Here is a 72,089-nt window from a genome sequence, read left to right on the forward strand (position 1 = left end):
CCCCCGAGCTCCTCGCCCCTCCCCCCGAGCTCCTCGCCCCTCCCCCCGAGCTCCTCGCCCCTCCCCCCGAGCTCCTCGCCCCGAGCTCCTCGCCCCTCCCCCGAGCTCCTCGCCCCTCCCCCGAGCTCCTCGCCCCTCCCCCTGAGCTCCTCGCCCCTCCCCCCGAGCTCACAGAATCACAGAGAATCACAGAGACGCCACAGTGCAGATAGAGGCCATTTCGGCCCATCGAGCCTGCACCGACACATGTCCCACCCGATCCCCGTAACCCCTACACCAACACATATCCCACCCTATCCCCGTAACCCCACGTATTTAATCCCCCTAACACTAAGGGTCAATTTATGATAGCCAATCAACCTAACCCGCACATCTTTGGACTGTGGGAGGAAACCGGAGCACCCGGAGGAAACCCACGCAGACACAGGGAGAATGTGCAAACTCCACACAGACAGTCGCCCGAGGTCGGATTCGAACCCGGGTCCCTGGCGCTGTGAGGCAACAGTGCTAACCACTATACCACCGTGCTGCCCCTCGCCCCTCCCCCCGAGCTCCTCGCCCCCTCCCCCCGAGCTCCTCGCCCCTCCCCCCAAGCTCCTCGCCTCCCTTCCCCCCCCGAGCTCCTCGCCCCTCCCCCGAGCTCCTCGCCCCTCCCCCTGAGCTCCTCGCCCCTCCCCCCGAGCTCCTCGCCCCTCCCCCCGAGCTCCTCGCCCCCTCCCCCCGAGCTCCTCGCCCCTCCCCCCAAGCTCCTCGCCTCCCTTCCCCCCCCCGAGCTCCTCGCCCCTCCCCCCGAGCTCCTCGCCCCCTCCCCCCCGAGCTCCTCGCCTCCCTTCCCCCCCCGAGCTCCTCGCCCCCTCCCCCCCCGAGCTCCTCCCCCCCCCCCGAGCTCCTCGCCCCGTCCCCTCCCGAGCTCCTTGCCCCCACCCCCCGAGCTCCTCCCCCCCCTAGCTCCTCGCCCCCTCCCCCCCGAGCTCCTCGCCCCCTCCCCCCCGAGCTCCTCGCCCCCTCCCCCCCGAGCTCCTCGCCCCCTCCCCCCCGAGCTCCTCGCCCCCGAGCTCCTCGCCCATTCCCCCCCGAGCTCCTCGCCCCCTCCCCCCCGAGCTCCTCGCCCCCTCCCCCCCCAGCTCCTCGCCCCCTCCCCCCCCCCGAGCTCCTCGCCCCTCCCCCCGAGCTCCTCGCCTCCCTCCCCCCCGAGCTCCTCGCCCCCTCCCCCCCCGAGCTCCTCGCCCCTCCCCCCGAGCTCCTCCCCCCCCCCGAGCTCCTCGCCCCCCTCCCCCCCGGTCTCCTCGCCCCTCCCCCCGAGCTCCTCGCCTCCCTTCCCCCCCCCCGAGCTCCTCGCCTCCCTTCCCCCCCCCCGAGCTCCTCGCCCCCTCCCCCCGAGCTCCTCGCCCCTCCCCCCGAGCTCCTCGCCTCCCTTCCCCCCCCCGAGCTCCTCGCCCCCTCCCCCCGAGCTCCTCGCCTCCCTTCCCCCCCCCGAGCTCCTCGCCCCTCCCCCCGAGCTCCTCGCCCCCTCCCCCCCGAGCTCCTCCCCCCCGAGCTCCTCGCCCCCTCCCCCCCCGAGCTCCACGCCCCCTCCCCCCCCGAGCTCCTCGCCCCCTCCCCCCCCCGAGCTCATCGCCCCCTCCCCCCCCGAGCTCATCGCCCCCTCCCCCCCGAACTCCTCGCCCCCTCCCCCCCCGAGCTCCTCGCCCCCTCCCCCCCCGAGCTCCTCGCCCCCCTCCCCCCCGAGCTCCTCGCCTCCCTTCCCCCCCCGAGCTCCTCGCCCCCTCCCCCCCGAGCTCCTCGCCCCCTCCCCCCCCGAGCTCCTCGCCCCCTCCCCCCGAGCTCCTCGCCCCCTCCCCCCCCGAGCTCCTCGCCCCCTCCCCCCCCCGAGCTCCTCGCCCCCTCCCCCCCCCCGAGCTCCTCGCCTCCCTCCCCCCCCGAGCTCCTCGCCTCCCTTCCCCCCCCGAGCTCCTCGCTTCCCCCCACGAGCTCCTCGCCTCCCCCCCCGAGCTCCTCGCCCCCTCCCCCCCGAGCTCCTCGCCCCCTCCCCCCCCGAGCTGCTCGCCTCCCTTCCCCCCCCCGAGCTCCTCGCCCCCTCCCCCCCGAGCTCCTCGCCTCCCTCCCCCCTGAGCTCCTCGCCTCCCTCCCCCCCGAGCTCCTCGCCCCCTCCCCCCCCGAGCTCCTCGCCCCCTCCCCCCGAGCTCCTCGCCCCCTGATGCGCTATCAACAATACCAAAGACTACGAGATGGACTTAAATGAAGTAGGCTTTTATTGAATAAGAACTAGAGCATGCCTCTGCTAGTGAATCCATCCTAAGAGCTCCCGGGGAAGGGTGGTGAGTCACCTTTATACCCGGGCTTAGGGGTGGAGCCAGGGGCTGAGACATGCCTGGACTTGTACAGGGTTAACAGTGGTTTACCACACAGGCATGTACAGGTTAACAGTGGTTTACCACATTCACCCCTCGTTTAAAAAGAGTCCGGCGGGGTGAAGTGTTTCAAAAGTTCGTATACGAAAGTCTCTCCGGGGGTCTTGTCTGCCGTAATGATCTTCGTGGTGCCGGTTGCGGCGGTTCTTTGCCCGCGGCCGCTTCTCGCGTGGGACGGAGCACTGGCGTGTCGTCCTCTCGGGGTAGGGATGGCACCGGCATGTCGTCAGTTCGTGGTAGACACCCCGGTGGTGCGTTGTGGGTAGTGGTGGTGGGTGGAGGTAGTGGATGGTGATCGATGGTGTTTCGGGTGGTACCTGAGGGTGCGAGGCCTCGAATTGAGACTGTGTCCTCCCGCCCGTCAGGATACGCCACGTAGGCGTACTGTGGGTTGGCGTGGAGGAGGTGAACCTTTTCGACCAGGGGGTCCGTCTTATGGCTCCTCACGTGTTTCCTGAGCAGGACGGGTCCCGGAGACGTCAGCCATGGCGGTAGTGATGTCCCCGAGGTGGATTTCCTGGGGAAGACGAACATCTTTTCGTGAGGGGTGGCATTTGTGGCAGTACAGAGCAGTGATCGTATGGAGTGGAGCACATTGGGGAGGACATCTTGCCAGCGGGAGATTGGGAGGCCCTTGGATTTTAGGGCGAGCATGGCGGTCTTCCACACCGTTGCGTTCTCCCTCTCTACCTGTCCGTTATCCCGGGGGTTGCAGCTGGTAGTCCTGCTCGTGGCTATGCCCTTCTCGAGCGGGTACTGGCGCAGCTCGTCGCTCATGAACGACGAGCCCCTGTCGCTGTGGATGTAATTGGGGAAGCCAAATATGGCGAACAGGTCGTGGAGGCACCTGATGACTGTGGCGCTGGTCATGTCCGGGCAGGGGATGGCGAAGGGGAAACGGGAGTACTCGTCAATAATATTGAGGAAGTACGTGTTGCGGTCAGAGGAGGGAAGGGGCCCCTTGAAATCAACGCTGAGACGTTCGAAGGGGCGGGTGGCTTTAATCAGGTGTGCCCTGTCTGGCCTATAAAAATGCGGTTTGCATTCGGCGCAGACCTGGCAGTTCCTGGTCATGGTCCTGACCTCTTCGATGGAGTAAGGCAGGTTGCGAGCTTTAATAAAGTGGAAGAACCTGGTGACCCCCGGGTGGCAGAGATCATTGTGGAGGGCCCGTAGCCTATCGACTTGTGCGTTGGCACATGTCCCACGGGATAGGGCGTCTGGGGGCTCATTAAGTTTCCCGGGTCGGTATAAGATATCGTAGTTGTAGGCGGATAACTCGATCCTCCACCGCAATATCTTATCATTTTTGATTTTCCCCCTTTGTCTGTTGTTAAACATCAATGCTACTGACCGTTGGTCAGTGAGCAGGGTGAAACGTTTACCGGCCAGGTAATGTCTCCAGTGCCGTACAGCCTCCACTATCGTCTGGGCCTCCTTCTCAACTGAGGAGTGTCGAATTTCGGGGCCCTGGAGGGTCCGTGAAAAGAAGGCCACGGGTCTCCCCGCCTGGTTAAGGGTTGCGGCTAGGGCGAAGTCGGATGCATCGCTCTCCACTTGGAAAGGGATGGACTCATCCACTGCGTGCATTGTGGCCTTCGCAATGTCCTCTTTTATGAGGGTGAAGGCCGCACGGGCCTCTGCCGTCAGGGGGAAGGAGGTTGACTTGATGAGGGGCCGGGCTTTGTCCGCATAGTTGGGCACCCACTGGGAGTAGTAAGAGAAGAACCCTAGGCATCTCTTCAGGGCTTTTAGGCAGTGGGGGTGGTTAGTTCCAGGAGGGGGCGCATTCGGTCGGGGTCGGGGCCGATGACTCCGTTTTCCACCACGCAGCCAAGAATAGCGAGGCGCGCGGTGCGGAACATACATTTTTCTCTGTTGTATGTCAGATTCAGCCGTTGGGCCGTACGGAGGAATTTTTCTAGGTTGGCGTCGTGGTCCTGCCAGTCATGGCCGCAGATGGTGACGTTGTCTAGATAGGGGAAGGTGGCCTGCAGCGTGTCCTGGTCAACCATCCGGTCCATCTCCCTTTGGAAGACCGAGACCCCGTTGGTGACACCGAAGGGGACTCGGAGGAAGTGGTAGAGGCGACCGTCAGCCTCGAAGGCCGTGTACTGGTGGTCCTCAGGCCTGATGGGGAGCTGGTGGTATGCCGACTTCAGATCAATCGTCGAGAATACCCGGTATTGTGCTATCTGGTTGACCATGTCAGATATGCGGGGAAGTGGGTATGCGTCTAATTGCGTGTATCGATTGATCGTCTGGCTGTAATCAATAACCAGGCGCTGTTTTTCGCCGGTCTTTACTACCACCACTTGGGCTCGCCATGGACTGGTGCTGCCCTCGATAATCCCTTCCCTCAGGAGTCTTTGTACTTCTGATTTAATAAAGCTCCTATCCCCGGCACTGTACCGCCTGCTTTTAGTAGCAATTGGCTTGCAGTCTTTGGCGAGGTTAGCGAACAACGGGGGGGGTTTGACCTTCAGGGTGGACAGGCTGCATACTTTGCGCGGCGCCGTGTTTAAATTCTGCTGGCTGCAGACTGTAAGTGGGGCAGGGGCCCGCCATATGCCATCGTGACACTCTCCAGATGGCACTGGAAGTCTAATCCTAGCAGTACGGGAGCGCAGAGCTGTGGCAGGACGAGGAATTTAAACTCTCTGTACCCCACGCCGTTCACTGTCAGAGTCGCTACACAGTAGCTGCCGACGTCCGTCGTATGGGACTTTGAGGCCATAAAGACCTGGTGGCGTGTGCGCATAACCGATAGGGAGTAGCGTCGCACCGTGTCGGGGTGGATGAAGCTCTCCGTGCTTCCGCAGTCGAAAAGGCAATTTGTGGCATGGCCATTTACCTTTACGTTCATCATGGACCTGGCTAGTTGATGGGGCCTAGATTGGTCCAGGGTGATGGAGGCCATCGTTGAGGTCGGTGGGTCGCTGTAGTATTCGCCCGCGCCGAGGGCCTGGTCCCGAGATGGTGTCCAAGATGGTGGCTCCCCCTCGGCTGGTGGTGTCCAAAATGGTGGCCCGCACGGCTCACACGTGGTTGGTGGGGTCCAAAATGGCGGCCTGTACGGTTCACACGCGGCGCTGCTGGAATTGGGGGTCGATTTCGCCTTGCACACTCTCGCGTAGTGGCCTTTCTTGCCGCATTTGGAGCAGGTCGCGTCCTTTGCTGGGCATTGCTGTCTGGGGTGCTTGGCCTGGCCGCAGAAGTAACATTTCTGGCCTCTGGTCATTGCAGCTGTAGTTGGGCTGCTGGCGGCTTGTGGCCTACCGGGTCCCAAGATGGATGCTCCCGTGGCATCCACGTGGCCATCCGGTCAGGGGGGTAGGCGTCCATGTTCTGGAGGGCCACGTCTAACGAGTTAGCGAGGGCCACCGTCTTCTGCAGGTCGAGCCCCCTCTGTTCCAGCAGCCTCTGCCGAGTATAGTTGGACCTGATGCCGGCTCCGTAGGCGTCTCGGATCAGGTCTTCCGTGCATTCCTTGGCCGTCACCGCTTTGCAATTACAGTCCCGGCCGAGGACTCTCGGTGTCAGTAAATATTCAGCGCCCGATTCCCCGGGACGCTGTTTTCGGGTAGCCAGGAAGTGTCTGGCGTAGACCTCGTTAACAGGCCTCACGTATTGTTCCTTTAGCGTCGCGATGGCGGCCGCGTAAGTAGTGGCGTCTCGGATGATCGAGTAGACTCGGTGGCTCACCCGTGAGTTCAAGACAAGTCGTTTCGCGTCATCTGTAGTGACAGTAGTGCTGGAGGCCTCCAGGAAGGCTTCGAAACAGCTCAGCCAGTGTTCAAAGTTATTGGCTGCATCTGCTGCTTGAGGATCCAGGTCTAAACGTTCCGGCTTCAAGATTTGCTCCATGTTGAAAATTAGTCAATAAAATTGATGCGCTATCAACAATACCAAAGACTACGAGATGGACTTAAATGAAGTAGGCTTTTATTGACTAAGAACTAGAGCATGCCTCTGCTAGTGAATCCATCCTAAGAGCTCTCGGGGAAGGGTGGTGAGTCACCTTTATACCCGGGCTTAGGGGTGGAGCCAGGGGCTGAGACATGCCTGGACTTGTACAGGGTTAACAGTGGTTTACCACACAGGCATGTACAGGTTAACAGTGGTTTACCACCCCCCCCCCCCGAGCTCCACGCCCCCTCCCCCCCCGAGCTCCACGCCCCCTCCCCCCCCGAGCTCCACGCCCCCTCCCCCCCCGAGCTCCACGCCCCCTCCCCCCCCGAGCTCCACGCCCCCCTCCCCCCCCGAGCTCCACGCCCCCTCCCCCCCCCCGAGCTCCACGCCCCCCCTCCCCCCCCCCGAGCTCCACGCCTCCCTCCCCCCCCCCCCCCCCCCCGAGCTCCTCGCCCCCTCCCCCCCGAGCTCCTGGCCCCCCTCCCCCCCGAGCTCCTCGCCCCCCCCCCCGAGCTCCTGGCCCCTCTCCCCCCCTGCTCCTCTCCACCTCCCCACCCGAGCTTCTCTCCCCGGTGCGCCCCCCCCCCCAACTCGAGCTCCTGTCTTCTCCTCCTCCTAAACCCTCCTCCATACCTTACATTGCCTCACGTCTCTTTACTTTCCTTCCCAGGACCTGTGCTCCTCGAGCTCCTCTCTTTTTCTCTGCCTCGCGCTTCTCTCTACCATTGGACTTCTGCCTTCCGTTGCTTACCGTCAAAAAAACTTTGCTATGTGTCGCGCCAACCGTGTGACCACATCAGCCGCCGCTCATTCGAGCTGCCCCGACCATGTGATGTTCGCCCACAACACAGCTCCAACGCACGCATACCGCCACATGCCGTTCACCACATCCCCTGCTTGCAGAACAAACTGCACAAGCAGACGGCTGCACTCTGAGATTAGCAGTTCTTTCGTCCATCACAAAACTGATAGCGTCCATCACATTGGATTTTCCTCTTTCTCACGCTTTGCATGTTTGTGCTCCACTGCCACATTTCTCTCTTTGTTGTAGTTGAACCCAGCTTCTCCGTCTGCATTCATCATTACTTCCTCCTTGTCATATTCATTAGACAGTTCCCCAGAGTTACTAACTTGTTGAGTTCTCTGTACTAACCTGTGCTGTGTAAATATCCTCTCTCAGCCCCGTGCTGTGTAAATATCCTCTCTCGGCCCCGTGCTGTGTAGATATTCACTCTCAGCCCCGTGCTGTGTAGATATCCACTCTCAGCCCCGTGCTGTGTAGATATCCACTCTCGGCCCCGTGCTGTGTAGATATCCACTCTCGGCCCCGTGCTGTGTAGATATCCACTCTCGGCCCCGTGCTGTGTAGATATCCACTCTCGGCCCCGTGCTGTGTAGATATCCACTCTCGGCCCCGTGCTGTGTAGATATCCACTCTCAGCCCCGTGCTGTGTAGATATCCACTCTCGGCCCCGTGCTGTGTAGATATCCACTCTCGGCCCCGTGCTGTGTAGATATTCACTCTCGGCCCCGTGCTGTGTAGATATCCACTCTCGGCCCCGTGCTGTGTAGATATCCTCTCTCGGCCCCGTGCTGTGTAGATATCCTCTCTCAGCCCCGTGCTGTGTAAATATCCACACTCAGCCCCGTGCTGTGTAGATATCCACTCTCAGCCCCGTGCTGTGTAGATATCCACTCTCAGCCCCGTGCTGTGTAGATACCCTCTCTCAGCCCCGTGCTGTGTAGATATCCTCTCTCAGCCCCGTGCTGTGCAGATATCCTCTCTCAGCCCCGTGCTGTGTAGATATCCTCTCTCAGCCCCGTGCTGTGTAGATATCCTCTCTCAGCCCCGTGCTGTGTAGATATCCTCTCTCAGCCCCGTGCTGTGTAGATATCCACTCTCAGCCCCGTGCTGTACAGATAGCCTCACTCGGCCCTATGCTGTGTAGATATCCACTGTCTGAAATGATCACATTTGACCTTGATTGCTTTCCCCCAGTTTGCATTTGGGCTACATACTTTTTGGCCACATCCAGGTCGGTGCAGGAGAAGCTGTACCAAGAAGTAAACCAGGTTCTGGGAAGGAGCCCAGTCACTTTTGACAAGTTGCAGGAACTCAGGTGAGTGACGATTTTTGCCAAAGGTCTTTATTCAGGTGATTTACCAGCAGTGCAGGCAATCTACCCGTGTCCCCAGGGCACTCACGCTGTCTCGTCAGGTTTCTGAATCTGGAGTTCAGTTGGTAAAGGCACTACCCAGCTTAACAATAATCCAAACAGACCGAGAAGCTCCCAGGCCCAACCGCTGGTCCGTGCTGAGATAACTGAGCTCAGCTGTGGTGCAGTATTGGTGCTGAAGACCTCTCCATGCATTAGCTTCAACAGTGAATGTCAGGAGGTTGTTTGACGACCGGCGGCATCACAACTCCCCTCATCCGACATCCACACAGATGTAATTTCCACCAGGAATTACAGACAGTGATCAGGAGCCGGGACCCTGGCTGATTTTCCTCTCTCTAACCCAGAGGTCACTGAACAGTGATCAGGAGCAGGAATTCTGGCTGATTTCCCTTATCTCTAACCTGAAGGAGCACAGGACAGTGATGAGGAGCAGAAATCTTGACTGATTTCCTCTCTATCTAACCCAGGAGTATTGGACAGTGATCAGGAACTCAGTCTGATTCCCCCTCTCCCTAGCCCAGGGGCCACTGGTCAGTGATCAGGAGCAAGAACCCTGGGTTATTTTTCCCACCTCTTTCCTAGAGATCAGCTGTCTCAGAACATACCAGAGATCAAACTGGGACCTTCCTGCTCTGTGCTAGTTTACAAAGCACTGGGCAGTCTCCTTACTATCGGGTCCTTCACTTATTTTTTATGCTGTTTATTGTATAATGACCATAATATAATATGTTTTAAGATAATAATTGAGAAGGACATAACCATGACAAACACCAGGGTAATAGATTGGAGAAAAGTGATTTTGAGAGGCTGCAAATAGAACTTGGTAAACAAAATGGACAACAATATTGGCAAACAATGATGTAGAACAGCAATGAGAAACATTTAAAACGTGTTTAACAGAGTCCAGGAAAAAAATATTCCGCTGAAAAAAACAGGAAAAAACTAAACACTAATTAAACACCGTGGATGAATAAAGACATAAGGGAAAAATTGAGGGTAAGGAAAGGGAAATAAGGGCTGTGGATGCTGAGTCGTTGAGTATATTCAAGGCTGAGATAGATAGACTTTTGTACTCTAGGGGAATCAAGGGATATGGGGATCGAGCAGGGTTGAGGTCAAAGATCCGCCATGACCTTATTGAATGGCAGAGCAGGCTTGAAGGGCTGTATGGCCAACTCCTGCTCCTATTTCTTATGTTCTTGTGTTCTTAGGATGGGAATAGGGCCACTAAGGGATGAACAGGATAATACCACAGGCAGCGATAGCGAAATGGCAGAAATATTAAATAATTACTTTGCTTCAGTATTTACCAGGGAGATATATCAGGTGGACATGACCTCAGAAAATAAGATTAGAAATATAACCGCATTTAAAATAAAAAGAGGAGAAATATTCAATAAACTAATCAAGTTCAAAGAGAGTAAAACCCCTGGTGCGAACGGATTGCATCCGCACATTTTAAAAGAATCAGGAGAAGAGATAGCAGAGGCATTATTACACATATCTGTGTAATTATTACACAATTTGTTCCAAAAAGGTGCAGTGCCAAGAGGACTGGCGGATTGCTAACGTTATACCTATATTTAAGAAGGGAGATAGAACATGTCCAGGGAACAAGAGACCAGTCAGCTTAACATGGGTGGTAAGAAAAATAATGGAATCCCTATTAAAGGAGAAAATAGGAAACTATCTAGAAACCAAAAATATAATAATCAATAGTCAGCATGGATTTCAAAAGGGAAAGTCTTGTTTGACCAACCTCATTGAATTTTTTTACAAGGGTAACAGAGATAATGCAGTAGATGTAATTTATATCGATTTCTAAAGGCCTTCGATAAAGTGCCACATAATAGACTAATGAATAAGGTCAGAGCATGCGGAGTCGGGACAAGTAGCAGAATGGATACCTAGACAGAAAGCAGAGAGTGGAGTAAAGGGGAGCTATTCAGAGTGGCAGAAGGTGGAAAGTGGGGTTCCACAAGGATCAGTGCTGGGATTACTGTTGTTCACAATTTATTTTAAGGATTTAGACTTTGGAATCAAAAACACAATTTCTAAATTTGCGGATAACACCAAATTGCGGGGCGTTGATGGGTGGGGGGGCGGGCAATAGTCAATATGAGGAGGACTGCAACAAATTACAAGAAGACATTAGTAAACTTGCAGAATGGGCATATAATTGGCAAATGAATTTCAACACAGGTAAGTGTGAGGTATTACATTTTGGTAAGAAAAATGAGGTCGCATATTACTTGGAAAATAAGAATCTAAATGGGGTAGAGGAGCAAAGGGGTCTGGGAGTACAAATACACAATCACTAAAAGTAACGGTGCAGGTTAATAAGGCCATAAAAAATGCAAACCAAGGACTAGGGTTTATTTCTAGAGGGATAGAATTGAAAAGTACAGAAGTTATGCTAAACTTGTATTGAACCTTGGTTTGACCACACTTGGAGTACTGCGTACAGTTCTGGTCACCATATTATAAAAGGATACAGAGGCACTGGAAACATAGAAAAATAGGAGCAGGAGTTGGACATTCGGCCCTTCGAGCCTGCTCCCCCATTCAGTATGATCATGGCTGATCCTCTATCTCAATACCATATTCCCGCTCTCTCCCCATACCCCTTGACGCCTTTTGCGTCTAGAAATCTATCCATCTCCTTCTTAAATATATTCAGTGACTTGGCCTCCACAGCCTTCTGTGGTAGAGAATTCCACAGGTTCACCACCCTCTAAGTGAAGAAATTTCTCCTCATCTCAGTCCTAAATGTCCTACCCCGTATCCTGAGACTGTGACCCCTCGTTCTAGATCCCCCCCCCCCCCCCCCAAAGCCAGGGGAAACATCCTCCCTGCATCCAGTCTGTCTAGCCCTGTCAGAATTTTATACGCTTCAATGAGATCCCCTCTCATTCTTCTAAACTCTAGTGAATACAGGCCTAGTCGACCCAATCTCTCCTCGTACGACAGTCCTGCCATCCCAGGAATCAGTCTGGTGAACCTTCGCTGCACTCCCTCTATGGCAAGTATATCCTTTCTTAGGTAAGGAGATCAGAACTGCACACAGTACTCCAGGTGTGACCTCACCAAGACCCTGTATAGCTGTAGTAAGACATCCTTGCTCCTGTACTCAAATCCTCTTGCAATGAAGGCCAACATACCATTTGCCTTCTGAACTGCTTGCTGCACCTGCATGTTTGCATTCAGTGACTGGTGTACAAGGACACCCAAGTCCCTTTGTACATCAACATTTCCCAATCTATCACTATTTAAAAGTACTCTGCCTTTCTGTTTTTCCTACCGAAGTGGATAACTTCACATTTATCCATGTTATACTGCATCTGCCATGTATTTGCCCACTCACTCAACTTGTCTAAGTCGCCTTGAAGCCTCTTTGCTTCCTCCTCACAACTCACAATCCCACCTAGTTTTGTGTCGTCAGCAAACTTGGAAATATTACATTTGGTTCCCTCATCCAAATCATTGATATCATCCAAATCATTAATGCAGCAGATAAGCATAAGCAGGCATCTGGCTGCTGCCCTTACACAGCACATGAACAACACATGAATCACCGTGGCCTCTGCACTCAGGTCCACGAGGTCCCTGCACCCAAGGCCCCTACACCCGGGTCCACGTGGGTCTCCAAGGCCCCATCATAAAATATACTGCAGTTGGAGGGTTAATAGTGTTTTGTAAATCCGGGAAGTGTGATAGCTGCAGCTGTAACCAATCCTGTCCTCCTTTGGCACAGATATTGCCAGCAGATTCTGAATGAGACTGTCCGGACAGCGAAGCTAACCCCGGTCGCAGCGCAGCTTCAGGAGCTGGAAGGGAGCATCAGCCAGCACATCATCCCAAAAGAGGTAAGACGGGAGCTGGAACTGCAGCAGCTCCGCTTGGCCTCTCACTTTTTAGTTGCTGATTACCTCTCCTTGTTTGCCCTTGCATGGGGTGCAGTTCCACAGACAATGATCACCCTCCTGTACCTCACCTTACGGGTCATTTTATTGTGTGAGCTCAGGTCGCCAACTCTGGTCGTACGTATTCCAGGAGGATTTATCACATGATCTCCTGCCTCCAGTGGCTCCGTCCAATTCCTCCCACCACTGGTTGCCCAAGTTTAATAGCAAGCTGCTTAATGAGGCTGGCACCAGTGCAATCAGTGAGTGGTGTTCCTGTGCCAGTTGCTAGGCAGCACTGTGAATACTTCACCCCAAGTGAGATTGATCAGGAACTGTGCGACCCACCGTCTGTGTCATTCACATACCCGTGTCCTTCTCTTCCTCAGACTCTGGTCATTTACGCCCTGGGTGTAGTGCTTCAGGATGACACATCGTGGCAATTACCTTACAGGTATCTTCAAGCTCTCATTTGTTCCTGTTTACTTTTTGTTTTGTGATTCTTTGACCTCAACAAAGTGACAGGGAATTGAACATCTGCCATGTCGGCAACAATCAGTCCCAGGGCAGGTACAGCCTGGGTTAGATACAGTGTAAAGCTCCCTCATCACTGACCCATCAAATACTCCCAGGGCAGGTACAGCACGGGTTAGCTACAGAGTAAAGTTCCCTCTACATTGTCCCATCAAACACTCCCAGGGCAGGTATAGCTTGGGGTTAGATATAGAGTAAGCTTCCATCATCACTGATCCATCAAACACTCCCAGGGCAAGTACAGGACGGGTTAGATACAGAATAAAACTCCCTCTACACTGTCTCATCAAACAATCCCACGTCAGGTACAGCAAGCATTAGATACAGAGTAAAGCTCCCTCTGTAGTGTCCCATCAATCAGTCCCAGGTCACATGCAGAGCTAAGCGATCCCACAACCAAAGAATCAGATCAAAGCTCTGCAGTCCTGCCACATCCAGTCGTGAACGGTGGTGGACAATGAAACAACTAACAGGAGGAGGAGGCTTCATGAATATCCCCATCCTCAATGATGGCAGAGCCCAGTATGCGAGTGCAAAAGACAAGGTTGAAGCGTTTGCAACCATTTTCAGCCAGAAGTGCCGAGTGGATGATCCATCTCAGCATCCTCCTGAGCTCCCCACCATCACAGAAGCCAGTCTTCAGCCAATTTGATTCACTCCAAGTGATATCAAGGAACGGCTGAGCGCACTGGATACAGCAAAGGCGATGGGCCCCGACAACATCCCGACTGTCGTGTTGAAGACTTGTGCTTCAGAACTAGCCACGCCTCTAGCCAAGTTGTTCCAATACAACTACAACACTGGCATCTACCCGACAATGTGGAAAACTGCCCAGGTATGTTCTATCCACAAAAAGCAGGACAAATCCAATCCGGCCAATTACCACCCCATCAGTCTACTCTCAATCATCAGCAAAGTAATGGAGGGTGTCATCGACGGTGGAATCAAGTGGCACTTACCCACCAATAAGCTGCTAACCGATGCTCAGTTTACGTTCCACCAGGACCACTCGGATCCAGACCTCATTACAGCCTTGGTCCAAATATAGCCAAAAGAGCTGAATGCCATAGGTGAGGTGAGAGTGACTGCCCTTGACATCAAGGCAGCATTTGACAGAGTGTGGCTCCAAGGAGCCCTAGTAATATTAAAGCCAAGGGAATCAGGGGAAAAACTCTCCACTGGCTGGAGTCATAACTAGCACAAAGGAAGATGGTTGTGATTGTTGGCGGTCAATCATCTTAGCCCCAGGACATCGCTGCAGAAGTTGCTCCGGGCAGTGTTCTAGGCCCAACCATCTTCAGCTACTTCATCAATGACCTTCCCTCCATCATAAGGTCAGAAGTGGGGATGTTCGCTGATGATTGCACAGTGTTCAGTTCCATTCACAACTCCTCAGATAATGAACCAGTCTGTGCCCACATGCAGCAAGACCTAGATGACATTCAGGCTTGGGCTGATAAGTGGCAGGTAACATTCGCGCCATACAAGTGCCAGGCAATGACTATCTCCAACAAAAGAGAGTCTAACCACCGCCCTTGACATTCAACGGCATTACCATCGCCAAATCCCCCACCATCAATATGGCGGGGTGACCATTGCCCAGAAATTTAACTGGACCAGCCACGTAAATACTGTGGCTACAAGAGCAGGTCAGAGGCTGGGTATTCTGCAGTGAGTCTTTCACCTCCTGACTCCCCCAAAGCCTTTCCACCATCTACAAGGCAGAAGTCAGGAGAGTGATGGAATACTCTCCATTTGCATGGATGAGTGCAGCTCCAACAACGCTCAAGAAGCTCAACACCATCGAGGACAAAGCAGCCCACTTGATTGGCACCACTCCACCACCTTAAACATTCACTCCCTCCACCACCGGCGCACCGTGGCTGCAGTGTGTACCATCTACAAGATGCAATGCAGCAACTTGCCAAGGCATCTTCGACAGCACCTCCCAAAATGCGACCTCCACCACCAAGAAAGACAAGGGCAGCAGGCGCATGGGAATACTATCACCTCCACGATCCCCTCCAAGTTGCAGAACATCCGGACTTGGAAATATATTTAATGAGTTGGTCACACCGCAGGTAAAGGCTGCACAGGCAGGAAGGGAATGGGTTACCGCCAGGCAGAGTAGTGGGTGCAGGCAGGTAGTGCAGGGGTCCCCTGTGGCCATCCTCCTTTCAAACAGATATACCACTTTGGAGATTGTTGAGGGGGGTGGCTTATCGGGGGAAGACAGCAGCAGCCAACTTCCTGGCACCGTGGGTGGTTCTGCTGCACAGGACAGGAGGAAAAAAAGTGGGAGAGCTATAGTAATAGGGGATTCTATTGTAAGGGGAATAGATAGGCGTTTCTGCGGCCGCAAACGAGACTCCAGGATGGTATGTTGCCTCCCTGGTGCAAGGGCCAAGGATGTTTCGGAGCGGCTGCAGAGCATTTTGGAAGGGGAGGGTGAACAGCCAGTTGTCGTGGTGCATATAGGTACCAACGATATCGGTAAAAACCGGGATGAGGTCCTAAAAGCTGAATATAGGGAGTTAGGAGGTAAATTTAAAAATAGGACCTCAAAGATAGTAATCTCAGGATTGCTACCAGTGCCACGTGCTAGTCAGAGTAGGAATAGAAGGATATTTCAGATGAATACGTGGCTAGAGGAATGGTGCAAGGGGGAGGGATTCAAATTCCTGGGACATTGGAACTGGTTCTGGGGGAGGAGGGACCAGTACAAACTGGACGGTTTGCACCTGGGCAGGACCGGAACCGATGTCCTAGGGGGAGTGTTGCTAGTGCTGTTGGGGAGGGTTTAAACTAAAATGGCAGGAGGTTGGAAACCTGTGCAGGGAGACAGAGGAAAGGGAAACAAGGATAGAAGCAAAAGACAGGAAGGAGAAAAGCAAAAGTGGCAGTCAGAGAAATCAAGGGTTTAAATCAAACATGGCCACAGTAAATAATAATTCTAAAAGGTCTAAGAGTGTTAAAAAAACAAGCCTGAAGGCTTTGTGTCTTAATGTGAGGAGCATTCGTAATAAGGTGGATGAATTAGCTGCGCAAATAGATGTAAACGGATATGATATGATTGGGATTACGGAAACATGGCTCCAGGGTGACCAAGGCTGGGAACTCAACATTCAGGGATATTCAATATTCAGGAAAGACAGGCAAAAAGGAAAAGGAGGTGGGGTAGCATTCCTGGTTAAAGAGGAGATTAACACAATAGTAAGGAAGGATATTAGCTCTGATGGTGTGGAATCTGTATGGGTAGAGCTGAGAAATACCATGGGGCAGAAAACGTTAGTGGGAGTTGTATACAGACCTCCAAACAGTAATGCGGAGATTGGGGATGGCATTAAATGGGAAATTAGAGACGCGCGCAATAAGGGCACAACAGTTATCATGGGTGACTTTAATCTATATATTGATTAGGCTAACCAAATTAGTAGCAATACTGTGAAGGAGGAATTCCTGGAGTGTATACGGGATGGTTTCCTGGACCAATATGTCGAGGAACCAACTAGAGATCAGGCCATCTTAGACTGGGTATTATGTCATGAGAAAGGAATAATTAGCAATCTTGTTGTGCGGGGCCCCTTGGGGCGGAGCGATCATAATATGATAGAATTCTTCATTAAGATGGAGAGTGAAGTAGTTGACTCAGAGACTAGGGTCCTGAATTTAAATAAAGGAAACTACGATGGTATGAGGCGCGAATTGGGTACGATTGATTGGGGAATGTTACTCAAAGGGTTGACGGTGGATAGGCAATGGCAAACATTTAAAGATCGCATGGATAAACTACTGAATTTGTTCATCCCTGTTTGGCATAAAAATAAAACAAAAAAGGTGACTCAACCGTGGCTAACAAGGGAAATTAGGGATAGCATAAGATCCAAGGAGAGGACATATAAATTGGCCAGAAAAAGCAGTAAACCTGAGGATTGGGAGCAGTTTAGGATTCAGCAAAGGAGGACAAAGGGATTAATTAAGAGGGGGAAAATAGAGTATGAGAGTAAGCTTGCAGGAAACATAAAAACTGACTAAAAGCTTCTATAGATATGTGAAGAGAAAAAGATTGGTGAAATCAAGCACAGGTCGTTTGCAGTCAGAATCGGGAATTTATAATGGGGAACAAAGAAATGGCAGACCAATTAAATACATACTTTGGTTCTGTCTTCACAAAGGAGGACACAAATAACCTCCCAGAGATGTCGGGGAACATAGGGTCTAATGAGAGGGAGGAACTGAATGAGATCAGTATTTGTAGGGAAATGGTGTTAGGGAAATTGACGGGATTGAAGGCCGATAAATCCCCAGGGCCTGATAATCTACATCCTAGGGTACTTAAGGAAGTGGCCCTAGAAATGGTAGATGCATTACTGGTCATCTTCCAAAATTCCATAGATTCTGGAACAGTTCCTATGGATTGGAGGGTAGCTAATGTTACCCCACTATTCAAGAAAGGTGGTAGAGAGAAAACGGGGAATTATAGACCGGTAAGCCTGACATCGGTAGTGGGGAAAATGCTAGAGTCCATTATAAAAGATGTAATAGCAGAGCACTTGGAAAACAGTGACAGGATCGGACAAAGTCAACATGGATTTACAAAAGGTAAATCGTGCTTGACTAATCTACTGGAATTTTTTGAGGAAGTAACTGGTAGAATAGATAAGGGAGAACCAGTGGATGTGGTGTATTTGGACTTTCAGAAGGCTTTCGATAAGGTCCTGCATAAGAGATTAGCGTGTAAAGTTAAGGCACATGAGATTGGGGGCAAGGTACTGACTTGGATAGAGAACTGGTTGGCAGACAGGAAGCAACGAGTTGGAATAAACGGGTCTTTTTCCGAGTGGCAGGCAGTGACTAGTGGGGTACCGCAGGGATCAGTCCAAGGACCCCAGCTATTCACAATATATGTAAATGATCTAGACGAGGGAACTAGAAGTAATATCTCCAAGTTTGCAGACGACTCAAAGCTGGGTGGGCGTGTGTGCTGTGAGGAGGATGTCGAGAAACTCCAGTATGATTTGGACAGGTTGGGTGATTGGGCAGATGCAGTATAATGTGGATAAATGCGAGGTTATCCACTTTGGTGGCAAAAACAGGAAGGCAGATTATTATCTGAACGGCAATAGATTGGGAGAAGGGGAAGTGCAACGAGACCTGGGTGTCATTGTGCACCTGTCGCTGAAGGTAAGCATGCAGGTGCAGCAGGCGGTTAAGAAGGCAAATGGTATGTTGGCTTTCGTAGCGAGATGGTTCGAGTACAGGAACAAGGATGTCCTGCTGCAGTTGTACAGGGCCTTGGTGAGACCACACCTTGAGTATTGTGAGCAGTTTTGGTCACCTTATCTGAGGAAGGATGTTCTTGCCATGGAGGGAGTGCAGCGAAGATTCACCAGACTGATACCTGGGATGGCAGGAATGACATATGAGGAGAGATTGGGTCGATTAGGCTTATATTCGTTGGAGTTTAGACGAATGAGAGGGGATCTCATTGAAACTTATAACATTCTAACAGGGCTAGATGCAGGAAGGATGTTTCCGATGGCGGGGGAGTCCAGAACCAGGGGTCTAAGGATAAGGGGTAAGCCATTTAGGACTGAGATGAGGAGGAATTTCTTCACCCAGAGAGTGGTGAACCTGTGGAATTCTCTACCACAGAAGGCAGTTGAGGCCAATTCATTAAATATATTCAAGAAGGAGTTAGATATATTTCTTAAGGCTAAAGGGATCAAGGGATATGGGGAGAAGGCAGGGACAGGGTACTGAGTTTGGATGATCAGCCATGATCTCATTGAATGGCGGAGCAGGCTCGAGGGGCCGAATGGCCTACTCCTGCTGCTATCTTCTATGTTTCTATATCGCAGTTCCTTCATCATCGCTGGGTCAAAATCCTGGAACTCCCTCCCTAATGGCACTATGGAAGTACCTTCACCACAAGGACTACAGCAGTTGAAGAAGGTGGCTCAACACCTTTTCAAGGGTAATTAGGGACGGGCAATAAATGCTGGCCTTGCCAGCGATGCCCACATCCCTTCAACGAATGGGGAAAAAAGATAGAGTAAAGTTCCCTCTACATTGTCCCATCAGACACTCCCAGGGCAGGTACAGCACAGGTTAGATACAGAGTAAAGCTCCCTCTATACTGTCCCATCAATCAGTCCCAGGTTATGTAGTGCATATGCCTTTAAGAGCCCCAGGTGTGCTGTAATGCCGGTAATGGCCACTCGGGCTATATAAGCCTGTATATTGTGTTATATCCGTTAGTACCCCCCCCAGACTTTGCTTAGTAAACACCTATGAACCAACTCCTGTCTTCAGTGTCTCTATCAACACACGGACACTACAGTGGCGACGAAGTGGAAACGGACTTACCTGCAATTCAGCAGCACCTCAAGGACATCGATTCCTCGGGCGTCCAGAAGACTCAAGGAAGTGAAAGAAGCTGTGGTTTCACCAGCTGGCCAAGCTGGTGGCAGGTACTGCGCTAATCCTTCCTGGGCGTCAGGCTGGGGCTCCAGCGGCTGGCTCTACAGCTGGGACAAGCAGCGAAATCGGAGGCAAGCAATAACAGACGGGGAGGGAGCACTCGGGAGACGGCCGGCGCTGCAAGCAGGTCGGCATTCAGACCTAGAGAGAAAGTCCGGCGGGAACGAGTCTCCAAATGTAAATAAATAAATAAAAAAGAACGGAAACTGTGGGAAACAGCGTTGTCATCGGCAGCAGCGGCGGAAAAGCGCGGGAAGCGCCATATCTTTTCTGCAGAAAAGCGCGGGAAGCGCCATATCTTTTCTAAGATGCCTAAGTCTGGCAATATTGATGCTTTTGATAGCGAAATAGAGGATTGGACCACATATGTGGAAAGAGTAGAGGTATATTGCACTGCAAATGGAATAGAAGATGAAAAAAAAGCTTCAGTACTGCTGAATCTAATGGGCGCAAAGGCATACGGGCTGTTACAAAATTTAATCACTCCAGCCAAACCAAAGGACAAGGATTTTAAAGAAATTGTTGATACCCTGCAGGAGCACTTAAACCCAACACCGCTGCTGATAGTGGAACGATTCAAATTCTTCAAGAGAAATCAACACAAGAATGAAAGTAACGCTGATTACCTCACCGAATTAAGAAAGCTATCAAAATACTGCCAATTCGGGGCAGGACTAGCAGATTATCTTCGAGACAAATTCGTCTGCGGTCTCTTAAGTGAAGGAACACAAAAAAGGCTGCTTTCTGAAAAAGATTTAACACTGGACAAGGCTTTCAGTATGGCTGTATCATACGAAGCAGCAGCAAGAGGAGCTGCAGAGATACAACAAAAGACACAGGACTTCGGCACCCATGAAATGACAGGGTTTCGAAAGATGTTATCGCTGCGGCAGATCCACCCATAACCAGAGGGACTGCTGCTTCAAGGACAAAGCATGCATGCAATGCGGAAAGATTGGACACATTGCACGGGTATGCCGATCTGGACAAAATAAATCCACAGACAGGAAAAAAAAAATCAATAAAGAAAAGTACAGAAAGGTACAAATGATAACGGACAGTAGCTCCGAAGACCAGAAGAGCGATAGCGACTCCGAAAACAAGAGACTAAGCTGTCTCAAATTACATAATGTACTTGCCAAAGATGATTACCAGACCATTTGGGTTACCCTCACGATAGCAGGGTCCCCAGTTAAAATGGAGCTAGATACAGGATCAGCTCTGACCGTAATAAATCGACGGGATTCCGAGAGGCTATTTCCGCATATACCTTTAAAAGACACATCCATTATCTTAAAAACATATACGGGGCAGAAAGTATACCCCAAAGGAAAAATAAGGGTGCCTGTTGTATACAATGGCAAGGAAATACAAAAGTTGTATTTATACATTCTACAAGATGGTGGCCCACCGCTGTTAGGACGTGAATGGATCAGGAAAATACATTTAGACTGGCACTCCATTCAGGCACTGACGGTGACCAGTAAGAAAAAAAACGATGATGACAACATACCTGAACGATTAAAAGACACCTTGGCCAACGCCAAAGAAGTGTTTCAAGAGAAACTAGGAACCTTGAAAGGCATCACCGCCTCAATAAAAGTGGAAGATGCAGCAATTCCCAAGTTTTTTAAAGCAAGACCAGTGCCATACGCAATTCGTCCAGCAGTCGAGGCAGAGCTGGAGAATTTGGAAAATGCAGGCGTATTATCCAAAATAGATTGGAGCGATTGGGCAACACCCATCGTTCCAGTCATGAAGAAAGCATTGAATAATAATAAATCTGAAGAACAGAGAAAAATTCGCATCTGTGGAGACTTCAAGGTGACGGTAAACCCGGTCCTTCACACGGTACAGTATCCTCTTCCGAAGATAGAAGATATTTTCGCCTCACTATCCGGAGGGAAACGTTTCACCAAAATTGACTTGGCACAGGCATATCTACAGATGGAGGTTGAAGAGACCTCTTTAAAAAAAAAATTTAAAAAAAATCTCACGATAAATACACACAAAGGTCTGTACCAATACAATCGACTAGTTTTCGGAGTAGCATCCGCTCCAGCTATCTGGCAAAGAGCTATGGAGTAAGTCCTTGTGGTAAACCACTGTTTGTATTCCACTGTGTACATGCCTGTACATGTCTCAGCTGACTCCTCCCACGAGTCCAGGTATAAAGGTGACTGCTCCACAGTCCCTCTGTATTCTGGACCGGTCGACCACTCGAGGCACACCTTCATTCTCTTGTTAATAAAAGCCTGTTAATTACTCGCTTAATCTCAGTCTTTTGAGTTATTGATAGCGCATCAATTTTATTAACAAGATTTTTATAATGGAGAAGATCCTCACACCAGCGTGCCTGGACTTAGATCATCGGGAGGCGGACTCATCCACCAAGTTTACTCACTGGCTTCGGTGTTTTGAAAAATTTCTGATCGCCTCCGCTGAAACGGTCAAATCGGACGAGGACAAACTGGACGTCCTGACCTCCAAAGTGAACCACCGAGTGTACTCGGTCATCCAGGACGCGACCTCGTACGCGGATGCTATCAAGCTCCTCAAGGACCAGTACATGCGCCCAGTGAACGAGGTGTACGCTAGGCACCTCCTGGGGAGTCGTAAACAACAACCTGGGGAATCGACCGAGGAATACCTTCAGGCACTGTCTGTGCTTGGCCGGGCCTGTGGTTGTAAGGATGTAAATGCCGCCGTGTACACAGAGGAACTTATCCGGGACGCTTTTGTAGCGGGCCACAGGTCCAATTACACCCGACAGCGACTGTTGGAGCAGAGTGACCTCGATCTCAACAAGGCCTCTGAACTCGCACTATCATTGGACGCAGCCTACCGGGGCATGGACGCCTACTCCTCTGCACCGTGGACGCCGCGGGGAACGACAGCCTGGGACACGGTAGGACCGTCTCATAGCGCCGTGCCACCCCAGCCACATCCCAGCAACGGCCCAACTACCGCAGCAGTGTCCCAAGGCCAGACAGCAGTGCCCCAAGGCCAGAAATGCTACTTCTGTGGCCAGGCCAAACACCCCAGAGCGCGCTGCCCGGCGAAAAATGCGATCTGCTCGGGCTGCGGGAAGAAAGGACACTACGCCAGCGTCTGCAGGGCCAAAGCCACCCCGAACCCCAGCAGCGCCGCATGTGGGCCGTGCGGGCCGCCATCTTGGGCCTCCCCAGCCATGTGCGAACCACCGGAACAGCAACCATTTTGGACGCCTCCAGCCACATGGGGATCATGGACGCCGCCATCTTGGACGACAGCCGGGACGCAGCAGGCCCCCAACACCGCCTCATCTGCTACCCGCAGCGACACACCGACCCCTACGCTGGCCTCCGTTACGCTGGACCAAGCGAGACCGCACCAGCTGGCCCGGTCCACAATGGACATTAAGGTAAATGGTCACGAAACAATCTGCCTTTTTGACTCTGGGAGCACGGAGAGCTTCATCCACCCCGACACGGTGCGGCGTTGCTCTCTCCCAGTCCTGCCTGCACACCAGCGGATTTCTATGACCTCTGAGTCCCAGTCGGCGGACATTGGCGGCTACTGCGTGGTGACACTCGTAGTAGACGGGACTGTGTACGATAATTTTAAACTTCTGGTCCTGCCCCACCTCTGCGCTGCCGTTCTATTGGGGTTAGATTTTCAGTGCCACCTCAAAAGTGTTCCGATGGCGTACGGTGGACCCCTCCCCCCACTCACAGTCCGCAGCCAGCAGCTTCCAAATTGCCCGCCGCGCACCAGGTGCAACCTCTCCACACTCAGAGTCACCCCCCCCCCCCCCCACTGTTTGCTAACCTCACCCCCGACTGTAAGCCCATCGCCACAAAGAGCAGGCGATACAGTGCCGGGGACAGGGTTTTCATTAAAACCGAAGTGGAGCGGCTCCTGAAGGAGGGGATTATTGAGGGCAGCACCAGCCCCTGGCGAGCCCAGGTTGTGGTCGTTAAGACCGGCGAGAAGCAGCGCCTGGTCATCGACTGCAGCCAGACAAATCGCTACACCCTGCTGGACGCTTACCCACTCCCCCGTATAGCTGATATGGTCAACCAGATCGCGCAGTACCGCGTCTTCTCGACCATTGACCTGAAATCAGCGTACCACCAGCTCCCTATCCGCCCTGAGGACCGCCAGTATACTGCCTTTGAGGCAAACGGCCGCCTCTATCACTTCCTTAGGGTTCCCTTTGGCGTCACCAACGGGGTCTCCGTCTTCCAAAGGGAGATGGACCGGATGGTCGATCAAAATGTGTTGCAGGCCACCTTCCCATATCTGGACAATGTGACCATCTGCGGCCATGACTTGCAGGACCATGACGCAAACCTCGAAAAATTCCTCTGCACCGCCAAACTCCTCAACCTGACGTATAACAAGGAGAAGTGCATATTCCGCACAACCCGCCTCGCCATCCTTGGCTGTGTTGTGGAACATGGAGTCATCGGTCCCGACCCCGACCGGATGCGTCCCCTTATGGAACTCCCACTGCCTCAAGGCCCTGAAGAGGTGCCTAGGGTTTTTCTCTTATTACGCCCAGTGGGTCCCCTACTATGCGGACAAGGCCCGTCCGCTGATCAAGTCCACCTCTTTTCCCGTGACGCCAGAGGCCCGCTTAGCCTTCCACCGTATCAAGGAAGACATTGCCAAAGCCACCATGCACGCAGTGGACGAATCCATCCCCTTCCAGGTGGAAAGCGACGCGTCCGACTTTGCCCTGGCCGCTACCCTTAATCAGGTGGGGAGACCCGTGGCCTTCTTTTCACGAACCCTCCAGGGCCCGGAGACCAGACACTCCGCTGTTGAGAAGGAGGCCCAGGCTATTGTGGAGGCTGTGCGTCATTGGAGGCATTACCTGGCCGGAAAACGATTTACCCTACTCACTGACCAGCGTTCAGTTGCGTTTATGTTTAACAACAAGCAGAGGGGCAAAATCAAAAACGACAAGATCTTGAGGTGGAGAATCGAACTTTCCACCTACAATTACGAGATCTTGTACCGGCCCGGGAAGCTCAATGAACCCCCGGATGCTCTATCGCGTGGCACCTGCGCCAGCGCGCAGATCGATAGACTGCGGGCCCTCCACAGTGACCTCTGCCACCCGGGGGTCACCAGGTTCTTCCACTTCATCAAGGCCCGCAACCTGCCTTACTCCATTGAGGAGGTCGGGACCATGACCAGGAACTGCCAAGTCTGCGCTGAGTGCAAAACGCACTTTTATAGACCAGACAGGGCTCACCTGATAAAAGCCACTCGCCCCTTTGAGTGCCTGAGCGTTGATTTTAAAGGGCCTCTCCCCTCCTCCGACCGCAATGTGTACTTCTTCAACATTATTGATGAGTACTCCCGTTTCCCGTTCGCCATCCCCTGCCCAGACATGACCAGTGCCACGGTCATTAAATGTCTGAACGACCTCTTCACCCTGTTCGGTTTCCCCAGCTATATCCATAGCGACCGGGGCTCATCGTTTATGAGCGACGAACTCCGTCAGTACCTGCTCGCCAGGGGTATTGCCACAAGCAGGACCACCAGTTACAACCCCCGGGGGAACGGACAGGTGGAAAGAGAGAATGCGACAGTTTGGAAGGCCGCCCTCCTAGCCTTAAAGTCTAGGGGCCTTCCGACCTCCCGCTGGCAGGATGTGCTCCCCGATGCGCTCCACTCTATTCGGTCACTGCTCTGCACTGCCACTAACTCCACCCCTCATGAGAAAATGTTTGTCTTCCCAAGGAAGTCCACATCGGGGACATCGCTACCGCCATGGCTGACGTCCCCAGGGCCGGTCCTACTGAGAAGACACGTGAGGACCCATAAAACGGACCCCCTGGTCGAAAGGGTCGACCTCCACGCCAACCCCCAGTATGCTTACATTGCGTACCCGGATGGGCGGGAGGACACAGTCTCCATATGAGACCTCGCACCCTTGTGGGCCGCAGTAACCCACTACCCACTACCACCCCCCCCCCCCCCCCACGACCCGATATCCAGCCCCAGCAGACGGCGGGCCTGGGCCCTGCGACCCGCTTGACACCTACGAGGACTACACACCAGTGCCCGAGCCTACGCGGGACTCGACGCCGGAAGCTTCACTACCCCTGCCGTCGCCACGTCGATCACAGCGGCAGACAAGACCTCCGGAGAGACTCCAATACACTAACTTTTAATACACTTCACCCCGCCGGACTCATTTTTAAACCCAAGGGGTGAATGTGGTAAACCACTGTTTGTATTCCACTGTGTACATGCCTGTACATGTCTCGGCTGACTCCTCCCACGAGTCCAGGCATAAAGGTGACTGCTCCACAGTCCCTCTGTATTCTGGACCGGACGACCACTCGAGGCACACCTTCATTCTCTTGCTAATAAAAGCCTGTTAATTACTCGCTTAATCTCAGTCTTTTGAGTTATTGATAGCGCATCAGTCCTCCAAGGGATTCTGGGTACTCAATGCTACCTGGACGACATCCTTGTAACAGGAGAAAATGACAACGAGCACCTTGCCAATTTGGAGCAGGTGCTCACTAGGCTGAGAGAACGGGGCCTACGAGCAAATCGCCCCAAGTGCGAATTTTTCCGAAATCAAATATATTGTGGCCACATAATAAATAAGGAAGGGTTGCATAAGTCACCTGAAAAAATTGAAGCGGTCATAAAAGCCCCAGCACCTGAAAATGTTTCACAATTAAGGTCGTTCCTGGGATTAATAAATTACTATCATAAATTTTTACCGAACTTATCAACTCTTCTACACCCTCTTAATGAACTGCTACAAACAGGAGTAATTTGGAAATGGAACGAAGACTGTAAACATGCCCTCCATAAATGCAAAGACTTAATCACATCCGAAGAAGTTTTGGCTCATTACAACCCAAACTCTGCCAATCAGACTGGCGTGCGATGCATCCCCTTACGGCATAGGAGCAGTATTATCGCATAAATTCCCTGATGGCTCGGAATGGCCGATAGCTTTTGCGTCACGCTCATTGAACTCAGCTGAGCGTAACTATGCCCAAATCGACAGGGAAGCACTCAGCCTGGTATGGGGAGTGAAGAAATTCAACCATTACCTACACGGACAAAAATTTACCTTGTTGACTGACCATCAACCCCTCATCTCCATATTCAACCCTAAAAAGGGTGTTCCCATTATGACAGCGCAAAGGCTACAGAGGTGGTCCCTTTTTCTAGGGGCACACCAAAACAACATAGAATACAAGGGATCAAAATAGCATGGGAATGCTGACGGTTTATCGCGCCTACCGTTGCCAACGGTAGAAGAGGCACCTACAGTAGACCTAGTGGAGATGTTCCACTCTACCATAGTGGAATGTCTACCAGTAACAAATTCTGCCATTGAAAGGGAGACGAGACATGACCCGACTCTCTCAAGGGTCTACGATTTAACAGTGAAGGGATGGCCAGAACACGGCGAACCACTGTTGCCAGCATTCTCGCAAAGAAGAGAACAGCTGTCAGTGTGCCGAGGAACCTTGATGTGTGGATCCAGAGTGGTGATTCCACCCAAACTCCAGGATAAAGTGCTAAAGGAGCTTCACGAGGGGCATCTGGGTGGAGTGAATATGAAGAACCTAGCCAGGGCGTTTGTATGGTGGCCAGGTATCGATGGAGACATCGAAGAAATGACCAAGAGCTGCCTAGGATGCCAGAAGGTCCAAAACGCTCCACCACAAGCCCCTCTACATCCATGGGAGTGGCCCTCATCTCCCTGGCAAAGGGTACACATCGACTTTGCTGGTCCATTTATGGACTCAATGTTCTTAATCGCAGTTGATGCACACTCCAAGTGGCCGGAGGTAATAAAGATGTCCTCCACCACCACGGAAAAAACCATCACAGTATTAAGGACCATATTTGCCAGGAATGGGCTGCCGGAACAGATATGTTCTGATAATGGACCGCAATTTGTGTCCGAAGAATTCAGAAAGTTCTTAAAAAACAAGGGGGTTAAGCACTACACGTCCGCCCCATACCATCCCGCCACCAATGGATTGGCTGAAAGGTTTGTCCAGACCTTCAAGAAGGCCATAAAGGCCATGGGTAATGAAGACATAAAACTTCAGCACAAGGTGGATAACTTCTTATTCACATACAGGAATGCAACACATATGGTTACCAACCAAACTCCCGCCATGATGTTCTTCAATAGAAACCTAAGATGCCGGCTGGATTTGGTCAAGCCCAACATTAGAAGGGACGTGGAGAACCGGCAGGTTCAATGCATGAATGAAAGGCCAACTAGAACCTTCCAGATAGGTCAACAAGTTTTGGCCCGGGACTACCGTACCGAGAAATGGCAGCCTGGAACTATCTGCACACGACTAGGACCACTGATGTATACCGTGGACATCGGAGAAAGCATAATAAGGCGCCATGCTGACCAAATCATAAAGTCATCCGAAAAGGGACAACCTACACCACAACTCTATACATCTAACGATGAAGTAGAGATACCCATATCTACCTCCGATCCGGTGATACTGGAACCCGATGAACCCGACACTGGCATTCAAGCCGAATCAGCCTTGCCAGAAGAACCTACTACACCACCAGAAACTACTACACCCCGAGGCGTTATCCGGACCGAGTCAGGAAGCCTCCTGAGAGACTGACTTATAATTAATTAACTACAGCAATGTGTATATTATTTTTCTTATAACATGTAATTAATAATTACTTAAAATATGATGTACTGGTTAGCTAAAAGGGGAGGAATTGTAGTGTATGTGCCTTTAAGAGCCCCAGGTGTGCTGTAATGCCGGTAATGGCCACTCGGGCTATATAAGCCTGTATATTGTGTTATATCCGTTAGTACCCCCCCAGACTTTGCTTAGTAAACACCTATGAACCAACTCCTGTCTTCAGTGTCTCTATCAACACACGGACACTACAGGTTAGATACAGTGTAAAGCTCTCTCTACACTGTCCCATTAAACACTTCCAGAGCTGGTGCAGCACAGGTTAGCTACAGCGTAACGCAATTATTAGCAAAAATGGGAGGGCACGGAATTGGAGGTAGCCATTTGACTTGGATTGGAAATTGTTTCGGAGGCAGAGTGGGGATAAAGGATATGTACTCAGATTGGCAGGATGTTACAAGTGGTATTCCATGATCTGTTCTGGGGTGTCAACTTTTCACCATACTTATTCATGACTTGTATATCCAAGTTTTCAGATGGCACTAAATTAGGAGGAACAGTAAGTAGTTCAGATGGGAGCAGAAAGTTGCAAAGGGACATATGCAGATTAAGGGAGTGGGAAAAACTGTAGAAGTTCATTATGGGCAAGTATGAGGTCATCCACTTTGGACCCAAGGAAGAAAAATCTGATTATTTTCTAAATGGTGAAAAACTGGAAGAGCAGAGATTTGGAGATCCAAATACACAAATCATTAAAAGCCAATGGACAGGTACAAAAAGTAATCAAAAAGGCTAATAGAATGTTGGCCTTTATCTCAAGGGGATAAATGTCCGTTCCATTTCCCGCACTTCTGCTCTCACCCCTTCCCTTCCCTCCCAGAACCACGATAGGGTTCCCCTTGTCCTTCCCCATCACCCCACTAGCCTCCACATTCAACGGATCACCCTCTGCCATTTCCGCCACCTCCAGCGTGATCCCATCACCAAACACATCTTCCCCTCCCCTCCCCTTTCAGCATTCCGAAGGGACAGCTCCCTCCGCAACAACCTGGTCCACTCCTCAATCACCCCCAACAGCCCCTCCCCTCCGTACCTTCCCGTGCAAGTGCAGGAGATGCAACACCTGCCCTTTTCCCTCCTCCCTTCCCACTGTCCAGAGCCCCAAACACTCCTTCCAGGTGAAACAGCGATTTACTTGTTCTTGTTGCAATCTAGTATACTGTATTCGCTGCTCACGATGTGGTCTCCTCTACATTGGGGAGACCAAACGCAGATTGGGTGACCGCTTTGCGGAACACCTTCGTTCAGTCTGTAAGGGTGACCCCGAGCTTCCGGTCGCCTGTCATTTTAATTCTCCATTCACACTCCCACTCTGACTTCGGCCTCTTACACTGTTCCAAAGAAGCTCAGCGTAAGCTCGAGGAACAGCACCTCATCCTTCTATCAGGCACTTTACAACCTTCTGGACTCAACATTAAGTTCAACTATTTCAGACCATAACCTCTGCCCCTATTTTTTCAGGCGGCAGCTGTTGATGATTCTGCCATCCACATTCGCAACATTTAACCACTCCTGCCTTCCACCCTATCACAGACCGTCCCTTTTGTTCTTTCCCCCCTTTCCCTGCCCTTGCACTTGCTTAAAACCTGTTACATCTCTAACTTTTTCCAGTTCTGACGAAGGGTCACAGACCTGAAATGTTAACTCTGTTTCTCTCTCCACGGATGCTGCCTGACCTACTGAGTGTTTCCAGCGTTTTCTGTTGTTATTTTTATCTTAAGGGGGCTGGATTACAAAGGGGAGAAAGTTAGTCTTCAGTTGTATAGCGCCTTGGTCACGACCCATCTGGAGTACTGCATTCAGTTTTGGGCACCACACCTCGGGAAGGATATATTGGCCTTGGGAGGGGGAGCAGCGCAGATTCACCAGAATGATACCGGGGCTTAGAGGGTTAAATTATGAGGTTAATTTTGCATGTCTTAGCTTGTATCCCCTTGAGTATAGAAGTTTGAGGGGCGATCTGATCAAGATGTTTAAAATGTTAAAAGGATTTGATGGGGTTGATGCAGAGAAACTATTTCCTCTGGTGGGGGAACAAAGGGACACAACCTTAAAATTAGAGCTAGGCCATTCAGGAAGGAAATCAGGAAGCACTTTTTCACACGAGGGGTAGTAGAAATTTGGAACTGTCCCCCAAAAGGATAAGGGGAACAATTGAAATTTTCAAGACCGAGATTAATAGATTTTTATTGGGTAAGGGTATCAAGGGATATCTATCAAAGGCAGGAAAATGGAGTTGAGGTACAGATCAGCCATGATGTAATTGAATGGTGGAGCAGGTTCGAGGGGCTGAATGGCTTATTCCTGTTCCTATGTACACTGTTAAACTCCGTCCACACTGCCTCACCAAACACTCCCAGTCTGGGCTGGATTTGAACCCAGAACACAAGGGTAACAGGACATTATCTGGTCCGCTATGGTGATCATTCACCTGCACACCCGCTTTTGGAATAATTGGTTTTGTGGCCAAGGCTTCTGGTGGGGTTTTATGTAGAGAAAAGTCCTGTCACCATCCTCAAATGTGTTGTTCGGATTTTTATCTCTTTATCAATCTCCCTGCCGCTCTTTCATTGGTGAAGGTCCAGCTGAAGACATTTGCTGTGTGAAACTACACAGCTGTCCTTCACATTTAGCACAAATTGTACATTGCGAATGCTAGATGTGTATATTCATATGTAAGGGTACGTGTTTGTGTGTGTGTGTGTATGTCTCCATTCCCCACCTTCAGATACAACCCACGTCTAGAAGGAGTCAATCTAGGATTATGCTGCACCCAGTTTTGGTCTGCACTTTATCCCAGTGACAGCTGTGCATTATTCTGACAGTGACCTGTTTTATTGAGACTCGTCTCCTTGTCCTGCAGGTTTGATCCCGAACGGTTCAACGAGGAAGCTGCCAGGAAGCAGTTTACATTGCTGGGATTTTCCGGGAGCCAGGAATGCCCGGAGCTAAGGTAAAGCAATAAGGTGCTTCACACAGGAGAGATCCAAGTTGTAACCTTTATACTCCTCCAGTACCCTGTGCTGGGTTCAGAGTAGAAATTAATTCAGTTTGTCCAAGCTCCATGTGAAGGAGGAGTTGGTCTCAATTCTCCTAAGGCTTCCTGTCAGACTGTCTGAGAGTGGCCTGTTTTTAACATTTATTTTAGTATAAATCTCTTTCATTGTTTTGTGAATGAGAAAATATGTATCCAAGTACAGTAGTTCTAAATATTTAAAGCCTGCTCATCCCCTTCAGAGTTCATGAGTTGAAACTATCAAGCAATTGCCACCAAGTGTCGGCCAAGGACCAACAATTTGTTTTTCCCTGAACAGGCCCTTTAAATTTGCTGCGCCGTATTTCTTCCAGTGGAACAGCTTGTGAGCAGTCTGCACGGGACCTCGTGATCGGTGCGCGGCCGCGCACCTTAGGGGAACATTGCCAAGGACTGGTTCGGGCTTGGCTGTTGTGCCCTCTGTGGTCGAATAGCCTGCCACTGCTCACCGACTCGGCTCCCTGTGGAGTGTGTCTCCTCAGGTGAGGTACTGAAGGGTGGACCAGTGGCCATGGAAGCAGTGCTCAGGTGCATAGTGGCAGTAGGCCGCTGCCTGTTTTCTCTGCTCCTCTCTGGAGTTCTGCAGAACCTCCTTTAACCTCTCGTGCTAATACCCCGCAGGTTGATGAGCGCAAAATTCCCAGCAAAATAAAAACATTGAAGAATAGAAAACGAACAACATTAGCATTGGCACACATTAATTGAATCCTTTCTAAAGGAACTCGCTACCACAAGGAGCAGTTGAGGTGAATGGCATAGATGCATTTAAGGTGAAGCTAGATAAGCACATGAGGGAGAAAGGAATAGAAGGATATATTAATGGGGTTAAATGAAGTAGGGTGGGAGGAGGTGTGGAAGAGGTGAACTAGGGTGTGGAGCATAAACACCGGCACGGACTGGTTGGGCCGACTGGCCTGTTTCTGTGCTGTAAATTCTGTGTCGCTGCTTATGTTATTCACTCCCCCATTCAGATGCTGCCGTGCTGTGATGGTGCAACTCATTGAACGTCCCATAGAGTGCGACTGCCTCGCATTGTCTGCTCGATTGGTCTGCTTCTGACCCTTGACTGTGGGTGCTGTTCCCTCCTAATTGCCAGTGATGTGACACCAGTGGCGATAAGGGGACAGCAAAGGCACTTGTCCCATTGGGGAGAGGTTTTGGTCAGTAGTATGTAGACCGTCTGGGCCCAGTGGTTTTATAAGGTCGCTGTACCCACCACCGCCGGTCTCAGCCTGTCTATGTCTCCCCTCCGATAGGTTCGCCTACACTGTGGCTACAATCATGCTGAGCACACTGATCAGGAAGCTGAGCCTGCACCCCGTGGAGGACCAGGTGGTGGAGATGAAGTACGACCTTGTAACTACTCCGAAAGAGGAGGCTTGGATCACTGTCAGCAAGAGAATCTAAGCCTACCCCAGCCAGCCAGCCTGGGGTGAGCAGGGGCTGTTGTGGAAGGCGCACTGTTGGTAGGGCATGGCAATGACAGTTCAGATCCACACAGGTACTGTACCCATCACTTCTGTACAACAGGATTCCTGCTAGTTTCAGCTTCCCAGCCCCTCCCCCACCCCGCTCGCCGCCACTCTGTGAAAACATGAAGCTAACCATGAAGTGACAACGCCTCGTCACCAGAAGCCTTCACGGCAGAACCTTCGTAAGCCCCTCATTGCAGTGGCCGACACTGACGATATGGAGGTTGGGTTGACCAGTCCTGATTTTACTGGAATTCCAAGTACACTCATGTCCGCCTTGTAAGTAAATATACGCAAGGAACAGCAAACGTCACTTAAAACAAATAAAACGGGAACATTTTGAGAGAAACTGTTGGCTGTTTTGGGGAGTGAGAAAGGAGAGGAAGTCGCAATAGCATCAAACGATGTTGGATTGACGTGCATACCTGCTTGTGGATTAATTGGTTTTGTGGCCAAGGCCTTTTGGTGGGGTTTTATGCTGTGACTTGTGAACAAGTCCTGTCACCAGACCGCTCAACTTCAGAGTTTGAGTCCCGCACTGCTTCCACTGATAAAGCTGAGCCAGGAAGGTGCTCAGGGTTCACATCCTGGTTTGTGCTGAGCTAACAGACCCTGGCAAGGAGAGGGTGCCACAGTCGGCCTCAGTGCTCCCCCCCTCCCCACCACTCCCAGGTTAACTAATGGAATAACCAGCCAGGGTTCCCACTCCCGATCACTGCCCAGCGACTCCTGCGTCTGCGGTCTTGGGCTGAAGGCAGGATCGGAATATCTTGCTGACACTCTGCATCCGCAGGAAGACGAGGCTGGCAGTGCCCCAGCAAGTCAGCACTGTCTGGAAAGGGGAGGGGAATGGACCTGTCTGTCAAAATGCTGTTCAACATTGTGTGGTTGTTTGCTGCAGTTATCATGTGTGAGAATGAGACCAGTAGTTATCAGAGTGCTCTGTCTGAATTTCCATGATCATTTATCAATAAACTTGCTGCAAGGGCATTACAAAGGAGTATGTATCCACCTGTCACTGCTGCCTAGAGATCAAGAGACTCTTTATAGACAGTACATGCCTGCAAAGTGTTTAAGCCCTTCACCTTCCCTGCTGAGTCAGTTGTGGCGCTGCCTTGGTCTGGTCTCAGCAGTGGATGAATCAGCCAGCGTTCCCTCCACAGATCAAAGCCCAATCACCCCTACTGGAAAGTGCAGTGTGTGGACAATGGGCAAGGAAAGGATTGGGCTCAGCTGTGATGTCTCTCCGTAGTCCAGGCCCACGTGTGAAGACTGAGTGCTTGGGAAAGATTCTCGAGGAAGAGACGGTCTCAGAGGGCAGCTTAAGGGTGTCCAGTCCCAGAGGTTGGCCGGTCCTGGGTGGCAGGCTGGTGCTAGCGAATGCGTCTGTCCTGAGGGGTGGTTGGAGGTTGATGGGTCCCTGAAAGTGAGCAATCCTGGAGATTAGCTGGTCCCAGAGTGTGGGGGTGGGCCGGTCCCAGAGTGTTGGGGTGGGCTGGTCAGGTCCCAGAGTGTGGGGGTGGGCCAGTCCCAGAGTGTGAAGGTGGGCTGGTCCAGTCCACGAGTGGGGGTGGGCCGGTCCCAGGGTATGGGGGTGGGCCGGTCCGGTCCCCGAGTGTGGGGGTGGGCCGGTCCGGTCCCCGAGTGTGGGGGTGGGCCGGTCCGGTCCCCGAGTGTGGGGGTGGGCCGGTCCGGTCCCCGAGTGTGGGGGTGGGCCGGTCCGGCCCCCGAGTGTGGGGGTGGGCCGGTCCGGCCCCCGAGTGTGGGGGTGGGCCGGTCCGGCCCCCGAGTGTGGGGGTGGGCCGGTCCGGCCCCCGAGTGTGGGGGTGGGCCGGTCCGGCCCCCGAGTGTGGGGGTGGGCCGGTCCGGCCCCCGAGTGTGGGGGTGGGCCGGTCCGGCCCCCGAGTGTAGGGGTGGGCCGGTCCGGCCCCAGAGTGTGGGGGTGGGCCGGGCCGATCCCAGAGTGTGGGGGTGGGCCGGGCTGATCCCAGAGTGTGGGCATTGGCCATTTCGGAGAGTAGGCTGACCAGTGAGACTCGGGGCCGAAGATTTTTTTTTTTAAGTTACATTCAAACTCGCATTGAGTTCTGAGAGCACACAAAGCAGGGAGGGACCCAACAGGATTCAGCTGGAGTTTATTCTGTGTCTTACCTGGGGTGACTCACATCATCGTGACCCCTCGGTTTAATTACAGCCATGTCTTCTTCTTCTTAGGCAGTCCCTGAGAACCGAGGATGACTTGCTTCCACATAAAAAATGAGTTCTTAAGTGACTGATGAGCCCAATGCGGGACCTACAGTCTCTGCCACAGATGGTTGACGTGCACTGCCTGCGCTTGGCTTCCGCTTGCTCCCAGCGAAGAGACTCGAGGTGTTCGGCGCCTTCCCGGATGCTTCTCCTCCACTTTGTGCGGTCTTGGGCCAGGGATTCCCAGGTGTCGGTGGAGATGTTACACTTTTTCAAGGAGGCTTTGAGGGTGCCCTTGAAGCGTTTCCTCTGCCCACCTGGGGCTCTCTTGCCGTGCCGGAGCTCCAAGTAGAGCGCTTGTTTTGGGAGTCTCGTATCGGGCATGCGGACAATGTGACCCGTCCATCAGAGCTGATCGAGCGTGGTCAAAGCTTCGATGCTGGGGACGTTGGTCTGAGCAAGAACACTGACGTTGGTGCGCCTATCCTGCCAATGGATTTGCAGGATCTTGCAGAGGCAGCGTTGGTGGTACCTCTCCAGTGCTTTGAGTTGCCTGCTGTACATAGTCCATGTCTCTGAGGCATACAGCAGGGCAGGTATCACTGCTGCTCTGTAGACCATGAGCTTAGTGCCGGGTTTGAGGTCCTGGTGGTCAAACACTCTCTTCCTCAGGTGACCGAAGGCTGCACTGGCATACTGAAGGCGGTGTTGGACTTCGTCGTCGATGTCTGCCCTTGTTGACAGTAGGCTCCCACGGCATTGAAAGTGGTCCACGTTGTCCAAGGCCTTGTCGTGGATTTTGATAATCGGGGGGCAGTACTGTGTGGCGGGGGCAGGTTGGTAGAGGACCTTTGTCTTATGGATGTTTAGTGTAAGGCCCATGCTCTCGTATGCTTCGGTGAAGGTGTTGACGATGGTTTGGAGTTCGACCTCCGAGTGAGTGCAGATGCAAGCATCGTCTGCATACTGTAATTCGACGCCATGTGACCTGTTACTGGCTAATGGAACTACATGACTTATTAACACATTTTAATAGGAAGGTGGAATTGTATCTTGTTCATTAATAGATGATGGAGGATACAAAGCAGAAGAATATTCCAGAATAAGAAAGAGCCAATAGGCCAGCCGAGCCCTTCCCTCTTACAGATCAATGTCCTATCCCACCCTCTATCCCAATGCACATGCACACACCCGCGCACCAAAAAAATAGCACCTGTGACAGTCTGTGAAGTATCAGCCTAGATTTTGTGCTCAAGCCTCTGGAGTGCGGCTTGAACGCAGAAACATCTGACGCAGAGGCAAGTGTGCTAACACTGAGCCATGGTTGACATCTGGAATTCGTGTTGGGGCATCGATGGAGGATTAAATGAAAGGGCTGATTTTAAATCCCCTGCCTGGCGGGAATGGTGTAGGCAGGGTTGTAAAATGGCGGGGTGGGGGGTTTGTGATGCATCCTGGCCACAGGAGGCCCAGCTAAATTGATTTTATTTTAAATTTTTACTCAAGGTTCCTTGTGGACCATGAGGAGCAGGAGGGCTCCTCTGAGCCCCACAAGGATACCTTGGACCTCCCCTGCCCCGGGCTTCAACCCTTCCACCCGATAGCAGACTTGCCAACTCCCCCCAATCCGTACTTGCGTTGCCGGAGACCATTTCAATGGGTCCCCAACAAGGGTATGAGCCCCTACATGGCATTCCCACTGGCTTTGGATTGGAGTCATAGTGGGGACCTCATGCTCTGTTCACCGTCCACTTTGTCCCCCCACACCCTCCAATTCCCAAATTATAATCAGCCCCCCAGATTTCTGAGCAATTCAAAGGAAGCTGCTGAGCACTTGATTTTCCATACTTCAGTGAGTTTGCTGTGCTTGACCCCTACGCAACTGGACATCCAGCACCAAGGCTCATTAAACAAACACAGAGAAGGACTCATCAAATAAACCTTGAAACAGCACAGGGGAGGCCGGAACAGCTGATACCACTGCAATTTTCCACATCAATGCTACCATCCAGACAGAAGATAACAAGGGTCACTAATGAGGCTATGGGAACCCTACTGCAAGGAATCACGGAGAGGAGGGACAGACAGACTGTATGGGACTGAAAGCCAACCCTCCCACCCCCCCACTTACCCAGAAGCACCTTGTGCAGTAAATATTGGAGGAAGTGGCAGACAGGGTGATACTGCCTCACACCTGGAGGATATCAGGAAGAGATCTGCTAAGGTAAGCCAAATTGCTGAAATGAATGTCTGCCACAAGTGGACATGCAAGAAAGTCCTCTTTACTAATAGTTTGACCTTTCATGTTTGAAGATGCGAAGCATTGAGAAGCTTACCCAGTAGCTGGCCTCGTACAATGAATGAGGACACTTGGGATGTGCCATTGCTTACAATTAGCAAGTAGTAACCTGAACTTAGTGACAATTATTAATTGAACTTCACACCAGGATAATGCATTTGTTACAATTCATGCTCTCCCAATATTTTTATTCATGCTGAACACAAGAACTAGATTCCATAGGCGAGCATATAATTTCTGATCCTCCCTTCTCCACCCTAGCAGGACCTACATCCATCTCTCCCCAACCAGATCTACATGCATCTCTCCCCATACCAGATCTACATCCATCTTTCCCCCGATTGGAAAAGGAGGGGGGTAGCCTTGATAATAAAGGATGACAGAAGAACAGTAAAGAAAGAAAGACTTGCATTTATATAGCGCCTTTCAGGACCACCAGACGTCTCAAAGCGCTTTACAGCCAATGAAGTATTTTTGAAGTGGAGTCACTGTTGTAATGTAGGAAAATGTAGTAGTGAGAAAGGATCTTGGCTCGGAAGAACAGGAAGTAGAATCAGTATGGGTGGGGATAGGAAATAGCAAGAGGCAGAAAACACTGGTGGGAGTAGTTTTATAGGCCCCCTAACAGTAGGTATACCGTTGGACAGAGTAATAATCAAGAACTAATAGGAGCTTGTAACAAAGGTAATACAATAATCATGGGGCACTGTAATCTTCATATAGACTGGGCAAATCAAATTGGCAAAGATAGTCTGGAGGACGAGTTCATGGAATGCATTCAAGACAGTTTCCTGGAACAATTCTTCATGGAACCAACCAGGAAACAGGCTATTTTAGATCTTGTATTGTGTAATGAGACCGGATTAATTAGTAATCGCATAGTAAAGGATCCTCTGGAAAGAGTGATCATAATATGATAGAATTTCACATTGAGTTTGAAAGTGACATTCTTAAGTCTGAAACTAGAGTCTTAAACTTAAGTAAAGCCAATTACCTAGGTATGAGGGGGGAGTTGGCTATGGTAGATTGGGAAATTAGATTAAAAGGTATGATGGTAGATAAGCAGTGGCAAACGTTTAAAGAAATATTCCAAAATTCTCAACGAATATACATTCCATTGAGAAATAAAAAATCCACAGAAAAGTAATCCATCTGTGGCTACATAAAGAAGTTAAGGATAGTATTAGATTAAAAGAGGAGGCTTATACTGTTGTGAAGAATAGTAGTAAGCCTGAGGATTGGGGGAGCTTTAGAAACCAGCAAAGGATGACCAAAAAGTTGATAAAAAGGGAGAAAATAGAATATGAGAGTAAACTAGCAAGAAATATAAAAACAGATTGTAACAGCTTCTACAAGTATGTAAAAAGGAATAGAGTAGCAAAAGTAAACGTTGGTCCCTTAGAGGCTGAGACAGGAGAAATTATATTGGGGAACAAGGAAATAGCAGAGACTTTAAACTAATATTTTGCATTTATCTTCACAGTGGAAGACATAAAAAGCGTACCAAAAATGGTGGGGATCCAAGGGGCAAATAAGAGTGAGGAACTTACAGTAATTAATATCAGTAGAGAAAAAGTACTTGAGAAACTAATGGGACTAAAACATAACAAATCCCCTGGATCTGACGGCCTACATCCTAGGGTTTTAAATGAGGTGGCTGCAGAAATAGTGGATGCATTGGTTGTGATCTTCTGAAATTCCCTAGATTCTGGAATGGTCTTAGTGGATTGGAAGGTCACAAATGTAACCCCGCTATTCAAGAAAGGAGAAGAGATAAAACAGGGCACTACAGGCCAGTTAGCCTGACATAAGTGGTCGGGAAAATGCTGGAATCCATATTTAATGAAGTTGTAACAGGGCACTTAGAAAATCATAATATGATTAGGCATGGTTTTATGAACGGGAAATCGTGTTTGACAAATTTATTAGAGTTTTTTCAGGATGTAAGTAGCCAGGTAGTTAAAGGGGAACCAGTGGATGTAGTATATTTGGATTTCCAAAAGGCATTTGTTAAGGTGCCACATAAAAGGTTGTCACACAAGCGAAGGGCACATGAGGTTGGGGGTAATGTATTAGCATGGATAGAGGATTGGTTAACGGACAGAAAACAGAGTAGGGATAAACGGGTCATTTAAAAGTTGGCAGGCTGTAATTAGTAGGGTACTGCAAGGCTCGGTGCTTGGGCCTCAGCTATTTACAATCTATATTAATGACTTAGATGAAGGGGCCAAGTGTATTGTATCCAAGTTTGCTGACGATACAAAGCTGGGAGGGAAAGTAAGCTGTGAGGAAGTCATGAAGTGCCTGCAAAGGGATATAGACAGGTTAAGTGAGTGGGCAAGAATGTGTCAGCTGGAATATAATGTGGGAAATGTGAGGTTTTTCACTTTGGTAGGAAAAATAGGAAAACAATATTTTTTAAATGGTGAGAAATGATTAAATGTTGGTGTTCAGAGAAATTTAGGTGTCCTCATACAGGAAGCACAGTGAGTTAGCATGCAGGTACAGCAAGCAATTCGGAAGGCAAATGGCAAACTGTCCTTTATTGCAAGGAGGTTGGAGTACAAGAGTAAGGAAGCCTTGCTACAATTGTACAGGACTTTGGTGAGACCACAGCTGGAGTACTGTGTAGTTTTGGTCTCCTTACTTTACCTTATACTTACCTTAGAGGCGGTGTAACAATCTCATTGAAATGTATAAGATTCTGAAAGGAATTGACAGGATAGATGCCGTGAGAATTTTTCACCGGGCTGGAGAGTCTAGAACTAGGGAACATAGTCTCAGGATAAGGGGTCGGCCTTTTAAGACTGAGATGAGGAGGAACTTTGTGAATCTTTGGAGTTATCTATCCGATAGGATTGTGGATGCTGAGTCGTTGATTATATTCAAGGCAGAGATGGATAGATTTTTGGACTCTAGGGGAAGCAAGGGATATGGGGATATGGCAGGAAAGTGGAGTTCAGGTCGAAGATCAGCCATGATCTTAATGAATGGTGGAGCAGGATTCAGGGGCCATCTGGCCTACTCCTGCTCCTAATTCTAATGTTCTTTTGGCCAGATCTAAATCCATCTCTCTCTTCCTGACCAGATCTACATCCATCTCGCCCGACCAGATCTACATCCACCTCTATCTCCCCAACCAGATCTACATCCATCTCTCCCCGAACAGATCTACATCCATCTCTCTCTCCCTGACCAGATCCACATCCATCTCTCGCTCCCCGAACAGATCTACATCCATCTCTCCTCGACCAGATCTACATCTATCTCTCACTCCCCGACCAGATTTACATCCTCTCTCTCCCCCCGACCAGATCTACATCCATCTCTCTCTCCACGACTAGATCTACATCCAGCCCACTCTCTCCTCGACCAGATCGACATCCATCCATTTCTCTCTCCCGACCAGATATACATGCATCTCTCTCTACCCAACCAGATCTACATCCATCTCTCTCTCCCCAACCAGATCTACACCCATCTCTCCCCGACCAGATCTACATCTATCTCTCCCCAACCAGATCTACATCCATCTCTCTCTCCCCGACCAGATCTACATCTATCTCTTCCCGACCAGATCTACATCCATCTCTCTCTCCCCGACCAGATCTACATCCATCTCTCTCTCCCCGACCAGATCTACATCCATCTCTCCCCGACCAGATTTACATCCATCTCTCTCTCCCCAACCAGATCTACATCCATCTCTCCCCAATCAGATTTACATCCATCTCTCCCCAACCAGATTTACATCCATCTCTCTGTCCCCAACCAGATCTACATCCATCACTCCCTCAGCAAACCTACATCTATCTCTCCCCGACAAGATCTACATCCATCACTCCCTCACCGGATCTACATCTATCCCACTCTCCCCGACCAGATCTTCATCCATCTCTCTAGCCCCAACCAGATCTACATCCATCTCTCTCTCCGCAACCAGATCTATATTCATCTCTCTCACCTCGACCAGATCTACATCCATCGCTATCTCCCCGACCAGATCTACATCCATTTCTCTTCCCGACCAGATCGACATCCATCTCTCTTCCCAACCAGATCTACATCTATCTCGCTCTCCCCGACCAGATCTACATCTACCTCTCGCACCGACCAGATCCATCGCTCTCTCCCCGACCAGATCTACATCCATCACTCCCTCACCAGATCTACATCTATCTCCCTCTCCCCGACCAGATCTACATCCATCTCTCTCTCCACGACTAGATCTACATCCATCTCTCCCCAACCATATCTAAATCCAACTCTCTCCCTGACCAGATCTACATCCATCTCTCCCCGGCCAGTTCTACATCCATCTCTCTCTCCCCAACCAGATCTAGATACATCTCTCTCCCCGAACAGATCGACATCCATCTCTCTGCCCGACCAGATCTACATCTATCTCTCTCTCCCTGTCCAGATCCACATCTATCTTTCACACCGACCAGATCTACATCCATCTCTCTGCCCCCGACCAGATCTACATCTCTCTGTCTCCAACCAGATCTACATCCATCACTCCCTCACCAGATCTACATCTATCTCTCCCTGACAAGATCTACATCCATCACTCCCTCACGAGATCTACATCTATCTCTCTCGCCCCGACCAGATCTACATCCATCTCTCTTTCTGCGACCTGACCAACATCCATCTCTCTCCCAGACCTGAACTACATCCACCGCTCTCTCCCCGATCAAATCTACATCCATCTTTCTCTCCCTGTCCAGATCGACAACCATCTCTCCCCAATCAGATCTACATCCATCTCTCCCGACCAGATTTCCATCCATTTCTCTCCCCCGACCAGATCTACATCCATCTCTCACCCCCCGAACAGATCTGCATCCCTCTCTCTCTTCTCAACCAGATCTACATCCATTTCTCTCTCCCCGAACAGATCGACAACCATCTCTCTCCCCGACCAGATCTACATCTCTCTCTCTCTCCCCGACCAGATCCACATCAATCTCTCTCTCCCCGACCAGATCTACACCCATCTCTCCCCGACCAGATCTACATCTATCTCTCCCCAACCAGATCTACATCCATCTCTCTCTCCCCGACCAGATCTACATCTATCTCTTCCCGACCAGATCTACATCCATCTCTCTCTCCCCGACCAGATCTACATCCATCTCTCTCTCCCCGACCAGATCTACATCCATCTCTCCCCGACCAGATTTACATCCATCTCTCTCTCCCCAACCAGATCTACATCCATCTCTCCCCAATCAGATTTACATCCATCTCTCCCCAACCAGATTTACATCCATCTCTCTGTCCCCAACCAGATCTACATCCATCACTCCCTCAGCAAACCTACATCTATCTCTCCCCGACAAGATCTACATCCATCACAGCCTCACCGGATCTACATCTATCCCACTCTCCCCGACCAGATCTTCATCCATCTCTCTAGCCCCAACCAGATCTACATCCATCTCTCTCTCCGCAACCAGATCTATATTCATCTCTCTCACCTCGACCAGATCTACATCCATCGCTATCTCCCCGACCAGATCTACATCCATTTCTCTTCCCGACCAGATCGACATCCATCTCTCTTCCCAACCAGATCTACATCTATCTCGCTCTCCCCGACCAGATCTACATCTACCTCTCGCACCGACCAGATCCATCGCTCTCTCCCCGACCAGATCTACATCCATCACTCCCTCACCAGATCTACATCTATCTCCCTCTCCCCGACCAGATCTACATCCATCTCTCTCTCCACGACTAGATCTACATCCATCTCCCTCTCCCCAACCATATCTAAATCCAACTCTCTCCCTGACCAGATCTACATCCATCTCTCCCCGGCCAGTTCTACATCCATCTCTCTCTCCCCAACCAGATCTAGATACATCTCTCTCCCCGAACAGATCGACATCCATCTCTCTGCCCGACCAGATCTACATCTATCTCTCTCTCCCTGTCCAGATCCACATCTATCTTTCACACCGACCAGATCTACATCCATCTCTCTGCCCCCGACCAGATCTACATCTCTCTGTCTCCAACCAGATCTACATCCATCACTCCCTCACCAGATCTGCATCTATCTCTCCCTGACAAGATCTACATCCATCACTCCCTCACGAGATCTACATCTATCTCTCTCGCCCCGACCAGATCTACATCCATCTCTCTTTCTGCGACCTGACCAACATCCATCTCTCTCCCAGACCTGAACTACATCCACCGCTCTCTCCCCGATCAAATCTACATCCATCTTTCTCTCCCTGTCCAGATCGACAACCATCTCTCCCCAATCAGATCTACATCCATCTCTCCCGACCAGATTTCCATCCATTTCTCTCCCCCGACCAGATCTACATCCATCTCTCACCCCCCGAACAGATCTGCATCCCTCTCTCTCTTCTCAACCAGATCTACATCCATTTCTCTCTCCCCGAACAGATCGACAACCATCTCTCTCCCCGACCAGATCTACATCTCTCTCTCTCTCCCCGACCAGATCCACATCAATCTCTCTCTCCCCGACCAGATCTACACCCATCTCTCCCCGACCAGATCTACATCTATCTCTCCCCAACCAGATCTACATCCATCTCTCTCTCCCCGACCAGATCTACATCTATCTCTTCCCGACCAGATCTACATCCATCTCTCTCTCCCCGACCAGATCTACATCCATCTCTCTCTCCCCGACCAGATCTACATCCATCTCTCCCCGACCAGATTTACATCCATCTCTCTCTCCCCAACCAGATCTACATCCATCTCTCCCCAATCAGATTTACATCCATCTCTCCCCAACCAGATTTACATCCATCTCTCTGTCCCCAACCAGATCTACATCCATCACTCCCTCAGCAAACCTACATCTATCTCTCCCCGACAAGATCTACATCCATCACTCCCTCACCGGATCTACATCTATCCCACTCTCCCCGACCAGATCTTCATCCATCTCTCTAGCCCCAACCAGATCTACATCCATCTCTCTCTCCGCAACCAGATCTATATTCATCTCTCTCACCTCGACCAGATCTACATCCATCGCTATCTCCCCGACCAGATCTACATCCATTTCTCTTCCCGACCAGATCGACATCCATCTCTCTTCCCAACCAGATCTACATCTATCTCGCTCTCCCCGACCAGATCTACATCTACCTCTCGCACCGACCAGATCCATCGCTCTCTCCCCGACCAGATCTACATCCATCACTCCCTCACCAGATCTACATCTATCTCCCTCTCCCCGACCAGATCTACATCCATCTCTCTCTCCACGACTAGATCTACATCCATCTCCCTCTCCCCAACCATATCTAAATCCAACTCTCTCCCTGACCAGATCTACATCCATCTCTCCCCGGCCAGTTCTACATCCATCTCTCTCTCCCCAACCAGATCTAGATACATCTCTCTCCCCGAACAGATCGACATCCATCTCTCTGCCCGACCAGATCTACATCTATCTCTCTCTCCCTGTCCAGATCCACATCTATCTTTCACACCGACCAGATCTACATCCATCTCTCTGCCCCCGACCAGATCTACATCTCTCTGTCTCCAACCAGATCTACATCCATCACTCCCTCACCAGATCTACATCTATCTCTCCCTGACAAGATCTACATCCATCACTCCCTCACGAGATCTACATCTATCTCTCTCGCCCCGACCAGATCTACATCCATCTCTCTTTCTGCGACCTGACCAACATCCATCTCTCTCCCAGACCTGAACTACATCCACCGCTCTCTCCCCGATCAAATCTACATCCATCTTTCTCTCCCTGTCCAGATCGACAACCATCTCTCCCCAATCAGATCTACATCCATCTCTCCCGACCAGATTTCCATCCATCTCTCTCCCCCGACCAGATCTACATCCATCTCTCTCTCCCCGAGCAAATCTATATCCATCTCTCTCCCCGACCAGATCTACATCTCTCTCTCTCTCCCCGAACAGATCGACAACCATCTCTCTCCCCGACCAGATCTACATCTCTCTCTCTCTCCCCGACCAGATCCACATCCATCTCTCTCCCCCGACCAGATCTACATCCATCTCTCTCTCCCCGAGCAAATCTATATCCATCTCTCTCTCCCTGACCAGATTTACATCCATCTCTTCCCGACCAGTTCTACAACCATCTCTCTCTCCACGACCAGAGCTACATCTATCTCTCCCCTACCAGATCGACATTCATCTTTCTCACCTCGACCAGATCTACATCAATTTCTCTCTCCCCGACCAGATCTACATCCATCTCTCTCTCCCCGACCAGATCTACATCCAACTCTCTCTCCCCGACCAGATCTACATGCATCTCTAACCCCCCGAGCAGATCTACATCAATCTCTCTCTTCCCGACCAGATCTACATCCATCTCTCTCTCTCCCCAACCAGATCCACATCTATCTATCTCCCCCGACCAGACCTACAGCCATCTCTCTCCCGACCAGACCTACATCAATCTCTCTCTCTTCCCAACAAGTTCTACATCCATCTCTCTCTTCCCGACCAGATCTACATCCATCTCTCTCTCTACGACCAGATCTACATCCATCTCCCCGACCAGATCTACATCCATTTCTCTCTCCCCGACCAGATCTCCATCCATCTCTCTCTCCCCGACCAGATCTACATCCATCTCTCTCTCCCCGACCAGATCTACATCCATCTCTCTCTCCCCGACCAGATCTACATCCATCTCTCTCACCCCGACCAGATCTACATCCATCTCTCTCCACGACTAGATCTACATCCATCTCTCTCCACGACTAGATCTACATCCATCTCGCTCTCCCCAACCAGATCTACATCCATCTCGCCCAAACAAATTTCCATCCATCTCTCTCCCCCGACCAGATCTACATCCATCTCTCTCTCCCCGATCAAATCTATATCCATCTTTCTCTCCCTGACCAGATTTACATCCATCTCTCCCCGACCAGATCTACATCCATCTCCCTCCCCGACCAGATCTACATCCATCTCTCTCCCCGACCAGATCTACATCCATCTCTCTCCATGACTAGATCTACATCCATCTCGCTCTCCCCAACCAGATCTACATCCATCTCGCCCGAACAAATTTCCATCCATCTCTCTCCCCCGACCAGATCTACATCCATCTCTCTCTCCCCGATCAAATCTATATCCATCTTTCTCTCCCTGACCAGATTTACATCCATCTCTCCCTGACCAGATCTACATCTATCTCTCTCTCCCCGACCAGATCTACATCCATCTCTCTCTCCCTGACCAGATCTACATCCATCTCTCTCTCTCCATGACTAGATCTACATCGATCTCTCTCTCCGCGACCTGGACTACATCCATCTCTCTCTCCTTGACCAGATCTACATCCATCTCTATCCCCCCGACCAGATCCACACGCATTACACACCCCCCGAGCACATCTACATCCATCTCTCTATTCCCAACCAGGTCTACATCCATCTCTCTCTCCCCGACCAGATTTAAATCCATCTCTCTGTCCCCGAACAGATCTACATCCATCACTCCCTCAGCAAATCTACATCTATCTCTCCCCGACAAGATCTACATCCATCACTCCCTCACCAGATCTACATCTATCTCACTCTCCCCGACCAGATCCACATCTATCTCTCTCCCCCCCTGTAAGAATTCGCAATAATTTATAGTTCTGAAGATCAATTTTTTTGATTAAAGAATCCCTGGGCGTTGTGCTTTTAAATTTCCAGGAATAAAAATGGCTGTCACCACATGGCCGCAGACAAAGGACAATGCTTTGTTTACAAAGCAATTGAATGCTATTAGCATTTGTTTGTATATCGAGTGGATACATCTAAACTGCAGAAGAGACTTTTGTACCTTGAATGGGAAACGTTTAACAATTGAATGGGTTTTAAATCACCCAGCACTGGACAATAGGGCTGTTGCATTCTTTTGTTTCAGCCCAGGGAGCTCCGGAAGACACATTAACCCAATCTAACCACTTTGAGTTAGCCAATCACAGCTTTCTCTTGTGTATTGGACCCTTTGGGTGGGGAATTTTGCACACAGCCCTTGCAAGGCAGAACGGCAGGGGCCTCACCAGGTATAAAGATAGCGGCTGAGAAGCTATCTCTCGCCCTTACTTCGCTGGACCACAGGTGAGCAGAGTGTTCTGACTCCTCAACAAGGCAACCTAGCAGGAGTTAAGGGGTGGTGATTTAAGGGTATTGCTAAGATTGTTTAAATAACATTGTAGCCATTGTATCCCTCGTTTTCGCCGTCTGCAACCCCCCTGTTATATAGTTTTTCTGTAATTACTGTGTTCGTGTCGTATAGTTTATTCTTTTGATTGTAGTTTATTTAGTTAATAAAACTTGATTTTTTTCTCTCATCCAAACCACTTGTTCCATTTTAATATCATTAATTATAAGTTCCTCCACTCAGAACTAAAGGAGGGGTAGCGATTCGGAACCGCTGTTTTAAAATTGGTTTTATTGGAATTGGTCTGAGTACAGGCAAAGGCTGCAAGACCAGGAAAATTACTTTAAACCAGTTTAAAGAAGCCCCCAAACCCTTACAATGGCGAGCCAGCCAGGAGTGGAGGCCGTTTTTGATTTAATAAGTGGTCTGGATCTGGAGAAAGCATCAGCTCTTGTTTCTCTCGTTGTTTTCAGTATGTGGGTAGCCCTGCGGATGTTAGCAGCAGTGTGTAGGCTGACCTATTGGGGTATAGATGGCTGGGTTAGGAAGGGTGTGAAGAGAGAGCAGGAGGAAAGGTTTAGGGAAGCAAAGGCAGCTTATAAGCTGGCCTGCGCCCTAAGGTTTGAGGAAGCAGATCATGGCCCCTGTAGGGCAGAGATAGAAAGCCTTAACATGGCTTTAAATGCATCAAAGGGGATGATTTGTCTGATCAGCCCGAAGGCAGGTCAGCTGGACTTTACTGGCAGCCCAAGTAGAACCATCCCACAGGCAGCACCCAGAACGGTGCTGGATTGGGAATTAGAGACCCCAAGACCGCAGCCCACAGCTCCGAGTCTTGAGGAGCTCTGGCAGCGAGGAGGGGTGGACAATGGGGTGGTAGAAGAACACCAGCAGGTCCCGCTAGGCAGGCGGGGACTAGGACCAGTGTACCCCTTCCAACAACGGAGGTACGGTCCGCCCGTGAGGAGTGAGCCTGAGAATAGGAATCCTCAGCCCACAGCAAGTTCAAGTTCACAGGCAAGCACTGTGGCTTGTGTGGGGGGAGGAGCCATTCATGTTCAGAGTAAGCTGTTTAAGCAGGGGAACAGGGAAGGAGAGTTCTGGGACCCCTGTAGAGCAGGTCCAGTAGCAGAAATCCAGGACAAGGGAGGCACACAGGGGATAGTTTTGGCCCCAGAAAAAAGGCAGGTCCAAAATTCCCCAGTTAAAGCCACCTGGGTGAGGGAACATGCGTTTGCTGTCCATGCAAGTTCAAGTTCACCGCCTGTAAAGACAGGCACTGTGGCCTGTTTAAAGGGACCAGCTTCCCAGCCCGCTTCTAGAGTGGCACCCCCCCCCCCCCCATGATGTGGGACCCTGCGGGGGCAGGGATAGCAATCCCTCTTGCAGGAGACAAAGGGGGGGAGCTGACACCAGGTTTTAAACATGGGGAGGAAAATTTCCAGCCACCAGCAGCGGGTGGTGAGAGTATACCTGCCCCCAGCACAGGAGTGGACAGGGATTCCATCTGGCATGACGGTTTATTCCTGAAACTTATCGAAAGGGGTAGGAGGGAAAACATATGATGTAATTAAATCAATGTATACAAACAACAAATGTGCAGTTAAAATTGGAGACAAACAAACAAAATACTTCCCACAGGGGCGGGGGGTGACGCAGGGCTCGCCAATCTCACCGACACTCTTTAATATTTACATAAATGGATTGGCAAAACTACTTGAACAATCTACAGCACCCGGCCTCACCCTATATGAATCCAAGGTTAAATTCCTCCTCTATGCAGACGACCTGGTTCTGCTGTCACCTACTAAAGAGGGGCTACAGCAAAACCTGGACCTGCTGGAGTCGTACTGCCAGACTTGGGCCCTGACAATAAATCCCCAAAAAACCAAAGTCCTTGTGTTCCAGCAAAGATCCAAACATCAGGGACCCAAAATAAATTTCACAGTAGGAACAACCAAAATTGAACAAACCACTAACTACACATACTTGGGCTTAAAAATCAGTTCTACGGGAAACTTCAAACTGGCTGTGAATGAACTGAAAGAGAAAGCAAGAAGGGCTTTCTATGCCATCAAAAAATCAATCCAAATAGAAATCCCAATTAGCATTTGGCTCAAAATTTTCAAATCAGTAATTGAACCAATTGCACTCTATGGCAGTGAGGTATGGGGACCGCTAACTCAACAAGAATTTGCAAAATGGGACAAACACCCAATTGAGATCCTACATGCAGAATTCTGTAAAAGTATCCTCCGGACTCAAAGGAAAACAGTAAACAATGCATGCAGGGCGGAACTAGGCCAATATCCATTAATAATCACTATCCAAAAAAGAGCCACCAAATTTTGGAATCACCTACAAATGAGCAATCCCCAATGCTATCACTACGACGCCCTGAAATGCCAAGAGCTGACCATAAAGAAGAATACCCTCAGTCAACTAGTCCTGGGACTCAGTGAAGTAACTACTAACAATACTAACAATAACCAGCCCCAGGACAGTGACAGGGTAACACAAAGAATTCGACCCAACACAATCGTCGCTAAGCAAAAGGAAAAATATCTGACATATTGGGCAGAAACAACAAAAACCCAAAGCAAACTCAATTGCTACTTGGCCCTAAACAGACAATACAACATAGCTGATTACCTGACCATGGTAAAGGATAACAAACTGAGAAGAACCTTGACAAGGTACAGACTTAGCGAACATAGCCTAGCGATCGAAAAAGGCAGACACAGGCAGACCAGGCTGCCAAGAGAGGACAGGATATGCTCTCACTGCAGTCAGGGAGTGGTGGAGACAGAGATGCACTTCCTCACAGCCTGTGGAAAATATCAGGGCATCAGGGAGAATTTCTACCAAAAATTCTCACAAATATGCCCTGATTTCAGAAATCTGAATGACAACCAAAAACTCCCATTCCTACTGGGAGAGGAGAGAAGCTGTGTAGCACTGGCGGCACGCTATGTTGCAGCTTGCCATGAACAGAGGGACAACCGGTAAACTGAGAAAAGAATATATATAAACAATGCGAATGTATATTTGTACACTCAGGGATATACCTGTTTGTACACTATGAATAGAACTGCATTTATGTGCTAAACCATAAATGTATTTTGATGCTTTGGCAACATAAGATGTAACTTGTCATGCCAATAAAGCGATTTGAATTGTGAATTGTGAAAAGCAGACAAACCCAGAGAGACTCGCACGGGCAGGCTGCCAGGTACATTATACAGTGCGGGTTATTTGGACATGGGGGAGAAGGTTCCCAGCCAGCTGGGGCTGTGACCCAAGCTCAGGGTCCGCAGCCAAAGTTTCCCCCATAGAGACACCCCTCAGAAGGTCTCAGCGGGTGCCCCAGCCTAAGAAAGCATGGTCACCCACTTTACAGTGGAGTAGGGCGGGCTCCCGAGCCAGGGAGAAGCCAGAGAACAGAGGCCCCCACTCAACAGCCATAAGCTGCGAGGGACCAGAGACAGGAGGCAGTCCAGCTTCGTTGCAGCAATCTGCGACAGTGCCAGAGATTAGCCTGGCCGTCCGGAGACGGGCGGCATTTGTATTATAGCTATGTGTGAATATAGCGTGCTTTTAAGGTGTATTCAAAGTTTTGTTGATTTAACTGGTAGTTTAAAGAGTTTGGCCTAGAAATTCAGTGGATAGCGCCAGCCGTTAACGCCATAAGAGGGGTCTACTTCCAGCGCTAGGCACTTTGCGCCCGGGCGCAGCGCGATCCGCGCCGACGCCCAAATTCAGTTGACATTTAGCGCCGGCGCAAAGTGTTTGCGCCCGCTCAGGTGCGCGCGCAGCTTATGACATCATATCGTCGCGCAACGCTGTTTGTGCGCCCCAAACCGGAAATTCAGTGGCGCCCGCCCAATGTGGGCGTGGCGCTGCTAAGAACTGTGAAGTGGAACGCAACAGAGGCCCTGTGGGCCTCGGGGAGTGCTAATTAAAGGGCACTTACACTGACCTATAAAGCCCAGCCATTTTGCTGCAATGACTTTACTGCTTTGGATTTCTGGACAGAGACCAAGGGACAGAGCTAACTGATTTGGGACAACATAGGAGAGGTATTTTTGGCTTCTGGCCAGTGCTTTGACATTTGACTCATTGTGATTTCACTGTTTTCAACTTCATTATGGGGGCTGTATGGGGGTGCAACCCTGAGTTGCAGCATTATGTGCGAAGGGCTCGCAGACGCTGTGAGAGAGGGCCAGCCATGCCTAGACGCAGAGGGGCCACCAGGCGTCAGCAACGTAGGCCTTACACACTCGGGCAATACCGGCAGCAGGTGTCCTATCTCACCATGACTGCGGCGCATTGTGTTAAGAGGCTGCGCTTCAGAAGGGAGGTGGTTGCAGAGATCTGCCAGCTGCTTCACAGAGATCTGCGTCCACAGCTGATGTGCAGGACGTCTCTCTCGGTGGAAGTGAAGGTCATGGTGGCTCTGAGCTTTTATGCAAGCGGCTCCTTCCAAGCCGCTGCTGGGGACATAGCGAACATCTCCCAGTTTGCCGCGCATCGCTGCATCCAGCAGGTCACCGATGCACTTTTCGTAAGGAGACACCAATTCATCTCCTTCCCCATGACCCGACAGAGGCAGGAGCAGCGTGCAGTCGGATTTGGCAGGTTTGCGGGCTTCCCCATGGTGCAGGGCGCCATTGACTGCACGCATGTGGCTATGCGGGCACCTATCCACAATGCCGAGGATTACCGCAACCGGAAGGGCTACCATTCCCTCAATGTACAGCTGGTGTGTGACCACAGGCAGCGCATCCTAGCTGTCAATGCCCGCTTCCCAGGAAGCAGCCACGATGCATTCATCCTGCACCAGACTACTGTGGCTGACATGTTCGAGGCACAGCCTCCACCAAGGGGATGGCTTATTGGGGACAAGGGCTACCCTTTGTGTACATGGCTCATGACCCCGCTCCGCGCGCCCAGGACCCCAGCGGAGGAGGCATACAACGAAAGCCATCAAGCCACAAGGAACATCATAGAGCAAACGATAGGCGTCCTCAAGCAACGGTTCCGCTGCCTGGATCGTTCCGGCGGCTCTCTACAGTACTCGCCGGATAGAGTCTCCCAGTTCGTCGTCGTGTGCTGCATGCTGCACAACCTGGCTATCCGCAGGACTCAGGCACTGCCACCTGACATTGCACCACCACCTCAGGAGGACGAGCAGGAGGACCATGAGGAGGAGGAGGAGGAGGAGGAGTACCAGCCCAGGAGGGAGCCACAAGGTCCAAGGGCCGTCCGCCGGGGGCTTATTGCTCGACACTTCTAGGCCCCCTGTCAGGGAATGGGCTGTGGAAATGTACGCACCTGAAGGCAGCCGCTCCGCAAGCCCTCAGCCGGTTAACGCAACAACCACTTGAAACATGACACCTGGACATGCTGAATAAATAAAACGCTTTATTTCACAAACTCAGGGCCCTTCCCACATGAAACAGAAAAACAGACAAGAGCCCCAAAAAACAGTCAAAAACATCTGTTGCTCCCAAAACCTGGGGAGGACTTACAAAACTTGGCCATCCAAATGGCCTTCAACATCGGCCTTACAAAAATAAGGGCCCCCCTCCACAACACAAACACCCCCATAAAAACAAACAAGGCCTTGATCTTCGGCCTTCCCAAAATAATCCCCCCCAAAACACAAGCCCCCCCATATATAAAAAACTGCTCTCACCACACTCTAGTGGGTGTGCCAAGAGGGCGAGTCCTTAGACAGCCTTCCCCGGCCCCTGCCCAACCTGCTGCTCCGCCTCAACCTGGGCCCTGTGGCTGGGACAAGGCTGGGGGAAGGCTCATGAGGGCCCCGAGGCGTGTCGGCAGATGCCCTTGGGGGTCGGCCTAGACGATGCACGTCCCGGGAGGGGCCGGCTGCTGACTGCTGCAGCTGTCACTGGCCAGCATCAGTGCCAGCAGCAGCTCGTCGCACCTTGGCTGGGGGAGTGGCAGTGTCGGCTGCACCAAGGGGGGCAAGCTGGCTGATGGCAGGCGCGCGATGTTCGCCAGAGACACTGGCACTCGGCCGGCCTGGCAGTGCAGCAGGCGCAGCTATCTGGTGGAGGCCAGACCGCTGTGCTGCAGCAGGGCGGCGGGTGCCGTGGCGAAGCCTCTGTGCCACAGCGAGTGTGGCAGAAGTGAGTGCCCGAACTGCCCTGGTATGTGGCTGCATCAGCTGTGCCAGTGTCTGGACGGCACCACTCATCTCGCGAGTCGCGTCCTGCACTGCCGCGAGATGCTGGACACCCCTGTCATGGGCTGCCGCGAGTTGTTCCACCCCCCTGGCCTGTGATTCCCCGAATGCAACCACACTCTGAGCCAGGGACTGAATGGCCTGAGGCATCTGGTCCACAACCCCCATGAACTCCTGGTGGCGCCGCTCAGCGGCCGCCGAGATCTCTTCGAGGAGGCGCACCTCCTGGGCGAGGACCCTCTCCGGACTGGAGGGAGGACTCTCCCTCTGGGGAGAAGGCGGCCGAGCTGGCCAAACCCTCCCGCCTGCTTCAACCCCACTGGGCCCAGGATCTGCCCTCCCCTGCAACACCTCCCCCCTCTGGGGAGCAGGCCGGCGTGCTGCCGGACCCTTCCCGCATGCCTCAACCCCACTGCGCCCAGGATCTGCCCTCCCCTGCAACACCTCCCCCCTCTGGGGAGCAGGCCGGCGTGCTGCCGGACCCTTCCCGCGTGCCTCAACCCCACTGGCCACAGGATCTGCCCTCCCCTGCAACACTTCCCCCTGGCTCTCCTGCAGGCCAGACGTCCCCCCTCCATTGCCATCCCCTGGCGCGGCTGAGGGTTCCCCCGATGTGCCGCCTTCCTCCTGGTCCTCGTCGTCCTCCTCCTCCAAGGGCCTGGCACTCGGAGCTTCAGGGACCACCTCCTCCTCAGCAGCTGAAAGCAGGAAGGCATAAGAGTAGCTTTAGAGTGAGGACACGGCGTCAGCGAGGGAGGCCTGAGTGGTGGCATTATGCGCATTTGTCGGTCAGTGGGAAAGGATCTAGATCTGAAGCGCTAGGGCAACGAGAGAGGTCCAACCGGTCATGTCCTTACCAGTGGGTTCCAGTACAGGGTCCGCATCTCCGATCGCAACAGGGCCAGTCACCCGGGAACGCATGAGTCCAGCCACGCTCTCCTCCAGATCAGTGAGCACCTGGTACTGGGGACGGCCTCCACCGGTGACAGTCTGGCTCCTCAAATTCCTTGCCAGCTTGGCCTGCAAGAGAAAGGACGGACTCTAAGTACAGTGTGGTGCCCTGTTGCTGTGTGCACTGCCTCCCATGGTGGAATAGCTTGGCCAGTGTGGTGCCCTGTTGCTGTGTGCACTGCCTCCCATGGTGGAATAGCTTGGCCAGTGTGGTAAGTGCAGAAAGTGCTATTGATGATCATGCCAGTGCCATTGCTGCGGGAGGAGGGCTGCCCATTAGGCCTTTGAGGTCCCTTTGCCCATAATGTGAGGTTCACATGCAAGGATGAGGAGGACACTGGAAAGGGTACTCACCTTCACCAACCGAGTGAGGTCGTTGAACTTCTTGCGGCATTGGTCCGCACTCCTGGAGACATCGCAGGTGGATGACACCCTGCGGGCGATTCTCCTCCTGGCTTTCCATTACTCGCTCCTGGGAGCCTTGTTGACACTGTCCGGGCACAAGATCTGTCTTTTGTCCTCCACACCATTAATGAGCACCCTCAGAGCATGCTCGGAGAAGCGCTGCGCTCGTTCACGGGCCCTCTCCATGTCTCCGAGCGCTATTTTGGCCCACCAGCAGTGTTGAGGCCTAGCTGCAGGGCTCCAGTATGCAGGGCGTGGCAGCAGTCAAAGTCGACCCTTCCCCCTTTAAGAGCAGGCCGGCGTCAGGGTGTCTGCTGTCAATCAAAACATGACCGCACCTGCGCTGCGCCCGGCCTCGGCGTTATCAGGCCGCATCGCCGGATTAGTGCCTGAACAGAGCATTGCAACGCCAGTTTCAGCGCTCGGCCAAACTCTTGGCCAACTCTACTGAATTTCGGCGAGGTGGCCTGCACTTTCCGGCGGGCGCTAACTTTAGCAAGCGCCCGACTTTAGCGCCCCAAAAGTGTCCAGACTGAATTTCTAGGCCTTTAAGTTTACATGTGTGCCGAACGTTTGTATTTTGGTCCGAGGTCGAGGGACCCGACCATGTCTCCACCTAAGGCAGCAGGTCCATGAGACCTGGCTGCGTGTCCTTTTAAGTTAATACAGGAGATTGGAAAATGAAGCAGCCATGTTCGCCCAGCCCGAGCTGGACACCGAATGAAGATATGGAGACAGAACGTTGGGGACCACCTCGCCACTGGACGAATCCAGGAGACCCCGCAGCGATCTTCGGGAAAAACCAGACAGAGTCCGGAGGAACTTGCCTACTCCTCCTACGGGGAGGAGATGGCTCCAGCTGGGTGGGGCACGGCCCCCAACCCAGCACTATCCTGACCGAAGTTCACGTGCGGGAGACCTCGCTGTTGAGTCACGATGGGGAAGCGCGGGCGCCTTGTGATAGGGACGCGTTCCCCGGGGGTGGGTGGTGATGGCCCGGGAATGATTGTATTGAGGAGGGGGAGACCCAAGAGTCGCGTGGGTGCGGTCGCGGAGGGACGAACTCACCCGGGGGCCCACGGGCAAAGAGGAAGGATGAGTGGGTGGCCGGATCAGTGTGGGGCCAGGGAGAGCCGCCACACAGGCACCCATCATTTTCTGCAGCCAGTCGAGGGAAGACGGGAGGGGGAGGGACTGGGAGTCATGAGATCCCATACTCCCCGGTCTCGGTCTGTGCCAAGGTAATTTTAAACATGAGGGGTACCCTGCCTCCACGAAAGGACAAGGGAACGGCTCGGGGCTGGCGGAGCAGGCTGGTCTGTAAATCCATTCTGCCTGTTTTATAGTTTAAGATGATCAAAGGGGGGTGGAAGGTACTTTTACTGTCCGAGTGGGAGGAGCAATACCCACTCGAATTTCGCGATCCATCATCGGCACGTGATCGGGGTTCATTTAAGCATGTTGTTTAATGATTTTTTGTATTTTGTGTTGCAGCCCCAAGTTGAGCAGAGGCGTCGGATCCTCTCCGTGCTTGGGACCAGTTTGTGACAACTCCAAGTTGAGCAGAGGCGTAGGACCCTCTCTGTGCTTGGGATCATTTTGAGTACATTGTGTAACTAAGATTGCAACATTTTGTAATAAGTTACGATCTAAAAGGTGATTGTAAATTTGGTTTACCTTGTATAATTTTACAAGCGTGTAGGGGTATGAGACCCCTTATTGAAAACTGAAGTATCTGTAAGATGCCTACCATACCATGGTTTTTTTTCTTGAATTAAAGGGGAATAGACGGGACGGGGATCAGTGGCAGATAGCTATTAGGTAAATACAGGGGATGGTTGTTTGTGAGGGGTCAGAAATCATTGCTCATTTCTTCAAGAGGATATTACAAGCAAGCTGGAAGCATCCAAGGGCGGACTGTAAGAATTTGCAATAATTTAGTTCTGAAGATCAATTTTTTTGATTGAAGAATCCCTGGGCGTTGTGCTTTTAAATTTCCAGGGATAAAAATGGCTGTCACCACATGGCCGAAGACAAAGGACAATGCTTTGTTTACAAAGCAATTGAATGCTATTAGCATTTGTTTGTATATCGAGTGGATACATCTAAACTGCAGAAGAGACTTTTGTACCTTGAATGGGAAACGTTTAACAATTGAATGGGTTTTAAATCACCCAGCACTGGACAATAGGGCTGTTGCATTCTTTTGTTTCAGCCCAGGGAGCTCCGAAAGACACATTAACCCAATCTAACCACTTTGAGTTAGCCAATCACAGCTTTCTCTTGTGTATTGGACCCTTTGGGTGGGGAATTTTGCACACAGCCCTTGCAAGGCAGAACGGCAGGGGCCTCACCAGGTATAAAGATAGCGGCTGAGAAGCTATCTCTTGCCCTTACTTCGCTGGACCACAGGTGAGTGTCCTGACTCCTCAACAAGGCAACCTAGCAGGAGTTAAGGGGTGGTGATTTAAGGGTATTGCTAAGATTGTTTAAATAACATTGTAGCCATTGTATGCCTCGTTTTCGCCATCTGCAACCCCCTGTTATATAGTTTTACTGTAATTACTGTGTTCGTGTCGTATAGTTTATTCTTTTGATTGTAGTTTATTTAGGTAATAAAACTTGATTTTTTTCTCTCATCCAAACCACTTGTTCCGTTTTAATATCATTAATTATAAGTTCCTCCACTCAGAGCTAAAGGAGGGGTAGCGATTCGGAACCGTTGTTTTAAAATTGGTTTTATTGGAATTGGTCTGAGTGCAGGCAAAGGCTGCAAGACCAGGAAAATTACTTTAAACCAGTTTAAAGAAGCCCCCAAACCCTTACACCCTGACCAGACCTACATCCATCTCTCTATCTCCCCGACCAGATCTACATCCATCTCTCTCTCCCCGACCAGATGTACATCCACCTCTCTCTCCCCGACCAGATGTACATCCATCTCTCTCTCCCCGACCAGATCTACATCCATCTCTCTCTCCCCTACCAGATCTACATCCATCTCTCCCCGACCAGATCTACAGCCATCTCTCTCCCCGACCAGATCTACATCCATCTCTCCCCGACCAGATCTACATCCATCTCCCTCTCCATGACCAGATCCACATCTATCTCTCTCACCTCGACCTGACCTACATCCATCTCTCTCTCCGCAACCAAATCTACATCCATCTCTCTGCCTGACCAGATCTACATCCTTCTCTCTGCCCGACCAGATCTACATCCTTCTCTCTCGACCCGACCAGATCTGCGTTCATGTCTCTCACCTCGACAAGATCTACATCCATCTCTCTCTCTCCCCGACCAGATCTATATCCATCTCTCTCTCCCCGACCAGATCTACATCCATCTCTCCCTGACCAGATCTACATCCATCTCTCTGTCCACAACCTGAACTACATCCATCTCTCTCTCCTCGACCAGATCTACATCCATCACTATCCCCCCGACCAGATCTACATGCATTACTCACCCACCGAGCAGATCTACATCCATCCCTCTATTCCCGACCAGGTCTACATCCACCTCTCTCTCCCCGACCAGATTTACATCCATCTCTCTGTCCCCGACCAGATCTACATCCTTCACTCCCTCAGCAAATCTACATCTATCTCTCTCCGACAAGATCTACATCCATCACTCCCTCACCAGATCTACATCTATCCCACTCTCCCCAACCAGATCTACATCCATCTCTCTCTTCCCGACCAGATCGACATCCATCTCTCTTCCCGACCAGATCTACATCTATCTCACTCTCCCCGACCAGATCTACATCCATCTCTCTCTCCCTGACTAGATCTACATTCATCTCCCTCTCCCCGACCAGATCTACATCCACCTCTCCCCAACCAGATCTACATCCACCTCTCTCTCCCCGACCAGATCTACATCCATCTCTATCTCCCCGACCAGATCTACATCCATCTCTCTCCCTGACCAGATCTACATCCATCTCTCTCCATGACCAGATCCACAGCTATCTCTCTCACCTCGACCAGACCTACATCCATCTCTCTCCTTGACCTGATCTACATTGATCTCTCCCCAATCAGGTCGACATCCATCTCTACCCGACCAGATCTACACCCATCTCTCTCCCCGACCACAGCTACATCCATCTCTCCATGACCAGATCTACATTCATCACTCCCTCAGCAGATCTACATCCAGCTCTCCCAACCAGATCTAAATCCATCTCTCTCTCCTCAACCAGATCTACATCCATTTCTCTCTCCCCGACCAGATCTACATCCTTCTCTCTTCCCGACCAGATCTACATCCACCTCTCCCCGACCAGATCTACATCCATCTCTCTCTCCCTGACCAGATCTACATCCATCTCTCCCCGACCAGATCTACATCCACCTCTCTCTCTTCCCGACCAGATCTACATCCACCTCTCCCCGACCAGATCTACATCCATTTCTCTCTCCCCGACCAGATCTACATCCATCTCTCTCTCCCCGACCAGATCTACATCCACCTCCCTCTCCCCGACCAGATCTACATCATCTCTCTCTCCCCGACCAGATCTACATCCATCTCTCTCCCCAACCAGATCTACATCCATCACTCCCTCACCAGATCTTCATCCATCTCTCTCTCCGCGACTAGATCTACATCCATCTCTCTCTCCCCAACCAGATCTACATCCATCTCTCTCTCCCCAACCAGATCTACATCCATCTCTCTCTCCGCAACCAGATCTACATCCATCTCTCTCTCCCCGACCAGATCTACATCCATCTCTCTCTCCCTGACCAGGTCTACATCCATCTCTTTCTCCCCGACCAGATCTACATCTATCTCACTCTCCCCGACCAGATCTACATTTATCTCTCTCCCCGACCAGATCTACATCCATCACTCCCTCACCAGCTCTACATCTATCTTTCTCTCCCCGACTAGATCTACATCAATCTCTCTCTCCCCGACCAGATCTACATCGATCTCTCTCTCCATGACTAGATCTACATCCATCTCCCTCTCCCCAACCAGATCTACATCCATCTCTGTCCCCGACCAGATCTACATCCATCTCTGTCCCCAACCAGATCTACATCCATCTCTCCCTCACCAGATCTACATCTATCTCTCTCTCCCCGACAAGATCTACATCCATCGCTCCCTCTCCAGATCTACATCGATCCCACTCTCCCTGACCAGATTTACATCCATCTCTCTAGCCCCAACCAGATCTACAACCATCTTTCTCTCCTTGACCAGATCTACATCCACCTCTCTCTCCCCGACCAGATCTACATCCATCTCTCTCTCCCTGACCAGGTCTACATCCATCTCTTTCTCCCCGACCAGATCTACATCCATCTCTCCCCAACCAGATCTACATTCATCTCTCTTTCCCCGACCAGATTCACATCTATCTCCCCCGACCAGACCTACATCCATCTCTTCACGACCAGATCTACATCCATCTCTCTCCCCGGCCAGATCTACATCCATCTCTCTCTCCCCGACCAGATCTACATCCATCTCTCTCACCTCGAACAGACCTACATCCACCTCTCTTTCCCTGACCAGATTTGCATCCATCTCTCTCTCCACGACTAGATCTATATCCAGCCCTCACTCTCCTCGATCAGATCTACATCCATCTCTCCCCGACCAGATCTACATCCATCTCTCCCCGACCAGACCTACATCCATCTCTCCCCAACCAGATCTACATTCATCTCTCTTTCCCCGACCAGATTCACATCTATCTCCCCCGACCAGACCTACATCCATCTCTTCACGACCAGATCTACATCCATCTCTCTCCCCGGCCAGATCTACATCCATCTCTCTCACCTCGAACAGACCTACATCCACCTCTCTTTCCCTGACCAGATTTGCATCCATCTCTCTCTCCACGACTAGATCTATATCCAGCCCTCACTCTCCTCGATCAGATCTACATCCATCTCTCCCCGACCAGATCTACATCCATCTCTCCCCGACCAGACCTACATCCATCTCTCCCCAACCAGATCTATATTCATCTCTCTTTCCCCGACCAGATTCACATCTATCTCTCTCCCCCGACCAGACCTACATCCATCTCTTCACGACCAGATCTACATCCATCTCTCTCCCCGGCCAGATCTACATCCATCTCTCTCTCCCCGACCAGATCTACATCCATCTCTCTCACCTCGAACAGACCTACATCCACCTCTCTTTCCCTGACCAGATTTGCATCCATCTCTCTCTCCACGACTAGACCTATATCCAGCCCTCACTCTCCTCGATCAGATCTACATCCATCTCTCCCCGACCAGATCTACATCCATCTCTCCCCGACCAGATCTACATCCATCTCTCCTCGACCAGATCTACATCCATCTCTCTCTCCCTGACCAGATCTACACCCATCTCTCTCTCCATGACCAGATGTACATCCATCTCGCTCTCTACAACCAGATCTACATCCATCTCTCCGTGGCCTGAACTACATCCATCTCTCTCTCCTCGACCAGAACTACATCCATCTCTATCCCCCCGACCAGATCTACACGCATTACTCACCCCCCGAGCAGATCTACGTCCATCTCTCTAGCCCCGACCAGACCTACATCCATCTCTCTCTCCACGACTAGACTGTAAGGATTCAAGGGGGCTCCTTTTAACTGGTTTAAGGTAATCTACCTGGCCAGCAGTCTTTTTGCTGCTACACTCTAAACCAATTTACAAACAGCGGTTTCGAATCGCTACCCCTCCTTTAGTTCTGAGTGGGGGAACTTATAATTAATGATATTAAAACGGAACAAGTGTTTTGGATGAGAGAAAAAAATCAAGCTTTATTAACTAAAAGAAACTATAATCACAATATCAAACTATCCCACACGAACACAGTAAAATTGTAAAACTATATAACAGGGGGGTTGCAGACGGCGAAAACGAGGGATACAATGGCTACAATGTTATTTAAACAATCTTAGCAATTCCCTTAAATCACCATCCCCCCTTAACTCCTGCTAGGTTGCCTTGTTGAGGAGTCAGAAACTCTGCTCACATGTGGTCCAGCGAAGAGAGAGAGAGAGAGAGCTCACCTATGGTCCCAGGAAGTCAAGAGAGAGAGAGCTGGCTTCTCAGCCCTTATCTTTATACTCTGGTGAGCCCCTGCCGTTCTGTGTGCAAAATTCCCCACCCAAAAAGGGTCCAATACACAAGAGAAAGCTGTGATAGGCTAACTCAAAGTTGTTAGACTGAGTTAATGTGATTTTCGGAGCTCTCTGGGCTGAAACAAAAGGGAGATACAACTGCTCTATTGTCCAGTACTGGGTGATTTAAAATCCATTCAAATCTTAACGTTTCCCATTCAAGATACAAAAAGTCTCTTCTGCAGTTTAGATGTATCCACTCGATATACAAACAAATGCTAATAGCATTCAGTTGCTTTGTAAACAAAGCATTGTCCTTTGTCTTCATTGAACCTTACTTCCAGACACAGAAAGCTGCATTCCAAGCCTCTTTTGTCTCGGCCATGTGGTGTCCGCCATTTTTATCCCTGGAAATTTAAAAGCACATCTCCCAGGGATACTTTAATCAAAAAAATGAATCTTCAGAACTGTAAATTATTGCGAATTCTTCCAGTCCGCCCTTGGATACTTCCAGCTTGCTTGTAATATCCTCTTGAAGAAATGAGCAATAATTTCTGACCCCCCACAAACAACCATCCCCTGTATTTACCTAATAGCTATCTGCCACTGATCCCCGTCCCGTCTATTCCCCTTAAATTCAAGAAAAAAACCATGGTACGGTAGGCATCTTACAGATACTTCAGTTTTCAATAAGGGGTTGTGGTAAACCACTGTTTGTATTCCACTGTGTACATGCCTGGACATGCCTCGGCTGACTCCTCCCACAAGTCCTAGTATAAAGGTGACTGCTCCCCAGCCCTTTGTATTTCTGGACCGGTCGACCACTCGAGGCAGACCTTCATTCTTTTGTTAATAAAAGCCTTTAGTTACTCTCTTAACTCTCAGTCTTTTATGAGTAATTGATAGCGCATCAGGGGTCTCATACCCCTACACGCTTGTAAAATTATACAGTGTAAACCAAATTTACAATCACCTATTTTTTTACATCATAAGTTATTACAAAATGTTGCAATCTTAGTTACACAATGTACTCAAATTATCGCAAGCACGGAGAGGGTCCTACACCTCTGCTCAACTTGGAGTTGTCACAAACTGGTCCCAAGCACGGAGAGGATCCGACGCCTCCGCTCAACTTGGGGCTGCAACACAAAATACAAAAAAATCATTAAACAACATGCTTAAATGAACCCCGATCATCACGTGTCGATGATGGGTCGCGAAATTCGAGTGGGTATTGCTCCTCCCACTCGGGCAGTAAAAGTACCTTCCACCCCCCTTTGATCGTCTTAAACTTTAAAACAGGCAGAATGGATTTTCCGACCAGCCTGCTCCGCCAGCCCCGAACCGTTCCCTTGTCCCTTTGTGGAGGCGGGGTACCCTTCACGTTTAATAACCTTGGCACAGACCGAGACCGGGGAGTATGGGATCTCATGACTCCCAGTCCCTCCCCCTCCCGTCTTCCCTCGACTGGCTGCAGAAAATGATGGGTGCCTGTGTGGTGGCTCTCCCTGGCCCCACACTGATCCGGCCACCCACTCATCCTTCCCAGCCACACTTATCCTCTTTGCCCGTGGGCCCCCGGGTGAGTACCTCCCTCCCTCGACTGCACCCACGCGACTCTTTGGTCTCCCCCTCTATACAATCATACCCGGGCCATCACCACCCACCCCCGGGGAACGCGTCCCTATCACAAGGCGCCCGCGCTTCCCCATCGTGACTCCTCAACAGCGAGGTCTCCCGCAAGTGAACTTCGGTCAGGATAGTGCTGGGTTGGGGGCCGTGCCCCACCCAGCTGGGGCCATATCCTCCCCGTAGGAGGAGTAGGCAAATTCCTCCGGACTCTGTCCGGTGTTTTCCCGAAGATCGCTGCGGGGCCTCCTGGATTCGTCCAGTGGCGAGGTGATCCCCAACATTCCGTATCTTCATTCGATGTCCAGCTCGGGCTGGGCGAACATGGCTGCTTCATTTTCCAATCTCCTGCAAAAACTTAAAAGGACATGCAGCCAGGTCTCACTGAGCTGCTGCCTTAGGTGGAGACATGGTCGGGTCCCTCGACCTCAGACCAAAACACAAACATTCGGCACACATGTAAACTTAAACTCTTTAAACTTTAACTTGAAACTAGTTAAATCCAAAACTTAAAATATACCTTTGGTACACGCTATATACACACACATAACTATAATACAAATGCCGCCTGTCTCCGGACGGCCAGGCTAATCTCTGGCACTGTCACAGATTGCTGCTGGCTGCAGCGAAGCTGGACTGTTTCCTGTCTCTGGTCCCCCGCAGCTTATGGCTGTTGAGTGGGGGCCTCTGTTCTCTGGCTTCTCCCCGGCTCGGGAGTCCGCCCTACTCCACTGTAAAGTGGGTGACCATGCTTTCTTAGGCTGGGGCACCCGCTGAGACCTTCTGAGGGGTGTCTCTATGGGGGAAACTTTGGCTGGCGGACCCTGAGCTTGGGTCACAGCCCCAGCTGGCTGGGAACCTTCTCCCCCATGTCCAAATAGCCCGCACTGTATAATGTACCTGGCAGCCTGCCGGTGCAAATCTCTCTCTGGGTTTGTCTGCTCTTCCCTGCCCACTCCTGTGCTGGGGGCAGGTCTACTCTCACCACCCGCTGCTGGTGGCTGGAAATTTTCCTCCCCATGTTTAAAACCTGGTGTCAGCTCCCTCCCTATGTCTCCTGCAAGAGGGATTGCTATCCCTGCCCCCGCAGGGCCCCACATCATGGGGGGGGACCACTCTAGAAGCGGGCTGGGAAGCTGGCTCCTTTAAATAGGCCACAGTGCATGTCTTTACAGGCGGTGAACTTGAACTTGCCTTGTACAATTTGTCTGAATTTCTCTGTGCCCCATCCCTGCCTGTAATCACTGCCACTGGCCCGGACCCATATGGGTCCCAGAAAGTGCCTGCACGTGCACTCTCTTTGACCAGCATACCGGCCAGTCATTGTGGGGAGGCAGAGGTGGGCGAGGGGGTTGCAGCACCATTGATGGCTGCTACCTTTCCCTGGTTGGTCAGGAGAGACCGCATTGCTTCCAGTAGCGACTCAACTGAGGCGGGGGAGATTCCCGTCCCTACCCTTTGGGCTGGGGCTGGGGGATTCTTTCCCTTGCTATCCTTCCAGGAATTCTTACAGTCTTTTCTCCAGTGACCGTCTTTCCCACACCCATAGCAATTTAACCGAGCCTGGGAGGGACTGTTCCCCTCCTGGTGCCACTCTTTCTTATACTGAGCCCCAGGTTCAACCTCGTGGACTTTACCCTTTTGCTGGGGGCTCTCACCATTCCTCCCATTCCTAAATGTCACCATGAGCTGCCGGATTACAGTCTCTTCGGTTACTAGGGGGTCTTGGGGGTCAAACCATGCGTTGGCCTTTGCTCTTATCTGGGGCAGGCAATTGTACACCAGGCAACGAAGCCATTGGGTCTGCTGCTGCTGGTTCAGCTGTGCCCTATCTTGTCCCCCTGTACATGCACGGTTGTAGACTGGCCACAGCCTGTCTGCAAATGCCTGTGGAGTCTCCCCTTCCTGCTGCAGGGTTCTACCTATTCGATCAAACGGATTGCCGTCGTTCGCACCCATGGCTTCCAGTATTTCCTCCTTCATGTTCTCAAAACCCTTCTGCCCTCTCTTGGCATCATTGGAAAGGGTCTGATAGAGCCTGCTATCCACAGAGAAAAGCAACATTCTGGCTTTCTCTGCATCATCACAGCCGTTAACACCGGCTGCCTGGTCTACTTGTTGGAAGTGCATTGAGGGGTCTCCCTTTCCAGAGAGCATGGGAATATGGTTCACCATGCCTCTGAGCTGCGGGGTATCATAAGGTATGAGAAAGGTATTCTGAACAGCCCCTGGGTTATCATTCACGGGCTGACCGTACCTCCGTTGTCTGAGGGGGTACACTGGTCCTGGTCCCCGCCTGCCTAGCGGGACCTGCTGGCGTTCTACCACCCCATTGTCCACCCCTCCTTGCTGCCTGAGCTCCCCAAAACCCGGAGCTGTGGGCTGCTGTCTTCAGATCTTTAATTCCCTAGCCAGCCTTTCCCTGGGTGTTGCCTCTGGGGCGGTTTGATTTGGGCTGTCAGTAAAATCCAGCTGACCTGCCTTTGGGCTGATCACGCAAATCATTCCCCTTGCTACCTTTAAAGCCACATTAAGGCTTTCTATCTCTGCCCTACAGGGGTCATGATCTGCTTCACCAAACCTGGCATTCTCTTCCCGCAGTCTCATCTCATTTTCCCTGGCCTCAGTGATTTGATGGCTCTCTCTCTCGCTAGCTTCTTGGGTGAGGTGTGCATTCTCCTCTTGTAGCCTCATCTCTCTGTCCCTCGCCTCTGTGACTTCCTGCACAAGGTGCTCTATAAATGCCTGGCATTTCGTGACCTCTAGTGTGAGGCGTGCGTTCTCTTCCCGCACCCTCATACCACTAGCTCTGGCCTCATACACCTCTCTGAGGCGTTCTACCTCCGCCTGGCATTTTTCAAGCTGGGACTCCCGATTCTTGGCCTCTTTAAACTCCTCCTGCTCTCCCATCTCACCCTTCCTAGCCCAGCCACCTATACCCCGATAGGTCAGCTTACACACTGCCACTACCTTCCGCAGGGCTGCCCACAGACTGAAAGCAAGAAAGACAATAACTGATGCTTTCTCTAGAACCAGACCACTTATTAAATCAAAAGCTGCCTCCACTCCTACCTGGCTCGCCATTGTAAGGATTCAAGGGGGCTTCTTTTAACTGGTTTAAGGTAATCTACCTGGCGAGCAGTCTTTTTGCTGCTACACTCTAAACCAATTTACAAACAGCGGTTTCGAATCGCTACCCCTCCTTTAGTTCTGAGTGGGGGAACTTATAATTAATGATATTAAAATGGAACAAGTGTTTTGGATGAGAGAAAAAAATTAAGCTTTATTAACTAAAAGAAGCTATAATCACAATATCAAACTATCCCACACGAACACAGTAAAATTGTAAAACTATATAACAGGGGGGTTGCAGACGGCGAAAACGAGGGATACAATGGCTACAATGTTATTTAAACAATCTTAGCAATTCCCTTAAATCACCATCCCCCCTTAACCCCTGCTAGGTTGCCTTGTTGAGGAGTCAGAAACTCTGCTCACATGTGGTCCAGCGAAGAGAGAGAGAGAGAGAGAGAAAGAGAGACTCACCTATGCTCCCCGGAAGTCAAGAGAGAGAGAGCTGGCTTCTCAGCCCTTATCTTTATACCCTGGTGAGCCCCTGCCATTCTGTGTGCAAAATTCCCCACCCAAAAAGGGTCCAATACACAAGAGAAAGCTGTGATAGGCTAACTCAAAGTGGTTAGACTGAGTTAATGTGATTTTCGGAGCTCCTTGGGCTGAAACAAAAGGGAGATACAACTGCTCTATTGTCCAGTACTGGGTGATTTAAAATCTATTCAAATCTTAACGTTTCCCATTCAAGATACAAAACGTCTCTTCTGCAGTTTAGATGTATCCACTCGATATACAAACAAATGCTAATAGCATTCAGTTGCTTTGTAAAAAAGCATTGTCCTTTGTCTTCATTGAACCTTACTTCCAGACACAGAAAGCTGCATTCCAAGCCTCTTTTGTCTCGGCCATGTGGTGTCCGCCATTTTTATCCCTGGAAATTTAAAAGCAGATCTCCCAGGGATACTTTAATCAAAAAAATGAATCTTCAGAACTGTAAATTATTGCGAATTCTTACAAGACCTACATCCATCTCTCTCTCCCAACCAGACCTACATCCACCTCTCTCCGCAACCAGATCTACATTCATCTCTCTCACCTCGACCAGATCTACATCCATCGCTATCCCCCCGACCAGATCTACATCCATCTCTCTTCCCGACCAGATTGACATCCATCTCTCTTCCCGACCAGATCTACATGCATCTCTCTCCCCCACCAGATCTACATCCATCTCTTTCCCTGACCAGATTTGCATCCATCTCTCTCTCCACGACTAGATCTACATCCAGCCCTCACTCTCCTCGATCAGATCTACATCCATCTCTCCCTGACCAGATCTACATCCATCGCTCTCTCCCCGACCAGATCTACATCCATCTCTCTCTCCTCGACCAGATCTACATCCATCTCTCTCTCCTCGACCAGATCTACATCCATCTCTCTCCATGACCAGATCTACATCCACCTCTCTCTCCCCGACCAGATCTACATTTATCTCTCTCTTCCCAACCAGACCTCCATCCATCTCTCTCCCCCACCAGATCTACGTCCATCTCTCTTTCCCTGACCAGATTTGCATTCTTCTCTCTCTCCACGACTAGATCTACATCCAGCCCTCACTCTCCTCGATCAGATCTACATCCATCTCTCCCCGACCAGATCTACATCCATCTCTCTATCCCCGACCAGATCTACATCCATGTCTCTCTCCTCGACCAGATCTACATCCATCTCTCTCTCTGTGGCCAGATCTACATCCATCTCACTCTCCACGACCATTTCTACATCCATCTCTCTCTCCCCGACCAGATCTACATCTATCTCTCTCTCCCCGACTAGATCTACATCTATCTCTCTCTCCCCAACCAGATCGACATCGATCTCCCTCTTCATGAGTAGATCTACATCCATCTCCTTCTCCCCAACCAGATCTAAATCCAACTCTCTCCCTGACCAGATCTACATCCATCTCTCTGTCTCCGACCAGATCTACATCCATCACTCCCTCACCAGATCTACATCTATCTCTCTCTCCCCGACCAGATCTACATCCATCTCTCTCTCCACGACTAGGTCTACATCCATCTCCCTCTCCCCAACCCGATCTACATCCATCTCTGTCCCCGACCAGATCTACATCCATCTCTCTCTCTCCCCGACAAGATCTACATCCAACTGTCCCTCACCAGATCTACATCTATCCCACTCTCCCTGACCAGATCTACATCCACCTCTCTCTCCCCCGACCAGATCTACATCCATCTCTCTCTCCCCGACCAGACCTACATCCATCTCTCTTTCCCTGACCAGATCTACATCCATCTCTCTCTCCACGACCAGATCTACATCCATCTTGCTCTCCCCAACCAGATCTGCATCTATCTCACTCTCCCTGACCAGATCTACATCCACCTCTCTCTCCCCGACCAGATCTACATCGATCTCTCTCTCCCCGACCAGATCTACATCGATCTCTCTCTCCCCGACCAGGTCTACATCCATCTCTTTCTCCCCGACCAGATCTACATCCATCTCTCCCCAACCAGTTCTACATTCATCTCTCTTTCCCCGACCAGATTCACATCTATCTCTCTCCCCCGACCAGACCTACATCCATCTCCCTCTCCCCGGCCAGATCTACATCCATTTCTCTCTCCCCGACCAGATCTACATCCATCTCTCTCCTCGACCAGATCTACATCCATCTCTCTCTCCACGACCAGATCTACATCCATCTCGCTCTCCCCAACCAGATCTACATCTATCTCACTCTCCCTGACCAGATCTACATTTATCTCTCTCCCCCACCAGATCTACATCCATCTCTCTTTCCCTGACCAGATTTGCATCCATCTCTCTCCACGACTAGATCTACATCCAGCCCTCACTCTCCTCGATCAGATCTACATCCATCTCTCCCCGACCAGATCTACATCCATCTCTCTCTCTGTGACCAGATCTACATCCATCTCTCTCTCCACAACCATTTCTACATCCATCTCGCTCTCCCCGACCAGATCTACATCCATCTCTCTCTCCACGACAATTTCTACATCCATCTTGCTCTCCCCGACCAGATCTACATCCATCTCGCTCTCCCCGACCAGATCTACATCCATCTCTCTCTCCGCGACCTGAACTACATCCATCTCTCTCTCCCCGACCAGATCTACATCTATCTCTCTCTCCCTGACTAGATCTACATCTATCTCTCTCTCCCCAACCAGATCAACATCGATCTCCCTCTTCATGACTACATGTACATTCATCTCCCTCTCCCCAACCAGATCTAAATCCAACTCTCTCCCTGACCAGATCTACATCCATCTCTCTGTCTCCGACCAGATCTGCATCCATCTCTCTGTCTCCGACCAGATCTACATCCATCTCTCCCCGACCAGATCTACATCTATCTCTCTCTCCCCGACCAGATCTACACCTATCCCTCTCTCCCCGACCAGATCTACATCCATCTCTCCCCAACCAGATCTACATCCATCTCTCTGTCCCCGACCAGATCTACATCTATCTCCCTCTCCCCAACCAGATCTACATCCATCTCTGTCCCCGACCAGATCTACATCCATCTCTCTGTCCCCGACAAGATCTACATCCAACTGTCCCTCACCAGATCTACATCTATCCCACTCTCCCTGACCAGATTTACATCCATCTCTCTAGTCCCAACCAGATCTACAACCATCCTTCTCTCCCCGACCTGATCTACATCCACCTCTCTCTCCCCGACCAAATCTACATCCATCTCTCTCTCCCTGACCAGGTCTACATCCATCTCTTTCTCCCCAACCAGATCTACATTCATCTCTCTTTCCCCGACCAGATTCACATCTATCTCTCTCCCCCGACCAGACCTACATCCACCTCTCTCTCCCCGACCAGATCTACATCCATCTCTCTCCCCAACCAGATCCACATCTATCTCTCTCCCCCGACCAGACCTACAGCCATCTCTCTCTCCTTGACCAGATCTACATCCATCTCTCTCCCCCACCAGATCTACATCCATCTCTCTTTCCCTGACCAGATCTACATCCATCTATCTCTCCATGGCCAGATCTACATCCATCTCTCTCTCCACGACCAGATCTACATCCATCTCACTCTCCCCAACCAGATCTACATCTATCTCACTCTCCCCGACCAGATCTACATCCACCTCTCTCTCCCCGACCAGATCTACATCGATCTCTCTCTCCCTGACCAGGTCTACATCCATCTCTTTCTCCCCGACCAGATCTACATCCATCTCTCCCCAACCAGATCTACATTCATCTCTCTTTCCCCGACCAGATTCACATCTATTTCTCTGCCCCGACCAGACCTACATCCACTTCTCTCTCCCCGACCCGATCTACATCCATCCCTCTCCCCGGCCAGATCTACATCCATTTCTCTCTCCCCGACCAGATCTACATCCATCTCTCTCCCCAACCAGATCCACATCAATCTCTCTCCCCCGACCAGACCTACAGCCATCTCTCTCCCGACCAGATCTACATCCATCTTTCTCTCCATGACCAGATCTACATCCATCTCTCTCTCCTCGACTAGATCTACATCTCTCTCTCTCTCCGTGACCAGATCTACATCCATCACTCTCTCCACGACCAGATCTACATCCATCTCGCTCTCCCCAACCAGATCTACATCTATCTCACTCTCCCCGACCAGATCTACATTTATCTCTCTCCCCGACCAGATCGACATCCATCTCTCTTCCCGACCAGATCTACATCCATCTCTCTCCCCCACCAGATCTACATCCATCTCTCTTTCCCTGAACAGATTTGCATCCATCTCTCTCTCCATGACTAGATCTACATCCAGCCCTCACTCTCCTCGATCAGATCTACATCCATCTCTCCCCAACCAGATCTACATGCATCTCTCTATCCCCGACCTGATCTACATCCATCTCTCTCTCCTCGACCAGATCTACATCCATCTCTCTGTCTCCGACCAGATCTACATCCATCTCTCTGTCTCCCACCAGATCTAAATCCATCGGGAATCAATGCACAATGTAGTGAAAGTCAGGAATCAATTAATAATCTAGTGAAAGTCAGGAATCAATTAATAATCTAGTGAAAGTCAGGAAACAATGCACAATCTAGTGAAAGTCAGGAATCAATTAATAATCTAGTGAAAGTCAGGAATCAATGCACAATCTAGTGAAAGTCAGGAATCAATGCAAAATCCATTGAAAGTCAGGATTCAATGCACAATCTAGTGAAAGTCAGGAATCAATTAAAAAGCTAGTGAAAGTCAGGAATCAATGCACAATCTAGTGAAAGTCAGGAATCAATGCACAATCTACTGAAAGTCAGGAATCAATGAATAATATAGTGAAAGTCAGGAATCAATGCACAATCTAGTGAAAGTCAGGA

At 50.9% G+C, this 72,089-nt stretch overlaps 1 protein-coding gene across 2 annotated transcripts; it reads left to right on the forward strand.

The window, feature by feature from the left end:
- Positions 1 to 7,011: 7,011 nt before the first annotated feature.
- LOC147081639 (cytochrome P450 20A1-like) lies at positions 7,012 to 33,651 on the forward strand. 2 transcript variants are annotated; one of them, XM_085980752.1, is made up of 5 exons: positions 7,012 to 8,443; positions 12,258 to 12,369; positions 12,795 to 12,859; positions 31,009 to 31,098; positions 32,151 to 32,428. In XM_085980752.1, exons 1-5 carry the CDS (start codon positions 8,262 to 8,264, stop codon positions 32,236 to 32,238), a joined length of 537 nt encoding a protein of 178 aa, XP_085836878.1. In that variant the 5' UTR covers positions 7,012 to 8,261; the 3' UTR covers positions 32,239 to 32,428. The 2 variants fall into 2 exon arrangements, with proteins under 2 accessions (XP_085836878.1, XP_085836877.1); XM_085980751.1 differs by lacking the exon at positions 32,151 to 32,428 and adding an exon at positions 32,436 to 33,651 and having other exon boundaries at positions 7,036 to 8,443.
- The last annotated feature ends 38,438 nt before the right edge of the window (positions 33,652 to 72,089 follow it).

This window comes from Somniosus microcephalus, unplaced genomic scaffold (genome assembly GCF_052327205.1).
Source record: "Somniosus microcephalus isolate GS21.2 unplaced genomic scaffold, FLI_Smic_1.0 scaffold497, whole genome shotgun sequence".
Classification (NCBI taxonomy): domain Eukaryota; kingdom Metazoa; phylum Chordata; class Chondrichthyes; order Squaliformes; family Somniosidae; genus Somniosus; species Somniosus microcephalus.

Bases quoted from the DNA above. Each gene is read 5' to 3' on its own strand.
- LOC147081639 (XM_085980751.1), top strand. From the start codon at position 8,262: ATGCTGTGTAGATATCCACTGTCTGAAATGATCACATTTGACCTTGAT. The intron at 8,444-12,257 runs GTGAGTGACGAT...CCTTTGGCACAG, and splicing joins GACAAGTTGCAGGAACTCAG to ATATTGCCAGCAGATTCTGA. The intron at 31,099-32,435 runs GTAAAGCAATAA...CCCCTCCGATAG, and splicing joins CAGGAATGCCCGGAGCTAAG to GTTCGCCTACACTGTGGCTA.